Genomic DNA, 60315 nt, shown 5'->3' on the forward strand with positions numbered 1-60315 from the left:
TATCCTCTTATTAGTCTATCAGATATTTTCATTACCCTCGAGTGTTTTTCCTAGTGAACTTTGGATAAAGAACCCCCGTAAGTTGAGAACTACATGAACTAGGCAATTATATCTGAAAATGTAAATGCAATATTCTTTATTATAGTCATGTGGTAGTTTAATTTCATTAATATATATCAAAATAGAAGTTTTTCTGTTTTGTTTTTATAAAAGACAAGTTATCAAAATTCTGCATTATTTTTTGTTGCTTAGGAAAATGTTAACCTTAGGATTTCCTCTCAAGATGCCCCATATTCCTTCAGTTAGTGACAGTTTTCAAACAGATGGGCATGGATATATTTTAGATTTCCACCCTGTGGTAGACTATTTTTCTTTCTTTCTTTTCTTTTATCTTTTTTTTTTTTTTGTGTGTGTGTGTATGTATGTGTGTGTGGTGCTAGGGATTGAACACAGGGCCTTGGGCATACAAGGCAAGCACTCTACCAACTGAGCTATATCCCCAGGCCTGTGGTAGACTATTTTGAATAGCAGGGTTGGCTTAAGTAGAAAGGGCTTTGTCATATATAGACTACTATGAAGCACTCACAAAGAATGACAGATTTATATAATACTAAAAGAAAATATCCTCAATCCAGTTGCAGAATGATTAAATATTTTAAAAATTTCAAATGAATATTTATAATATTCAAATGAATATTCAAATGAATATTGAGGATCTTGATATGTTATGAATATGCAGAATAAAATATTTAGAAGTAAGCACAAACTAGTAATAGTTAAATGGAAGAGTGAATGGTGATTTGGGAATTGTGGTTCATGGTTAGTTGAGATTTAACTTTTTCTGTAATGTTTAAATTTTTGTGATACAATAACTTACTGTAGAACTTGTGTTTTTAGAACTGTAAATAGCTTTGATAGATTTATTTATGACTACAGGGGACATGCTTCTAAGTTTTTCTTTTTGTTAGCAATTATTGTGAAATTGTTGTAAACCAACCTGTATTTTTTTTAAATTATGGCACAAAGATAGTGAAGTTAAATGTAATTTAGAATTAAAATTAGAAGTTGGATATTACTCTGGCTACCATGAAATATTAAAAGCAAAATATTTAATAACATGAAAATGCTATTGATTGAAACAGGCAGAGTTGAAGGCATAGCAATACATGAATTCCTATTTTAAAATGTTGATGTAGAAAAAATAAAGAAAAATGTAAAAATGTTAATAGTGATTATTTTCTCTGGTTGGATGAACAATGGTTATTTGAGCCTTCTTTTCTGGAACTTTTTAATCTTTTCTAGGCTTTTTTTTTTTTTTTTGTAATGAACATGAATTTCAGGGAAGCAAAATGAGGAAAGGGAATGTTAAATTCTTAGCAATTCCAAACATGCTACAGTAGTACAGGGAGTATGGAAACATTTTTAAATGATGGTAGGATTAGAAATGTGTTTTAGAAATCTGACAATTTATAGATGAGATTTGGGAAGGGTGGTGGGAGATCAAGGGGATTATGAAGAAGAGATGGGTTTGGATGATGTTTAGAAAGAAAAAACTGAACAAAATCAGCAACAGGTAGGTGGGGGTGGAATGAGAGAATGAAGAAGAGGTTAGTTTTCTTCCCTTTATGTTTGTCAATTTAAAATGAAGTAATTTCAAATCTATTTTGTAATTGCAAATTACTCTTTGATTTAGGTAACATAAAATAGGAAACTGCAATTCTTCTCTTTCTGTGATAGTGACTGAAGTCTGAATCCTTTGACTTTTGCTAAGATGGTTCAAAATAACACAGAACCACTAACTTTCAAACAGGCCAGGAAAATGGAATTTCTTTCACATGTATTAATATATGAATATAAAACCATGATCCAATTCCTTCTAGTGTCTTTAGCTTAAATTACTGTAATAGGTAACATTCCCTAGGATAACTTTTTAAAAAAGTACTAAAGTTTCTATGCCTAGAATTAAAACTTACTTCATGTGCAGTCATTAGCTGAACAAGTTCTCTCTGAATATTTACATCTACACTAAACACATATCTTTTTTCCCCCCTGCAGTTCTGTTTCATTTGTACTCAACAGTGATCCAAATCTAAAATTAGACTTTGTAGTAATTGTGCAGAATCATGATTTATGTTAAATCAGTGGCTATCTGCAGAGGGTGACAGAAGATATTTTACAATGTCTGGAGATAATTTTAAGTTGTCATAATTTGTTGGGTTGGGCTCTACTGGTATCAAGTAGGTATCTACCAGGGATGCTTTAAACTTTCAGCAGTGCACAGAACAGTTCCCCAGGTGAGAGACCAAGTCTAAATGTCAGGAGTGGTGAGATTGAGAAACCTGTGTTAGACCCTTTGATGGATATAGTTTGCATGGCGGCTCAGATTGCAGTAAGGGATATGGTTCCAGACCAGTGCCTTGTCTATGGGCAATCTGTGCATATGGGTGTGGAGAGCTGAGGCTCATTAAAAAGAGATGAGCAGGGCCTGTGGCGTATGTCTGTAATCCCAGTGGCTCAGGAGGCTGAGACAGGAGGATTAGGAGTTCAAAGCCAGCGAGGCACTAAGCAACTCAGTGAGACCCCATCTCTAAATGATACAAAATAGAGTTGGGGATGTGGCTCAGTGGTCGAGTGCCCCTGAGTTCACTCCCTGGTACCAAAAAAAAAAAAAAGAAAAGAAAAAGAAGAAAGAGAGATGAGCTGAGGATACAGAGGAAGATATAGGTTTGAGGAGTTAACTGACCTAAAGCTAACCAGTGCTGGCAGGAACTGACTGCAGCAGATGGAGGTTAAGTGGTAGAAGGTAGGCAGTTTGGAGCCCCCTCATTACCAGGCTGTTCAGAAAACCTGATAATCATCTTTCCCATGGAAACTAAGAGGAAGTGACATAATAAATATGACATAATAAATATGAATGGTATATCAATAAGGGATTTTCTCCTCTGCCATCTTTTTAATGGGTTTGCTCAGGATTCTGAGTGGAGGTTCAAGGGACCCCAGCCTCAGGTGAGGAGGGATCTCCACTGGGTCCCAATCAGTGTGCCACAACACTGGATAAGTGAGAATGAGAATTACAGAGTGTCAGGCAGGGAGGTAACAGAATAAATAGATCAGAGCAACTCTATAAGTGATGGGCTTTGAAGAGGGGAGAGGAAGAGATAAGAAAGCAGAAAGGCATTAAGGAAGACTCGAGCCAGGAAGGTTCATAGTCCATAATGAATAATTTAGCTCTTGGACTAATGGTTCCACATTAGTTTTGTAAAACTTTATAACTTGTGGATAGTGGATGCTCAATAAATACTTGTTTTTAACCTTCTTGGTCATTCTTCTAAGACTATTCTGGTTATAGATTAGAATTCTTATTTTTTTGTTAATCTTTGATAGTTAAACCAAAATCTGCTAAGAAATATCCTTAATTTTATGAAAGGAACCATGATGTACATGTCCTCTAAGATTCTGTTTTAATTAATTGTTTTATTTTGTAATGTTGGATGCATTCAAAAGAATATGTGCAGCATTTATAAAAGTTATAATGGAATATTATTATAACATAATATAACAATGTAATATAATAATAATACTTTATAATATCACTAATGCCACATCTCTGCCTCTTACCCAGAAGTATTATTGTCCTGAATTTTATATTTTCTTTGTCTTGACTTTTAAAATATAACTCAATTACATATGTATGTATCCCCATGGTACTTAGTGTTTGTTTTTGCACTTTATAAAATTGATTTTGCACTTTATAAAATTGATTTCATATTCATTACTTCTAGGCTCTGCCTTTTACAGTTAACATTATGTTCCTCAGATTAATCTTTGTGGGTTTAGTTAATGTATTTTTATACTGTATAATATCCATTATGACATTATTTCATCATTCTGTCTATTCATTATTCCAGATGAGGAATGATTAGATGATTTCTACATTCTTTCTATTTTAAAGAATTCTGCTATGAATGTTATACTGTGTGAAATAGTTTACTTAAAGAATTTCCTTCCAAACTTTTTAATAACTAAAACCCAACAGGACATACACACAAATCTCTGTCTTCAGAAATAAATTAAAAAATAAATAAATAAATAACAAAGCAAGCAAACAAACAAAAAACAAAAAAACCCACTGTTTTCCTCTGCTATGAGAAATGACTGAAATCCAGTCTATATTTTAAAATGCTGGTAGAGACCTGATACATTGATTTCATTTATTATTTCTACCTGAGATTATATTCCAGGTTGTGGAATCTCTAGGTCTTATTATGATATGCAAATTTTAACTTTATAAGATGATGGCAGATGATTCCCAAAATGCAGTATCCAAGCATTCCTACAAATTCTTCTTAATCGTATCCTTATCAACACTTGGCATTTCAGACAAAGATAGGTTTTTCAATAAGAAGTCTTAATTTGGCAAATGATATGAGCACGTATTAATGATTTTTTTTCTTATATTCTAATTTGACAACTAAAAATTTCTAGCCCAGTAAAGTGCCAGTGTTTTTAGAAGACTGCACAAGCTTGAGTTGTCCTATATTTGATTTGAGCTCATGCATAGGAATGTCCTCACATTTTCTTTGCTTAAAAGTGCATCTTGTTTATTATTCTCTTTGCTTTGCTGATCAAGGGTGCATCTATTGGTATAATTCAGTTGTGGTTTGGGGCTTGATTATTTTGAAGTTAAGTGTCTCTGAAAATTATCTGCTAAGTAAAACTCAAACCTACTGAGAAAACATATTGTTCTGCTGTGGTATGACACAATTCATTTCTAAAAGGACTAAGAATTTTATGGACATTTAGTGAGATTAGTTTTAAAGTTCAAATGTTTGGTTACATTTAAATAAGTAGGTTGTTGGATGAAATGTTTGTGTTGATTTTGTCAACACATGCACTTTTGTCTCTAAAACTTGGAAACGGCTTAGTTTAGTGAGTTTATGGGACTTATCATCTTTTGGAAGACTGAGAATGTCCTTCTTGATATTTTCTTTAATCCTTTTAGGGTACTATTTCTGTAAGCTGGTCTATCCCCTCTTGGCTTCTGCTGTATTTCATGATTCTTCAGTATATAACAACTACTTGTTCATCTAGATGCAGTGACTTAATCTGAACACTTCATTTCCCTCTTCTATTTTTTTCATATTTTTATTGGTGCACTATAATTATACATAATGATGGGATTTTGTTACATATTCATACATGCACACAATTTAACAATATAATTTGGCCAATACCATTTCCCAGTATTCCCCCTTTCCTTCCCCTTCTCTCTTCCCCCGGTCCCTTTTTGCTCCTCTACTGATGTCCCTTGGATTTTCATGGGACTGTCCTCCCCTCCCTCAATCTTTCTTTTCCTTCTTCCTCTCTAGTTTCCATGTATGAGAGAAAACATTCTGCCCTTGACATTTTGAGTTTGGCTTATTTTACATAATATAATGTTCTCAAATTCTATGCATTTTCCTGCAGATGACATAATTTCCTTCTTCTTTATGCCCTAATAAAACTCCTTTGTGTGTATGTATCACATTTTCTTTATCCATTCATCCATTGACAGACACCTAGGCTGGTTCTATAGTTTGGCTATTGTGAATTGTGCTGCTATAAACATGGGCAGGCACGTATCATTGTAGTGTGATGACTTTAATTCTTTAGGATAAATACTGGGGAGTGGTGTAGGTGGGTCATATGGTGGTTCCATTCCTAGTCTTTTGAAGAGCCTCCATGCTGATTTCCATAGTGAGGTCAGCAATGACTGTGTCAGGCACTTTGCTTAACATGTTTCTGAGCTGGGTGATTCTATTAGAAGTTATACTCCCCTGCAGTGTAATCTTTTGAGTCAGTGGTACAATCAAGCCTCATCCCCCAATTATGCCATATTATATATATTTCAACAACTCTATCATCATTGTCAACAAAACTATTTCCCACATAGTGTGGCATTCTGTTCTCTTCTACGTTTGTCCAGCTTGATAAAGTACAGAGCTCATTGCTCACTTAAAGGAGCTCACTTATCCCAGTGCTATTTCAGAGTTTTGTTTTGTTTTTAATTTCTAGAATTCTTTCCCAACATTGACAATCCACACTGTAGGTCCAAAGAGGCACTTGCTTATGTGGTAGTCTGTAACAATAAAAGGAGTGGATGAATCTGCAGTGCAGAAACATTAGGACTCCAGTTGATGTCATTTCCTTAGTTATATCAAACCTGTGTTTTCAGGGAGTTCCACCTGAAGAAAATGGTGGTGACCTGGAGCAGTTCTGGTGCAGGTCCTGGAGTTGACCCAGCTCACATCCAGGGAGCCAGGGAAGCTGTCCTGTGGGTACCAGTTAGCTAGTGGGTCTCACCAGGCCTTTTTATTTTTTATTTTTTTTTAGTTGTAGTTGGACACAATATCTTTATTTTATTTATTGTTATGTGGTGCTGAGGATTGAACCCAGCGCCTCGCACGTGCTAGGCAAGTGCTCTACCGCTGAGCCACAACTCCAACCTCCCTCACCAGGCCTTTATTGTAAGAAATAAACGTTGTTTCTGGACTGCTCTCAGAGTTCTACAGATATCATTTCATTTCTACCTATAGATAAAAATTTAAAAAAAATAAAATGTAAAATATCTTCTTTTCCCCAGTAAACCTTTTAGGAAGGGCAGAAATAGCCCTCAGATATCTTTTATGACATTCTAAAGACTCTCCGTATTTGAAGCAGGTCCATGGCACTATATTCTGACTTGGAGCTACTATTGCTCAGGATGGGGACTCTGGGAAACCATGTGCATTTTGTAGCGTGTGGCACAGCATCCAGCACATGGCAGAGCCTCAATAAGTGCCTTTGAAGGACTCAGATAATGAACGAGAGCCTTGAGAAATAGTTCAGGAAGGCTTCTGAGAGGATATTTTAAAGGACTTTTTACAAATAACCTCTACTCCTAAGCAGTAAAATGTTCTTGGTAGTACAGGCAAAATGTCCATTTATCCTTCCTGAGGTGTGTATTTCTCAGAGGACCCATGTGGGAGAGAGGAGAAGGGAAAGGTGATGGTTGTTGTTTGCAACTGTGAACTGCAGGCTGGAGTTCAGGAAGTTAATACATTTTTTTCATAAGTTCCATAAATGTGATTTGTGTGTTGGCAAAGAAGAGATCCTGAATAAAATATAAGGGATATTTTTTGTTATTGTTGTTCTTTTTAGTTATACATGACAATCGAATGTATTTTGACATATTAATACATACATAGAGTACAACTTCCCATTCTTCTGGTTGTACATGATGTGGAGGTACACTGGTTGTGTAGTCATATATGCACATAGGGTAATAATGTCCAATTCATTCTACTGCCATTCCTTTTGCCAACTCCCCTCACTTTCCTTCATCTCATAGGGGATGTTTTCAAAGACATGCTTTGTCCTCTGTGTGGAGGGGCTGTGTGGTACTCTTCTCTCCATGCAGGTGGCTTAAATTCCCCATTTGGGCTGAACTGCATTTGAGAAAGAGAGAAGGGAGGGGGGAATGCATATCTTAGAGGGGAGCCCATTTCTCTTGTTCCTACGTGTTCTTCAGGGTTAAAAAATGGGATCCAAGTTGTTTTAAGGTGACTTTACAACAACCAGAAAAAAGTAAAAAATACCAAGTTATCTCCAAAACCAATTTTAAGTACTTATTAAAAAAAGAAAACTATCCATTTGCCATATTGGAGCTAAGCTATTCTGCATGGATATCATCTGATATTTAGAATAATACAGCTTATCTGTTTTCTGAAGGAAATGCTGGGAACATTTTTAAAAAGGGGGTTCATTGATGATGGCAATAAAATAATACTGTATTGGTTACACAAAAGCTGGAATGGTTGTAAAATTCTTAAAGTTTTAAGGATGTTTGGTGTTTTGATGGGCAAAGGGTTTATAAGATAAAATGTCCTCAAAACTAATTTGATTTGTTCTACAGTTTGCTGACAATGGTATTCTTTGGTGCCCAACAAAAATATTTAGATGGTAAGATGGGCATGATATAATTTTAAGGTTAAAATTATATTTGGAAGTAGAAATGTAAAGTGAGATCTCTTAATTCTACCAAAGGATCTAGATGGTTTCTGACTACAGAATTCGATATAGCTTTAGGAGTCAGTTTTCTAAAGCTTAGCAGTTAACTCCAGGAACTACAATGAAAAGAGCTTGGTAAATATTTACTGAATGGAAGGCTATTTATTCCTGAAAAAGCTGAATGTGAATCAGGTTTTTGTAAATGGAACCATGCTTTTACATGTATTATGACTTATTTTGTAAGACAGATAATCTTTCCCAAGTTTATATTTGTGGTAAATCCGGATTTTCATGGGTCAGACATGCTTGGACGAAAGTCATCTTGTGTTGCCTAAGATCTGGTTTATTCTTTTCGAGGTTGCTAAGAAATTTCTTTTAAAGGGAAACAGTTATTCACAAGTTTATAAACAATTCAGTAAAAATAGATTTCTAAGGATTTTCAATTTGTAATTCATAAATCATTCATGCTGAAATGCTTGGCCTTGTCTCCTATTCTCCTTGAGAATGTGGGATGTTTTATAAACACATGAAGAGTTACAAATATACAGTGCAAGAAAGAAAGAATTGCATTGTTAGTAATGGGATGATATAAATTTGTGTACACATGAGATTTCAATCAAAGCAATTTAATACAAATAAAGACTGAGGTCTATATTAAGAAAGGGCTCTGGATGACAGAGTATTTTGTTGCAATGTTGTTTGGGTTCTACTGCTCCTTAAAGGCCATTTTGGTCCTTTTACATTGTTTCTCTGCTTAGTTCTGGCTATCTTAACGTTTTAGGACAAGTAAGAACTCCCAGTAAACGGTTTGCACACTTTTAATCCCAGCAACTCCTGAGGCCAACCTGGTCAACTTGGTGAGATCCTGTCTCAAAATAAAAAATAAAAGGACTGGAGATGTAGCTCCGTGATAAAATGACCCTGAATTCAACTTCCAGTTCCAGGAAAGAGAGAAGAAAAAAAAAAAAAAAAAACTCCTGATAAATGGGTTGTTCCTGTGTGTATAAGATGGTCACTACTTACTGTCTATCCAGAAACCCAGGACTTATCTTGGGAGTGAAAGAAGTATAGAGCCACATTTTAGAGCAAAGAGAACATTATTTTCTGAATGGATAAGGGAAATTCAGTTTTCTATAGTCTTAGCAAGAGCTGGACCAAGATATTTGGGCACTCCAGAGACTAATCAGATGGTACTGCTTTGAAACACGTTGAGAAAGAGGTAGATAGAAACATGATTTGTTAAAAAGCTTATTAATATGCCACCTTTTTTATCCATTCATCTATTCTATTGAAGGATATCTAAAAAATGTGGCATATATACACAATGTAATTTTACTCAGCATTAAAAAACAACAAAATCATGGCATTGGCAGGTAAATGGATGGCGTTGGAGAAGATAATGCTAAGTGAAGTTAACCAATCCCCCCAAAACAAATGCTGAATGTTTTCTCTGATATAAGGAGGTTGACTCATAGTGGCGTAGGGAGGGAGAGCATGGAGGATTAGATGAATTCTAGATAGAGAAGAGGGATGGGAGGAAAAAGAAGGGGGCAGGGGATTAGCAAGGATGGTGGAATGTGACAGACATCATTATCCAAAGTACATGTATGAAGACTTGAATTGGATGTCAACATACTTTATATACAGAGGTATGAAAAATTGTGGTATATGTGTGTATTAAGAATTGTAATGCAAAATAAGTACATGCATAAAAGCATAAATTGTTGTGAACATACTTTATATAAAGAGACACGATGTGTAATAAGAATTGTAATGCATTCCACTGCTGTCATGTATTTTTTTAAAAAAATAAAATCAATAAAAGATAAAAGAAAAAGCTTATTAAGAAGAAATTCCTCTATGAGTTTTCTTCTGAAGCAGAATCAGTGCTTGGCAAAACAATAATCAAAATGTTTCCCACTTTTCTGCAGACCTCTCCTCAGTTTTCCATTGTGATTTTTCTGGTAGAGGCATTTTCCGGCTGATATAGAATGCAAAGTGAAATGTTTTCTACGCTTCTTCTCCCCTGGCCCCTGTGACTTTTGCAGGGTCAATAATGTGACCAGTTTTTTGTGCATCCTTGGAGGGACGTGAAAGTACTTATCTTTAGTCCCTTGTTCTAAGCCATTATATTAAAAGGATTCAGAAGACAAGTTACTCACTGCTTTCTCTAAGGAATGTGAACACCTAGGTTACCATTTCAGAACTTCTGGCTTCCTCACTTGCCAGTGCCGAGTGATCAGCTCATCACAAAAAATACTCAGGAGTGTTATTTTTTTCCCCACTTGAGGGCACCACCTACATTTGTAGGAATGTGACCAGTTTGTATTTTGAGAGTTGATCGCAGTGATATTTTTTTATATGTATTTTCTTTTTGATTTTTTTTAAATAAATGACAGCAGAATGCATTACAATTCATATTACACATATAGAGCACAATTTTTCATATCTCTGGTTGCACACAAACTATATTCACACCAATTCGGGTCTTCATACATGTACTTTGGATAATGATGTCCATCACATTCCATCATCATTGCTAACCCCCTGCCCCCTCCCTTCTCCTCCCACCCCTCTACCCTATCTAGAGTTTGTCTATTCCTCCCCGCTCCCTACCCCACTATGAGTCAGTCAGTCAGAGAAAATATTCGGCATTTTTTGGAGGGGATTGGCTAACTTCACTTAGCATTATCTTCTCCAATTCCATCCATTTACCTGATCGCAGAGATATTTTTCCAACTCATTTTCCCCCACATATTTGCATCTTCATCCAGCTCTAGCTGTCCCCTTGTGTCATGAAGGGGAAGTGAGTCTGATCATAGTGGACTCTGGGACTGGACTGGGCAGCCTAAAAGGTCAGGGCTCATGTTTTTGAGGGCAGAAGTACTTTTTCTGAAGGTCCTTGGCAGAGGGTGACCTTCACAATGGCTTTGTTGTCAGCAGTGCTGGCTGCTGGCCCCTGTGGGAACAAGCCTTTTGCTTCCCATCCAGAACACACTCCCACTCCCAGTCTCACTCAAATCAGCCTCCGCCCTGAGACTCTTGCAGAGGAAACGTCTTGCTGTGACCTGACGGACCCCCGCCTGCATCTGCTCCTGTTCTCCTTTCTTCCCTTCTGTTGTCCTCCTCCCTCTGGTGCAACATGAATCTCTCCTTCTCACTGATTAATTCCTCTCAATCTGTAAGATGCCTTTAGAAGCCCCGTCTCCTTCACTCCCTTCCCATCCATCCCTCTACAAGCAGCCAATGCAATCATTTAGAAATTCAGTCAGATCATTTAATTCCTTTGCTTGCAAAACCTATTCAAAGGCTTCCTTCCTTTGCACTTACAGGAAAACCTGTTTTCTGTATGATGCCTTCCAGGCCCAGCCTGGGCTGCCTCCAGCCACTGCCTGCTGACTCCTCTTGGAACTCAGGCTTCATTTCCTTTATTTACCCTGATGCACACGGTCCTCCTCACCCCTATGCTGTGCTCTTCCCTCTTTCTTCAGCAGTTCTCCTGGAGTGGCTGTCCTTTGTCATCCTCTTGGCTGAGTTGTTTCCTCCTCAGTGCAATCTTCGGCCGTAGGTCCACATGAGTTCCTTGCCCCTCCATCCATCCTAACACCATGTTAGTCTCCTGCATAGTACTTCATGGTTTGTCAATCCTTCCTTGTCAAATATCCACGCAAATTTCTAAGCTCTGGAAAGGCAAGGGCCGTGTCTGCTTTGCATTTAGTAGGTATTCAGAGTAGGCAGAAATGTTGAGAGAAATGAATGAACCAATGGTGATTGACAGACACAGCTTAACTCTGGTTTATCCTTTCCTTTGGGACATGGAGCCAGCCCTGCTGTTCTTCCACTTTCCCCCTTAGAATTGCCATGTTCCGGAGAATGAGGGGGGCTTCCTGCCATCCAGGATCCTTCCAACATTGTCTTCCCTTTCAGTCCAGCTCAGGCCCAGCCCTGGGTGCTGGGCTCTTTCACTCTCAACCCATACCTATTGAGGAGACACCCCATGCTGCTTCTGTCCCATCTCTTTTAGGAGGAAGGTGGTGTTACAGGGGAGAGGATGTGCGTCTGAGCCAGGCTGCCCAGGTCTGAATTTCAGCACTACCACTTACTTCAGGTGTGCCTTGACCTACGATGGGGTCATGTCCTGTTAAACCCATTGTGAGTTGATAATATCGTAAGGAAAAAATGTAAAAACACAAGACACAGTATCCCCAAAGTGCTGGCAGCATAGCATGTGGAGACTGCCAGTCCTCTCCCCTTGTGATGGCGAGGCTGCCTGGGAGCTATGGATTCTGCTGCTGCCCAGCCTCTTGGCCTCTTGAGGTAGGCATGGATGGTGTATTGCTAGCCTGGGAGAAGATCAATATTCAAGCTTTGAAGTACAATTTCTACTGAATACGTGTCATTTTCACACAGTTACATAGTCCAAAAAAATCATAAGTCAAACTATGGTGAGTTGGGCCCCTCTATAGTTGTATGATCTTGGGCAAGTTACTAGATCTCTGTGTGCCTTTGTTTCCTCATATGCCAGGACAGAGATTAAATATGTAAGTGTACATAAAGCACTTACCATGAGAATACTCAGTGGCTTTAAGCCTTTCTTTTCTTTTCTTTTCGTTTTCTTTTTTTGTGGTACAGGGAATTAAACCCAGGGGTGCTTAACTACTGAGTTTGTAGTTCTTTTTATTTTTTATTTTGAGGCAAGTAGGCTTTTTGAGGCTCTCTCCTGGCACCAGTTAGTGAGATTAATCAGCTCCTCTCTTTTGTTCCTTAGTTCGTTCACTTTCTCTCACTTTCTCCTTTTCTTCTAATTCAGTAGGTTTTAAAAATCTTTGGGGGTAGGTCACACAGGCTATTTGGAGATTTTGAAGAAAAATACCTGGACTGTCTCCCCAGAAAAATCTATATTTACACTATCACCCAGTGTTATGGTTTGGATGTGAGGTGTCCTCCAAAGCTCACATGTGAGACAATGCAAGAAGTTTCAGAGGAGAAATGATAGGGTTGTGAGTATCTCAACCCAATCAGTATCACGTGATACCATTCCTGCATCTCAACCCAACTAATCCCTGATGGGATTAACTGAGTGGTAACTGGAGGTAGGTGGGGTGTGGCTGGAGGAAGTGATTTATTGGAGGCATGGCTATGGGGTATATATGTTGTACTTGGAGAGTGGACTCTCTCTCTCTCTCTCTCTCTGCTTCCTGATCACCATGTGAGCTAGTTTCCTTTGCCAAACTCTTCCATCATGATGTTCAGCCTCACCTCGAGCCCTGAGGAATGGAGCCTGCTCTTTGTGGATTGAGACTTCTGAAACTGTGAGCTCCTAAATAATGCTTTCCTCCTCTACAGTTGTTCTGGTTGGGTCTCTTAGTCACAGCGATGAAAAATCTGACTAAAAAACACAGAATAATTCAGAGATCCAGAGGTGCCCTGAGTCCTCATTATAGTAATGCATCTCTGTCTTCTTCTTTGTTGCTGTGGACTGAAGGTCTTCCAGCCTGCAATGAGATGCTCATTGGTACACTCGAGAACTGGGACTGTCCCTTCACAGATTTGTAGGAAACCTTCAAATACAGGTGGGAATTTTCTTGTCCAGAATATGACATTGTGATACCATTCTTGATATCCAATTGCATGAAATTAAATTGGTATGCACACAAGGTAGTTTACATTTTATAGTACAACCTTATGGTTGTTACTCATTTGGAAACACATGGGGATGCCAGGCTAGACTAAGTGAGGACAAAGTTGACTTAATCAGACATTTACTTCTGTATGTGTGTGTTTTAAACCAAGTTTCTTTTAAAATGTGTACAGTAATGAGACATGCTATATACATGCCAATGCTGATAATAGCAGCCACCTGTTTTCTAGGTTGGTGTTCTTTTGGATATGTTTTTAACATTTTTAAATGCACATCTTATTGCTTAAAATTACTAGTGTACAAAAAAGTGCTACAGAAACCATCAAGAAAACAGTCTATTTCCTGAATGGGGTTAAATATTCCTTTGGAAAATGTGTTCAGATTCTAAGTTTGTTTAGTAAACTTTTCTAGAGGGGAGGCCAAGGTATTCTTAATGTTGGCCATGGATTTTTTTGAGGGAGGATTAGAGAGGCAAAAGTGATAAAATTGAAAAAATTAAAAGACAAAGATGTTCTGACGTGGTGGTAGTCTCTTCTTCAGGTCCTTGTAGAGCAGAATGTCACCTGATCCCCAGGCTGACAGCAGTGCGTGGTCTGGCGGATGATGGACACTTCCCTTGGCCAAATTGACCACAAAGCAGTGCCCATGAAAGAATCTCAAAAGTTCCATGTGCACATTGCTTAGCCCTGCTCCAGAGAAGCCTATCAACATATTCACCTTAAATAGTTTTTTAGAATTTTTTTCCCCACAGGATTAAAAATCCTTAATTGACTCTTTCAAGGAGCCCCAATGAGTGAAAAATAATCTTTAGTATGCGAAGGGAAGTTGGGATTTAAACTGACCACTTATTACCAAAAAACCCCATGTCTCCCAAACTTTAATGTAGCTGATAAATTGTGTTTTTTTTTTTCATGGAATCACGTACGGTTAAGTTGTAGTGTGTGCATGTGGCCAATTCTGCTTTTATTTTAAGTGGGCCTGTTTATTTAAAAAAAAATGAGAAGTTGTTTTGCTCACTCAGTTGGAGTTTATTGTAAAACTTGGATGCCAGGAAAAGAAAGAAGTACAGATTTTGTGCTGCAATTATGTGAAGCAAGCCACAAGTGAATCAGAGCAAGCACAGCCATGGTACTTTTTTCTTTCTGCCCAAAGACAGCAAGCTCCAATGGTCAGCAGAAGGCATTTGAGAGATCTGGGGTTATGAGTGCCAGATGACGCACCAACTAATAGCATCAAACACAGTGACACCAAGCACATGTTTTTACTCTTATCCCTTTGCAGTCACAAAAGTAATTCCAGGGCTGGGGATGTAGTTCAGTTGGTAGAATGCTTGCCTCACATACACTAGGCGTTGGGTTCAATCCCCAGCACCATACACACACATAAAAAGTAATTCCAGAAAGAAACAACTGGAATACAAAGTAGAAACTGTGTTGTGCTGCTTGATGGATGACATTTGTTATTCAAAGGGTCAATTTTATGCTTGTGGAAAACAAGTTGCTGTTTTGCCCTGCTCTGTGCCGGAGCATCATTCATGAAAATCTCACACCAGCGGTAGTGGTGCAACATCGGCAGTTGAATGAGTCATATGCTCCCATGTGGCACATCCAGCCAATAGGCATGTAGTCATGGAACCACTGTCACCCATGCAGACGCTGAAGCAAAGGCTGAGCCCATCCAGATCCACAAATGAGAAAATAAGGAGCTGCAGAGAGACCACGTGACTTGTCTAAAACCACACAGCTTGTCTGTGGCAGGGTTGCATCATTCTCTTGTGAGACTAGAACTGCACAAGGAAATCTTAGACTATTTCCCTGGTCTACCAAGTCAGTTTTATTAACTATGATTTTAATCCTTTGAAGTGCAGTTCATTTATCCTATTAGGAATCCTTCTAGAGCCTTCCAGGTTGAGTAAGAATTGTTCATACACCACCATCTCCTCCTGTCTTTCATAGCTCTTGCTATCTTATGTCGGAATCAACTGGCTATGTTTCTATATAAATACCTCCTGTGCATTTATCTTTATAAGGTGCCTTGTTTGTTTGTTTTGTTCTTCTTTGTACTTTATTAAAACAGTGTAACTGTAAGAGCAGAATTAATTGACCCTCTCATTTTTACAACAGTAGTTTTTTTTTTTTTGGCTCCTGTGGAAGTGCTCTATTTTAGTTTATGTGAGCCTGGGCAGTGGTGTCTTCAGGAGGCCATGGTAGGCTAGCATCTGCAGTCTATGGGCATTCAACTCTATGGGCAAAGCTATTGGGAGCCAGGTTGACAGTACTGAGCAGATGGGGACAGTTGGAGACCTCACTGTTGATGCTAATGTTATGGCTAGTTGGGGATAAACAAGAGGCCCTTTGTTCTTTTAATGGCTAAAATATAGGAATGAGAATGAATTTATCTTTATGAAGCTTAAACATCTCTGCCTGGATAAACAGAAGTTATTTACATAGACAAAAATCTTTGTGAGAGTCCAAATTTTATTTATTTTATAGAAACTATTAGCACAAACAAGAACCTTAGTGTTTGTGGGTTTCTAAGTTTGATTCACTTTAATACTTATTTCTTCTATAAAAAATACACAAAACATACAAACAAGTATAGAGAATCATCTTTTCAACTTCGGTGTACCCAAAGTTTAACTTTTTGCTGTTTTCTATTCTGTTACCAGGAAGTCGTTGTTATGAATTTGGTGTTTATCATTCTGAGATTCTAAATTTAACTCTTGGGTCTCCCTTAATGCAAAGGCCTCTGTTTAATTGGACAGGAGCTGTCTTGCAACTATAAAATCTTGGTTTTGGAGCCACTGTGAGACTACTTTAATTATTTTAAAGGGGCAGTGACCTCAGACAGCAGAGAGCCTAAATTCAGGAGAATTAAGAGCTATATTAGCTTAGAGCTTTTTAGATCATAGATTCAGTATTAACTGGGAATTCCCCAAGGAATTCAGTGGCCCCCTGCATGTCACTAATCAAGGTAAACCTCAGAGAGTTTGAGGAAATATATGGTTGAGGAGTAATGCTTTTTAAGTAGTTTTGATTGCAAGGTGCAATAAGAAAAGTAAATAAATTTTGCATTTTGGACTCATACTCCACATACACCACAAACACCACACGTACACAGAGCATATGCCTCTGAATGAAAAATTGGAATGAGCTTATACACACGTACTTTATTACACTTACTCTTTCTTTGTTAGCTGTCCTGCAACATAGTCTGTTTTGTTTTGTTGGTTTTCCAAAAGCTATTTTGTTCCGATGATAAATTGATTTCACAGGCCATTAGATAGAGAGGAACTCATAGTTTAAAAAAACAAAAAGCAAACTCAGCCCACTTTAGCAAACTGTCATTTGCTCTATACAGCAGAAGTTTTTAAGAAGGTGTATTTAGTTGAACTCTAGTGAACATTTTTATAAAAGGCTTTTTTCTCTACCACTGACCTAAACATAAAGATTGATGCTGCAACTTACAAACAACAAATCCGATGTAATGCTAAGCAGCATCTAAAGCTCTGTAAGGGTTCGGGTTCCTCTGTGTCATGCCACATCTCCTGAAAGCCCCTCAACCCTACAACCACTGCTGTGAAGCGACCTGTCTAGATAAACATAACTTGAGCACTGTACTTTATAAATTCACAAATTGTTGAGCCACAAAATCAACCTTCCGAAATAAAACTGGGTCTAAGTCAAACTGCTAACTGAAAAATAACAACTTTTGAGTCCTTAACTCTCCTTTCATCACAGCTGACTTCTATATAATCCTAAATAAGGTCCACATGAGGAATCCAGTGATGTAAGCATTGCATCCTACTCATTAAATCTCATTGATTTTCTCCCATCGAGAAATTTCCTCTGTCTCTACATCCAGCCTCAATTTTTTTTCTTTTCTCCCCCCCCCCCAATGCTGGGAGTTGAACCCAGGGCCTTGTGCATACTACAAAAGTGCTCTACCAATAAGCAACATCCCCACCGTAGTCCCAGAAACTTGGAAGGGAGACAGGAGGTCTACAAGTTCAAGGCCAGCCTCAGAAGCTTAGAGAGACCCTGTCTTGAAATTAAAAAAAAAAAAAAGAAGAAGAACTAGAGATATGGCTGAATGATAGAGAACCCTTGTGTTCAATACCTACTTTTTTGTTGTTGTTTTTTAAAGGCACACTATAGTACTGGCAAGGGTTCAGTTTTTCTCTCCATGGAAGCAAAGGAGAAAATTATATTTAATGCATATTAAACAAGCAATTGTTGGAGATTGTGAGCTACACTGATTCCCAGAGATTAAAATGAGTTAGTTTTCTTCAAACTGTGTCCAGAAGCAGCCACTCTGAACATTAATGAGGTGGCTGGTTTTAAAATCTGGAAGAAAGAGGAGGTTTTGTTTAAGCCAGTGCTTTCACAGAGGAGGAAATGCAGTTCTGCCCCAGGAAACTTCAATGGGTCTGTTGAATACCCAGGAAGTAGTGCCACCTTCAGATGAAAGGGTAAAGAATCCAGATGATCTTCAGCAGAGTATCAAATGCAAGGACAGCACTTGTTGGTGTTCACATCTATGTATGTGACTGTGTGGGACTTGGAGAAAAGCACTTTTCAACCCGTTTTGTTCTTATGACCTCTGTTCACTGTAGAAATTATGGAGAACTCCAATAACCCGTATGTGGGTTTGTCTGTCAGTGTTTTCCATTTTAGGAATTAAAACTGAGACATTTTTAGAACTACTTATTGATTCATTAAACATAATAAACCTGGGCTGGGGTTGTGGCTCAATGGTAGAGCACATATAAGGCTCTGGGTTCGATCCTCAGCACCACATAAAAATAAATAAATAAAATAAAGGTATTGTGTCCAACTACAACTAGGAAATAAATGTTAAAAAAAATAAATCCATTACATATGAACACAAGCACATTATTCTACTAGAAATTATGTTTTCAAAAGGACTTTAGTGAGAAGAGTGCCATTGTTTTCTCTTTGCAGATCTCTTTAATGCCAGGTGGAGACCCAGATTCTCATATCCCCTTCCGCACACAACCTATTGTGATCTATTGTTTTGATTGAAGAGCAGGAAGTGGATTTAGCTCACATAGATATGTAATTTGGAACTCACAGCCCCCTGAAAGAGTCTCAGGGACTCCCAAGGGGATCCCTGGGACATAGTTTGAGAACTGCCATCCTATCAGGTAGTTTGGAAGAAGATAGGTTCAAGAGTGGCTGTTCCCAGTGGGGAGACTACAGTGATCCTAATTATGTTTTTCCCTTTTCATTTGTATATATGTCGTACAATGGGGAGAGGTAGATTACCTGTGCAACCTATAAATGAGGAAAGAAGGACTATATTGCTGGAAGAGCACAGGAGCTTAGAAACCCAGGTGGAGAAGTTTACACTTGGGAAATCAATGAACCGCATCATTTCTTAAATAGGAAAATGACTTGGTCCAAATTAGGTTTGGGAATAAATGGAGGAGGAGGGCAGAAGGGAAGTCAGAGTTGCCACCATGATCTGAGGGAGTCCTTTTTACCACAAGGTCCAGACCCCAAGTGTTGTGGAAATGGAGAGAAAAGACAAACTCTGAGAGAAGTTTTTAAGGCCAGTGACCAAGACTTGGATGAAGGGATATAAGGGAGGGCAGTGTCCAAAAGATGATTGAATTTTCAAGTTAAAACATTTGAACAGTGTTTCCTTTTCTGAAAATCACCCTGATGAAGCTCACGCAAGTCTCACTTTGTTTTTCAGGGTTGGCCAACCCATGCACAGGCTTAGGAAGAAGTCAGCACAATTCCCAACTGGAATCAGTCACAATTGCTTCCAGAAGAAAAGGCAAATTTGTACCTATGCCCTCCCTGGAGAGTTCCTGGCTGCTGACCAGCCGTGAAGGGCCGTGAGTCCGGTTTCTGTGTGGGGGGACGTCTGTGGCCCACCTCCTATGCACTCCAGCACCCCCATCAGCTCCCTCTTCTCCTTCACCAGCCCCGCAGTGAAGAGACTGCTTGGCTGGAAGCAAGGAGATGAAGAGGAGAAGTGGGCAGAGAAGGCCGTAGACTCTCTAGTGAAGAAACTAAAGAAGAAGAAAGGAGCCATGGATGAGCTGGAGAGGGCCCTCAGCTGTCCTGGGCAACCCAGCAAATGTGTCACCATCCCCAGGTCCCTGGATGGGCGCCTGCAGGTGTCCCACCGCAAGGGTTTGCCGCACGTCATTTACTGCCGGGTGTGGCGATGGCCAGATCTCCAGTCCCACCATGAGTTGAAGCCGTTGGAGTGCTGTGAGTTCCCTTTTGGCTCCAAACAGAAAGAGGTGTGCATTAACCCTTACCACTACCGCCGGGTGGAGACTCCAGGTGGGTTTTGTTCATGATGTCCCAGTTTATTTCAAAGTGAAAGTTAAAGTTCCACTGGTGGAGAATGGTGGGGTACCCACAAGACCAGGACTTTTACCTATAGAGAGAAGAGAGGGAGGTTTGAAACTTTTTAGGAATGAATCCAAAATTTTGTAGTCAGGAAAACTTAGAAAAAATATGTATTTTAATTTCAAAGTGTATGGAAGCTTTATGTGATTTTGAAAAATGCAGTTTATTTTGATGAACTTTGGAGAAATCATCATGACCTTTTCCTAGTTCTTAAGGCCTTGGAAGGGCTTAAAGTATCCTGGAAAATGATTACCCCCTGACACACACGCGCGCGCACACACACACACACACTGAACTGAATGAACTGAATTGATCTTTGATTTGTGTTGAGCTGAACCAAAGTTTGTTTGTGCTTCCACTTTGTTCAAGTTTAGATAAAGGGAAGTTAGCTCATCTCTGGATCTGAAAAGAGCTACAGAAAGAGTTGCTGAAAATTATTTCAGGACTAAAAACACCAGGGGCCAGGGTTGGGGGAGATCGGTGGTTGTTTTTAAAGACATTTTTTATAGTGCTGGGGTTTCAACCTAGTACCTCTCACAGGCTAGGCAAGTGCTCTGCCACTGGGCTATACCCTCAGCCCTTAAATATGGTTCTGACTAAAGAAGAGTACTGTTCTAATATTCTTCACATATCTGTATGTGTGTGTCTCTGTATATTTCACCCCCATTTTGGAGAAGTCTAGTGTTTATCTCTTTGTTCCTTTGCACAGACTTCAATAGTTTTATTGAAATTCTATTTGGACTGAGTGTTCTTATGGAATTCTGGGCAGGAATACAGTTTCTATGCTTTTTTTTTTTCTTTTCTTTTTCATTGGTCATCTGCCTCATTCCAGGAAACCAAAGGGTCACATTAGCTCCAGGAGATTGTCTCGGTCCCATCAGGAGACAGGACTGCCACCGTGCAGACAGAGACCCTGGGAAGACCATTAGAAGGTCCTATGTTCTTGGCAAATCTGATATGTTTCTCCTAGATCACAGAGGTTTTTGCTTTCTTCCCTTCTTCCTACTTCTCTTGAACTCTTTGCATATTTTTAAAATTGTGGAGTAGGGTGGTCTGCACTTCTAGTCCCAGTTACTCTGGAGGTTGAGGTGGGAGGATCCCTTGAGCCCAGGAATTCAAGGCCAATGTAGACAACCTTCCAGAATACAAGTTAAAAAAAATTTATCTGAGATCAAATTGCTTGAGTTAGACCCCATCTCAAAAAAAAAAAAAAAAAAAAAAAAGTCTGAGTTTATGACAAAAATGGCTTGATTTTTTTTTTTTTTTGCATCAAAGATTTCAGTTATATTTGGCATCTAGAGTGCATATCCAAAGAACATCTTGGGAGGCTGAGGTAGGAGGATTGCAAGTTCAAAGCCAGCCTCAGTAAAAGTGAGGTGCTAAGCAACTCAGTGAGAGACCCTGTCTCTAGTTTTGTTAATTTTTTCAATTGTTTCTTTTATTTCGATTTCATTGATTTCAGCTCTGATTTTAATTATTTCTTTCCTTCTACTCTACTGCATTTGCTGTCCCTGTCTCTAAAAAAAAAAAGAAAGAAATAACTTCTCTTCCTAAGTAATGTAGTTATAAAACATAACAGCTTGTAAGAAGTATTTTGTATATATATCAAGTTTTCCTCTTGGATATTTAAAAAGATACTTTTAAAGAATTACTTGATTATTTTGATTTTCATACCAGGTGAAGTTTCTTTTAGGATGATAATGTGAATGTTTTATATTTGTAGCTATATTTCATATCATAGGTTTGAATTTCAGAAAGATGACTTAGGAGGGTATAAATTTATAGTAATATTTAATGTATACAGTTTTTTTCATTTCTAACTGAAATTTTTAATAGAAGAATCAGCTTTTACATCTAGCTATCAAGCCATGTGCAGAATAAATTGTTTGAGAACAACAAAAATGTTAATCTTAACAAGTTTGTTGAATACCTAGTTATTATAAACCCTTAAGTTTTGTCTTTGAAATCTCATTTTTTTGACTGTGTATTTTAGGTACACTGAATTTTCTTTTCATTCTGATTTTCTTTTCATTCTATAATCACTTAAATAGTTGTCTTCAGTGCTTCTCAAGCTATCTGTAGTAAGAGACCAGTTGTAGATTTTTACATTTCTAGTACAATAAAATGAATTGCTGGGCAAATGACATTTAAAAAAGACTTCCAAAATACAAGGTCAATTTGAGAAAAATATTTGAGATAGATACAAAAATCACTCCATCAAATTGCTATTGAAAGTTTCTAAACACTTAACTCTGAATTTCAATACAATTTTTTTCAGACTGGTATCCAACAGTTGATGAAGGGTCTCCTGTCCTCAGGCCACAGGTTGCCTGGCTCAGATCTAGTAAAAGCTGTGCAAAAATGTTTACATCGTTCACGATGATTTTGTTCCATGTGGCTGGATGTTATTTCAGGAGTGTGATTTTTTATATATTAAATAATCATACTACATCAAAAACCACACAACTTTTGAATAAGAGACCAAAGTTGTTTTTTGCACTGCACTCCATGTGCCCAGTTACTCCTGCTACTTCCCCCTTGTAGCACCGAGATATGAAGATGGCATAGTTTTTAAAAGGTGGCTCAAAATAGAAATGAAAATCTGTAATCCAGGTCTCATTTGTAAGCAGTCGTGGAGATGTGGAAATGGCATGAGCTAATTAGAGATAGCTTTGTTTTAAGTGAAAGTGTTTAAAATTATGACCAGTTGCAGAGCCTTTTCTCTTTGTTGTTGTTTTGTTTTTTTGTACTGGGTACTGGGGATTTAACCCACTGAGCCACATCCCCATTCTTTTTAAAAAAATTTTTATCTTGAGACAGGATCTCTCTAAGTTGTTTAGGGCCTCACTGAGTTGCTGGGGCTGGCCTTGAATTTGCCATCAGTTGCAAATCTAAGGTTAACTGAGTTAAAGCCCAAACAAGCCCCAAACAAAACAACCAGAATAAGACCATTAGTTTTCTTTACAAACATTCATTATTCTTGGTTTTACCTGGATGGTAAAAATGCATACTCTCAAAATATGTTTTACCCTAGAGGAAACTATCTTTTTGTTGTTGTTGTTGTTATTGTTGTTTGTTTGGGTACCTGAGATCTACTATTGAAGAAATGGAAGTCCCTGCGTTCAAAAGGGCATGAGGCATCATGTTCATCAGTGTTAGGAGGTAACACTTAGACATCTTACATTAAAAACGAAGTCACAGAGATTATTCAAATTCTTCTTCATAAAAAAATGTGTGTTTATTTGAACACTATTAACATTATGATGAAGAAATATCACTTGAAAAGAAGCCATTTGTCATTTACTGTGTCAGCCCCTTTGTTCAGGAGCTATGTCATCTTTTATCTGTAGAGACAGAAAATACATTAAAGGAAACTTCCTGGTTTATCATCGATGTCACTTTTTCATGGTGGTCTTGAATGTTTGGTCTCTAATATCATAAGACAGAATATATAAATACTAGCTTGTAAAGGGGGAAGAAATATTCTAATTCTCTGCTGCCCTTACTTATAATGATTTTAGTTTACAACCTTTCATTTACCTGCTTGAGTTTATTTTTTGTTCATAAAACTGAAAATTATTGCTTGTTAAAAGAGATAAGTGTATTGTAAAAAAAGCAAATGATAGGTTTTATGTTATTGTACCTCTGTTGTTATTGTCTGATATTTACTTTTATAATACCTTATTTTTTAGAGCACTGTTAGAATATGTACATTTCATGAGATCTTTTAAAATCAATACTTGCATGTGATAAATCAGTAGTATGCTTAGAAGTTAAACCTACCCCATACATCTCCAGAAACCTTTTCTTTCAATAAATTGTTTTTTAGTTCTTTGCTTCTTTGATCATGTCCCCATTTTCTCTGTTTCTCCGGGCCCATATTGGTCACAGGCTACACTTCAACCTTTATGGCACCTCCTTTATGCCAGCATATGATGCTTTAGTCCCTGGAAGCTTTGAGTGCCCAGACAAAGCTTACCCTTGAGAATTTGAATTCAGTCCTGTGTTTCTTATCAGCTCAGGTCTGGGCTGGGGAGCACCTATGTATTTTTAAAGAAGGGAACCCCAAAGGAAACTACTAAAACGAGTAAATTTTACTTATGGATTTTCTTATTGTTGCTTATCTTTTACTTGTTTATCCTTATTATTTTTTACCACTGATATTTTAGTTGATAACTTTTAGTTCCTTGCCTTTAAATCTTTCCTTTAAATCTTTAAATCTTTTTTTGTAAGGACAAATAGGATGTTTTTATTCCAGTAGCATTACTGAACCTGAAATTGAGGCTGATCATCTAAATAATTGAACATGGTCCCTGAAGGAAAAATATTCTGGGCATCACTTAGGGTTTTATTGCAAGCAATAGAAACCAATTGTGCCTTTTTAAAAAAGACTTTATTGGCAGAATTAAAGAAGATGCAAACAATCAGGTCTCAAGCCAAGTATTAAGTCATTTCCAAGGTAGGAGCGCATAGGCGGTCTCTTTGGAGTGCTGACATTAGGAAGATCCTCCTTTGAACTTTGTCATCAGTTGTGACATTCTGCTTAAGATGCAGGTGGCAAGGAGGAAGGCTGTTGGTTTGATGTGACCCACATACTCATTTCTTGGGTAGAGATGGGATCGTCATGGATAGTTGTATGATGAGCACAGTGAATAGCAGAGGGGCAGTTCCCAAAGGAAAAATGGTTTCACCATCAACAAGCGGACAGATGAGAAAGGCAAGTGTCCCCCCTGTTCTCTCCTGATGAGCAACGTTCAGTGCTCACTCTCCTGTCGCCTTCTGCTCCTAGTGCTGCCTCCAGTGCTCGTGCCAAGACACAGTGAATACAACCCCCAGCTCAGCCTCCTGGCCAAGTTCCGAAGCGCCTCTCTGCATAGCGAGCCACTCATGCCACACAATGCCACCTACCCCGAGTCCTTCCAGCAGCCTCCGTGTCCTGCGCTCCCTCCCTCACCAAGCCACGTGTTCTCACAGTCCCCCTGCTCAGCCAGCTACCCCCACTCCCCAGGAAGTCCTTCTGAGCCAGAGTCTCCATATCAACACTCAGGTCAGTAAGAGCCGTGGTCTGTGGGAAACTATGGGAAATTAGGACCTGAAGCTATTATTTATAGTGGACAACCACAATCATAGTCACTGTAACTGACACTTGTATAGTGTTCTACAGGTCACAAGATAATCTCCATAGGCTGTGTTGGATCCTCTCTGTAAGATGATCAGGACTGTACCCATATGGGGAATGTGCTGACATCATAACAATGTTTAGTGGGAGGCTCACACAACAGCGTGATCATATGCCTATGAACCAAAAAGGATCAGGACTGTGCCCTATTTGCCAACGTGTTTTTGCTCTGATTCTCACTTCTAAACACTCTCAGAAAATAAAAGGATTTGAACACCATTCCTGGGAATATCCAAGAATTATTTTTTTTTAAGTAATAGAAATAAGTTTAGAATACATCTCTAGCCCAAGCAGAAAGACTTGACCTGAGGGCAGGCAAAGTGGAGGGTCAGGGTTAGGCCTTTTCTTTGGTGGCTTCTTTCAACCATCAAAGGGAGTCCCTGGCTACAAAAGATAAGTGTATTATTTTCTTCCAGCCAGCGCTTTTCACTTTTTGCTCTGTGAAGCCAGGGCACCAGCTTGAAAAGAAAGCTCTTCGGTAACTATTTGCTGAATTGAAAAAGCATAAAAAAGGGAAAGGGAGAATCAAGCACACAGTCATAGTTGCATGTGCTGCCACATCTGTGAAGTGGGTCCAAGCTGACATATGAAGAGGTTTAAGTACACTCATAAATGTAAGATAAATAATATCCAGGACTAACAATTTCCTTAAGGCCAACGTGAATACATTTGGTGCCAGCGGTGGTTACAATCTGCTGCACTCATTTATTATTCATGAATTCACTTTTTTAAAAAAATATTTTTTACTTGAAGATGGACACAATACCTTTATTTATTTATTTTTATGTTGTGCTGAGTATCGAACCCAGTGCTTCACTTATACTAGGCAAGTGCTCTACCACTGAACCACAACCTCAGCCCTATGAATTCACTTTTATTTTTTTTTTAAAAAGAGAATTTTAATATTTATTTATTTTTTAGTTTTCGGCGGACACAACATCTTTGTATGTGGTGCTGAGGATCGAACCCCGGCCGCACGCATGCCAAGCGAGCACGCTACCGCTTGAGCCACATCCCCAGCCCATAAATTCACTTTTAAAAACAGATATTTATTAAACTCTAAATGCAAACATTGCCTTAGGTTACTGAAAAGGAATTAAATGTTCAACAAAAATTGTTCCTGTTCTCAAAGACCTTGTAAAATGGGGAAAGATATAGGAGTTGCCTCTTCCCTTTCAAGGTACTTTGTTCTTTTTGCCTCCTCAGCAAGTTATTTATATACATACTTTAATATTTATCACTTTATATTTTATGATTCCTTATTTTTCTATGTCCAGCATAGAGCTGTTCATTAGTTGCTTATTGAATAAAGAAATTACCACACAGGTGTTTGGAACATGTAAAGCTCAGAACTATAGATAAGACATTTCATTGACTTAGTGTAGTAATGACTGTGCACCTGTTAAGTGCACGGCACCCCGCCAAGACTAGAAGTGCAATAATGATTACCATGGCCTCTGACCTTCACGAGGCAGTGATATGGAGAGCATCATGTAAATCAGGCGATAGAGGCTGTGACCAGCAGTGACTACAAGGACTTGAAGTAAAATATGGGTGTGGGATTGGAAAGAGGCAATGAATTAGAGGAGGCAGAATCAATGGGACTTGATATGGGGGACAGACTGAGATCCTGGACAAAATCTCAGAAGTCCTCACAGAGTGTGGGAGCAGGTGGTTGAAGTTCTGTACCTGGCCAAGTTCACTGAGAGGGAGGCATTACAGAGAGGGCAGAACCCTGGTTAAGGGACAGGATAAATATGTTGCAAAATACATATTTACATAACACATCTCTGCTATAATGATTTCCCGTACGGACTTTGCATTTTGACTCTGGTTACATAAGCAAGGTGATATTGTCCCTCCTCTTTCTGTCTATGAAGGGCAGAGCCCAACCAGGATGCAGAAGCTGATTAGGTTCTCACGGAAGGCATAGCACTGTGCATTTCAGAGAAAACAATTCTTCTCTGAATGATTAACCACAAAACCACAAATGCCAACCTGAATAACAGACCCATACATAAGTAAAAGGAACTTTTGAGATTAATTCGTTTTCCCCTAATTTTTTAGACAGCTTTATTAAGATCTAATTCACATGCCGTATGATTGATTTATTTCAAGTGTATGATTCAGTGATTTTTTTTGGTATATAAGATTAATTTTTTTTAAGTTGTGGTAAAATATGTCCTTTATAAAAATTGTCATTTTAGCCATTTTTAAGAGTCCCAATTCAGTGGCATTAAGTATATTCACTATGTCATGCTTCCATCACTACTATCTATTTGCAAACTTTTTTATCACTCTAAGGAGAAACACCTTACTTATTAAGCAATAGCTTCCTATTTCCTACCATCCCCAGTTCTGGTAACCTCCATCCTACTTTCTATCCCTACAAATTTACCTATTCTAGGTACCTGATTATAAGTAGATACATACAATATTTGCACTTTTGTATCTGGCTTATTTCACCTAATGAAGTGTTTTCACGGTTTATCCATGTTGTCGAATGTATCAATACTTTATTTTTGTGATTGAACAATATTTCATTGTATGACATACCAAATTTTTTTTTTAAATCAATTATCAGTTGTTAGATATTTGGCTTGTTTCCACCATTTGGCTTTTGTGAAGAATTCTGCTGCGAACCCTCGCAGGCAAGTATCTGTTTGAGTCACTGCTTTCAATTCCTTTGGGTGTAGACCTAGGAGAGGACTGCTGAGTCATATGACAATTCTGTATCCAGCATCTGAATTTTCTAGATCGATTTACTCCAGGACCTATAAAAGAGCCATTTTGCTTTATAACTCTTTCACTAGGGTCACAGTACATTTTGTCATAAGGAAATACTTTATCCATGGCTTCCTAGTGTGGCCCATAAGCTCCTGCATTAGAATTGGCAACAGGGCCTCTTAAAATGTACATGGCTATATGCACCTACTGATCTGATCAATCAGAATTTCTGGACGTGTGATCAGGAATCTGCAGTTTTAGCAAGTGCCACTGGCTTTTTTTTTTTTTGTGCATTCCTCAGTGTGAGAACTACTTGTGTAGTACTGATCTGCTTTTCTCTACTGTTGGATTCCACCATGAGCATTTCTAGACTCTTCTGAACTAGCATTAGGAATGGAAACTGAAGGAATCAGTTATTCTGAGTTGCTCTCTGAAGTTTTCCCACTGCCTCAGAGTTTTTATTGTGTTATGAATGACTTCCTGATAAGCTGCCGTCTATGTAATGCTAAGGTCACTGTCTGATCAGGACTGATACTAGAGGAGAAGGACCCTCCCTGATCAGTATGCCCTGGGCCCAAGGTTATAATCGATTTTCAACTCTTCTGTTTTGGAGGCATATCTTGAGGCTCCTCAGGAACAATTAATTCATTCCTGTGGCCTTTGTACAATCCATGGCAACTTGGGAACTGAAGATAAATAATTTCAAAGAAGAGTCAGCTTTCTATGTGTTTTACAAACCAAGTAACAGACTGTTCTGTTGATGAAAGCTCAGAGAATAGCTTCTCAATTTGAAGATCTTAAAGTCATTTGGACTCAATGCTAATTCATTAGTCAGAGGTAAAACTAAGCAGCTTTCCAGAAGGAACTTTAGAACAACCAATTTCTTTGGTGAGACACTCAAAATGTCACTTTAGAAGCATTTTGTTATGTTAATATGGTCTCTCTTTAGCAGTAACACTGCCCCCCAAGCCCACAAGTTTAACAGCAGAACAGACTGGACTATGCATAGTTTATCAGCTGACAAAGCCTTTGTTTCACTGCTTTCCTGTCATTGACCCCCCTCACCTCATCATGCCACATAAACCCCAGGGACCCAGAATGGCTGCACTGTAGATGCCACTGCCGATAGTCTTTTAGTACAAGCAGTACCTCACGGTGGTAAATCACAGGTGAACAGCTAAATGTCTCCAAGAGAGTCTCCTATTACCCAAAAACAAAACAAAATGTGTTTTAAGAGGCAGATAGCATGGCTTTGCATTTTAAATTTGGCGTTCTTCAGTGCTTGAGAATGAATGTTTTATCACCTTTCTTACAAAAGTAAGTTAATTTTTAATTTTAAACTAGCATTTAGAAGTCTGTAGGGTTTTGTTGTTGGTGGTGGTGGTGATGATGGTTTTTGTTTTGTTTAGTCTTGTTTTTGTTTATTTTGAAGCGGGATCTCACTAAGTTGCCCAGGCTTGCCTGGAATTCCTGGGCTTAAGTGATTCTCCTGTCTCCCTGTAGCTGGGCGCACATCATCTTGCCTGGCGTTGAAGTTTGTAGTTCTTAACATTTAGTATGGAATTGGGGACTTAAAAAAATTAGAGATTTTATTCCATTGTAAAAATATATATGCACCATAAGTTTATAGGTAGAGGAGTTGTTCAACTTTAATGTTCATACAAACCAAGTAGCAATCTGAATATAGATGCAGTTTTTGATTCTGTAGATCTGGGATGGGGGTTCAAGAATCAGCGCTCCTTGCAGAATCTCAGGTGATGGAGTCATAACTGTCCCATGAACCACATTTTGAGTAGGAAGGGTCTAAAGGAGTTTACTATTTAAAGGATCTCTTTATTAAGTGGCGATCATTTTGTAAATCAAATAGCAATCCTAATTTATTGGTTTCACAAAATTATATTTTAGTGCATATAGGAATGTATTCTAGATATGAGAATTACTAATGTATTCAAGGAAAAAATATCAATAAGAAGAGAAAGGGTGTGGATAGAAAAAAAAGGAAGAACTCTGTACTGTGGTTGGGAAACACAGTTACAGGAACACTTGCTGTAACATTAATGTGTGAGGTGAAAACATAACATTCATGGGCTTGCAGATGAAATAGCCAGCTTTCTTTAAAGGACTTTTATGCCATTTGTAACTAGATATCCCAGGAGAATGTAAGCCCCGCTAAGATTTTTTTTCTTTCTTTCTTAAATAAAATTCTGTTCACTGTTTTGATTTGGGTTTTATCATACCCAAATGATTTTTTTTTTAATTTTAAGAAATTATACTTTTTGGCCTAGGGATTTCGTTTGGCGTAATAAGAGTAAGATGCTATCTTTCATATGTAAAGATGAAGTTACCTGATAGCTTCATTTGAGCTGTTTACTTCAAGGGTGTTGATTTTTTACATCAGTCTGTTCATATCACCTTTTCCCTGTCCCCATCATGACCATTAAGCATATTTACAGATGCTATAACCATGGAAGATTAACAAGCCTCTGCTCCACAAGCTACTCCCAAAACAGCTTCCATTAGGCAGGTTTAAAAGATTGTGAGGCAGCCTCACTAGTCTTATAGCCAGCCTGCTGGTTGAAAGCATTCATCTCCATTTCCCTGTGGATCTCGGGCTTTGGGGTCCAGGTATGACAGTCATGAACTGCTGTCTGGCTTCCTTTCTTTCAGACTTCCGTCCAGTGTGTTACGAGGAGCCCCAGCACTGGTGCTCGGTCGCCTACTATGAACTGAACAACCGAGTAGGGGAGACATTCCAGGCTTCCTCCCGAAGTGTGCTCATAGATGGATTCACCGACCCTTCAAACAACAGGAACAGGTTCTGTCTTGGACTCCTTTCAAATGTAAACAGAAACTCCACAATAGAAAATACCAGGAGACATATAGGAAAGGGTAAGAGCAAACGTGTCATGCCTTGATGTAGCCTTCTGAGCTGAAAGAGTGGCCACAAACTGGCCATGTGGCCTTGTGGAAAGAACCCAGGGCTGGCAAACCGTGGGCGAGTTCTTGCGTCACAAAAGGAGAGAGCTCATGGGCTTTCAGGGTCCTGCTCTCTCTGCCTTTGCAGTCAGCAGGCTACCTTTGGGGGTGGTGTGTTGCAAACCCAAGAAAGATGACACTTTTGAAAGAAGGATGAGATTATTCAGTGGAGGTATCATGTGTTACTTTTGAATTGCCTAACGATGCCAACTAGGATGATTTCTGAAGAAGAATTCTGACTGGATGGTTATTGACATGAGGTAAAATGATCTGCATCCACTTAGAAGTGAGGGAGTTGAAAATATGAAAGAATTATGCTTGAAAGCCTTTGATAGGTGACTGGGGCTCTCCCGTGTCTGGCTGTTCTTGTGACAGCTCGTGGGTAGGCACAGGCCTCACTGGTCTCTAACCCATGAGCCTTGGGGCCTGTCTCATCCATATTAGCAAGGGTAGCACATCCCAGCAGAGTTTGAGGCCAGGATGAGGGTCTTTAAATTCTTTCTTTTATTTTAGAATTGTTGGTGTCTGCCTGATACTACTCCGGAGTCACAGAGAAAGAACCTTTAGAGTTGGTTGATCTTTTCTCTTCCCATCTGGAAAAGCAGTCTTAAGTTTTTTTCTCAGATTTCTAGGGAGATTCATTATTTCACTGTGTGATGCTTCCTAAGTCTTTCTTGCATACTCCCCAAATGTCCCCTGTTGTATTAAGCCTACCAGCCATTGATTAGAAACAGGTGGAATTCATTCATTGATGTTGATGCTTAATGAAGACAGTTACTTCATGTTTATTTACATTCTGATTCTTCCATAGCACCTTTGAGGCGGCTTACAAGAAAACTTTTGCTTTGAAATAATAACTACAAAATAGAAAATCAGAAACCAAGGTGGGGAGGGAGAGAATTCAAGTACAGTCACTATCTGTATATGGTTTTTTTATATCTGTGGATTCAACCAAACTCAGATCAGAAACATTCAGAAATAAATTGCATCTGTACTGAACATGTACAGACTTTTCTCTTTTCATTGTGCCTTAAACAAAGCAATGTAACAATTATTGACATATCATTTACATTGTATTCAGTATTCTAAGTCACCTAGACATCCAGGGTATACAGGAGGAATGTGTGTAATTGTATACAAATACTACACCATTTTATATTAGGAACCTTAGCACCCTCAGAGATTGGTACCTGCCGTGGGTCCTGGAACCAAACCCTTCCAGACACCAAGGGACGACTGTGTGTCATCCATAGAGAGAGCATTGTGACTGTGCTTGTGATTTTTGTGGTAGGTTTCCTGAGAGGGAGTGCAGAAAGAGGAAACTCAGTCTCCATGTAGTTCTTATCCCAACGGGGAAAATAGTTGTTACTCTAAGGAAGAAATAATTTTATTTGACTGAATTCCTAAACAAGTTTCTCAGGTGTGGCTCTATTTTTAAATGATTTTTGTATGAGACTCTTCAGTAAAATCTAAAGACAAAACATTAACACATAGCACTGTGGAGCTATTTGATGAAGGCCTTGCAGATTGATCTCCTTAGTAGACTTCTCCTGGTGCTAGTGACTCCAAAGAGAATTAAAATATTAAAGAGCTTGTTCAAGGTGTTATTGATGAGGACAAGGAGAGTAGGTGCCTATGTTGCTGACTAAGAGCTAATCTATAAAAGCAAGACCCAGGATGCAACCTGCTCCAAAACCCAGGCTACCTGGCTCTGTTGGTGCCACCTAAATGGAAGGACAGGCTCTCCACTTTTGTTTGGTCTCCAAGGCAAAGTCACAGTAGTCTCAGAAATCTGCTTAGGAATTACTCTAATATGAAAAAAAGAGATTTTTTTTTAAGAGACACTATGAGGCATGTCATAAAGCATGGCAGCAAAAAGTTTTGGCTTGGGATATTTTAAATCAAGGGCCATTGATCTATGAGATCACAAGAATAGCTCTCAGGTACTGCTGTGATTATCTGCTTCTGAGCAGCATGGCTTCCTGGGGCACCAGCCCAAGTCTGTAATGCACTGCTAAGTTAGCAAGAAAGTGAACTTATCTGCAGAGTTAACTAATAGAGATGCAAATTTCAGAGGTATGCATTCATCTCACAGATATATACTGAGCACCTGTACTCAGCCAAACTGGACACCAGGGGTAAGGGCAGAAGAAAAAGCAAAAGCACCTGCCTTCCTGGATTATGGGCAACTAGGGAAAGAAAGGCAGGAGATAATCTATACAGTATGTCAAATAGAGAAAAACTGAGCAGGGGTAGAGCAGGACTGAATGTGAAATGGGAAGATAGATTTAAGCCAAGAGTTCATAGGATATAAAAGGATCCTGTGGACTGGGGGTGTAGCTCAGTGGTATAGTGCTTGCCTAGCATGCACAAGGCCTCAAGTTTGATCTGAGCACTGCAAGTATATACATATATATATATGTATATGTATATATATATATACATATATATATATATATATATATATATATATATATATATATGTATGTATTTTAAAAAAATTTTTTTGAGATTAGATGGGGGAGAGGCTAAAGGTTGAAGATGGCTTAAAAAATTCTTTTTATTATAGTTAGTGATGAGCCATTTCTCCTCTAAAGAATTACTGTTAGCTTTGCAACCATTTTATTTTGTGTTCTTTGTTACTTAAATTTAGCCAAGCTGGCAGGCCCTCCAAAAAGAAGTTAGTGTTGTTTCCCAGGTGGCAGTGCAGGCTTGCAGGTTGTGTGCCCTCTGGTGCGGATGGTTTATGCTAGGCTGCCCAGGCCTTTTCACTCCGTTTTCCATCCAGTGGGACATACCGTGAGGCAGTGGGGTTGGTAGGAAGCATGCATTTGCAGCCATGCAGCAGTTATCTGGTGCAAAGGGAATTGAACCCGTTCTTCTGACCTCATCAGCAAAAAAGTTTCAGGTTGCTACTAACAAGCTAGCACTAGCAACCAGAGCCACCTCTTAACAGCAGAGCAACACCTCGAATAACAGGGGCAATGGCCAGTGTCTCATTGGGGGGAGTTCTTCTTCTTCCTGCAGAGAAGGGTATAAGCCACCTGAAAACTTAAAGTTTAAAATAATTAGTGAAGAACAAAATACAAAGAGCCAGAAATATGTTTACAAAAGCGGAGCCCTTAATACATCCAGTCCACACAAGAGCTGGAACTAGACAAATAGAAAATGGCTCCCATGGTTTATTGAAGGGGGGTCCATCAAAAGCAGGGATAAAGTTTCAAGGGTGGAGTCTTGCTTCGTGATGTCTTGCAGTCAGCAGGTTGATTGGCATCTTGGCAGGTCACACACCCATCTCAAAGATACTGTGTGGTTATAGCAGTTTACCCCATCTCTGGTGCCCTGTGGGACCTTTGGCAGAGCTTGAATAGGGCTCACAATGAGTCAGGGCAGTCAACCAGAGGAAATGTCCACCTGTCATTCTCAGACACCAGATTCTCCTATTTAATAGGTTACAACGCATGGCAGCCCACTCGTAGCCCATGGATGGCTCTCGACACTCGGAGAGTCTGGAACACTAAATTCTAATCTGGGATCTGTCCACATTCTTCTTTGAAAACTAAGCAACACACTTGAATGCTTTCCAGTGACTTGCTAAAGAGTAAAATAATGATGGTAATGATGATGGCTATCCCTATTGATTTCCTCACTTCCCTAGGTGACACTTTGAAAGAGACAGGCTCATTTCCCTTCTGCAGGGTAGATGTGTGGCATTTGACCTATCTGATATTTGTTCTTCTCTCTGTGGGAGAAAACATATATCATTATGATAATTACTGAGGCATTAACCCCAGCTATTGAGTTTGCTGAGGTAAATCAAGATCACCCTGTCAAAATTTTTCATGTATCCCAAGTCATTTCATTGTTTTGGGAATTAGTTTTTCACTTTTTACAAATCTTAATTTTCTTTCATGTTTTAAGTTCCATAGAATTCTAGAAATTCTTCCTGTTCGTGAAAGGAATCATCCTGATGCCAGAGTCTGGTCCTTGTTAGTTCCTTGGAAGGAGGATTTGCCCTTCCAGGTGTTATTAGAATTATTTTTTTCCCCAAGGATTTAGTTTCCCTCCCTCAAAATAACCCTTCCATTCTGCTTTTGAGCATGGGTATGGCTTCTTCAACTTTGAAAAACAAATCCTAAAAAAGTTTAACATAGAATGTCATAACTATTATAGTCATTAAACTTGACATTGCAGAATATCTGGTATCCTGGAAAAACCCTCATAATATATTACTAAATGAAAAAGAGAGTTTTAAAACATCATGTAGAGAATGATTCCAATTTTTTAAAACCTTTTTTTTTTTCAAAATAGTTGGACATAATACCTTTATTTTATTTATTTATTTTTATGTGGTGCTGAAGATTGAACCCAGGGCCTCGCACATGCTAGAAAAGCACTCTACCACTGAGTCACAATCCCAGCCCCCCAATTTTGTTTTTCTAAAATATACTTCACAAAAGACAAATATATATATCAGTTGTTAGCTGTGATTGTTTTAGGGCTGTGGGATTATGGTGGGCTTTAATTTTCCATGTCTAGATTTTCTATAGTGGGTTTCTTGCTCATGTGTAGATGGGGGTCCCGGAGGTATAAGGGTGCACTGGGAACACTACCACAGTAGTGAGAGAGAAGCATCACTGCCCAGTTCAGCCCAGCACAGGCTGAGTGGCTGAGTGTGTGACTGGCAGTGATGGGACATTCAGCATAGTGCATTTGGACCCAAACCTGCTTGGTCATCTGTGTCCACAAAGACTTAGTCTTCAAGTACTGACTTACTATGGCCCAGAAGTGATTATGTAAAATAGGAAAAGGTGCCCCTTCCTTAAGAGAAATCACTGTCCTCTTGGTAATAATTATACCAAGTTTGGAAGAGAATGAGGCAAACCCTGGAGTTGTGCTTTAGGAATAGTCCTGTGGAAGACGCAGCCCTGTCCTCTGATGTAGGCTCTGGTGTGGGTTTGGAAATCTGTATTTTTATTTTCTTGATCATACATCATTGTAGAATACTTCAAATATACACAAAATTAGAGAGAGTGGTGTAATGAGTCTTCGTGTCATCTCTAGCACCAGTAATGATTGACATTCTGTGCTCTTTTTTTTTTTCATCTATCCTCCAAGCTGTTTTGGCTAGAGTATTTTATTATTTTTATGTATCTATTTATTTATTTTTGTGGTGCTAGAAATTGAATTCAGGGCCTCACACATGCTAGGCAAGATCTCTACTACTGAGCTGTATGCTCAGCCCTTGCTAGAGTATTTTAAAGCAAATCTCAGACTTTGTAACCTTTTGTCCATCTATTTCAATATGTATCTCACTTTATAAGAAATTTTTTAAAAATATAACTATCATACCTAGAAATACGTACTTTTTTAAAGCTCTAGATGATCCTGATAATCAGCTAGGCTTTAAAGTAGCTGTGCAGAAGAGAAGGCAGCAAAGACAAAGGCAAGGTCAAGTAACCTCCAGGGAGGCATTGAGTTGTGTGAGTCAGCTTTTTGTTGCTGTGATCCAAGGACTGACAAGAACAACTTAGAGAAAGGAAAGTTTATTTTTGGCTCAAAGTTTCAGAGGTTCAGTCTATGATGGGCTGACTCCATTGCTGTGGGCCTGAGGTCATGGGGAACATGATAGAGGAGGGCCCAACAGAGGAAAGCTGCAGAGCTCATGACAGCCAGAAAGGGGGGGGGGCAGGAACAGATATAGTCCCTGCGGGTATGCCCCTAGTAACCAACTTCCTCCAACCCTGTACCCCACCTGCCTATAGTTACCACCACTAGTCCATTCAAATTATTACTTCACTAAATGGATTAATCCACTACTGAGGTTACAGCTCTCATAATCCAATATTTTCACATGTGAACATTGCAGCATTCCCATTTTGGGGGGGCATTCCAGATCAAATCCATAACAGTAAGTTGAAGTTTTGCTCTTAGCAGGGTAGAGAGGCTGAGTTCTTTGAGCAGGAGGGGGCATTTATCCTCCGTCCCAGTCAGAAGATCTATGTGCATACCTACACTTTCTGACTTCCTCCCCTGACTATGAGTAGATCCCTGGGCATTGGGTACTCTCCCTATGGTGGCATTGCTCTCCTTCCATTCTTCCCTCCTTGTGTCTCTACTTTGAGACAATAGAACAGGATTAAAGGGACACACTTGCATTCTGATCCTGCAGATCCAAATCAAACCCAAAGTGCCACCACACACAACTCACTGTTCTCATAAAAAGTGAGTGGCAGTCCCAGACAAATGAAAAGTTTAGATAAAGAAAGACACAGCCCAAGTGTGAGCAGAACCTGCCATAGGACCACATTGCCTGGTTTCTCTTGTAACCTCTCTTTTTCCTCCAGAATTTTTTTATTAGTGCATTATAATTATATATAATAGTAGGGGTTCTTTATTACATATTTGTGCAGGCACACAATATAACAATATCAAGTAGTGCTTTTTCTTATTCCCTATTGCTAGAAGTTAGAACAAGCTATAGGATTATAACAATAGCTTTGTTTCCATTGCTTTGTCTAAAGCTTCTCCATGATAATAAAACTTTAAAGGCATATTTTATTGCAACGAGAATAGATATGATTTCATCAGCAACTGACAAATGTAGCTGTAATGAAATCTGCACATGTTCATTTTTTTCCTGTACTGGCTTCAAGAAATGTCACATAAATCAGGGAATTCACAAATAATAACCTTTTGCAATGAGGTTTCAATTCTGACAGAGATGTGAAATTTTATGGGACCACCTGCTAGTATTCATGATCAGAATGAAATAATGAATTCTATGATATTCCTGTCTGAAAATAGTTGTCAAGTATCCCATGCTTAAAAATCCAGCCTTTCCAGTTTTGTAGACTAATCTGTAAGGTAGTCTGAGTTGCTTAACGGTGGTTCCCAAAGTGAGGAAGTGTCTGCTTCACCTGGGAACTAACTAAAATGCAAATTGTCTGCCTGATTTCATGCTTACTGAGTCAGTGAGCTATCTGGCTTTTCGTTTTGATTTTGTTGTGGTGCTGGGGATGGAATCTAGGGTCTCGCACATGTGAGGCAAGCGCTCTACTGCTGAGGCTGAGCTATGCGCCCCCGACCTTCCTGCCCAGGCATCTGTAGAATGAGCCCTCCAGGTGATCTGGGTGCAGACTAACGCTTGAGAACTGTTTCACTTTGTGGCCATCTTGAATTTGATACCTATGGTTGAAAGCCACAATTTTGGCCTTTCAGATGGATGCAAATAAAATCACACATCTACTGGACTCTTCTATTGATGACACTGTCTCTGGCCAAAAGCTGGCCTCCTCACAGTGGGCCTGGCTTCTGACCTCACCTGGTGTTTGCAGTAGTCTCCACATTCTTCACCTTGGCTCTCTTCTCCTCTCTCGGGATGCTGGGCCACTACCCATCCATCTGCCCAGGCTCTCCTCTGCTCCTCTCTCTTGGCCAACTTGTACTGTGGTTGCAGATAAGCCTTTAACAGGATTGAAAACCACCCCCTAAATAAAGATCAGGGTCAGATAACAAAAATCTTATCTATTCTACTTAATAGTTTCCAGTAGGATTATATATTTGAAGGTCATTCAGTTCAAATGCATACTAAAGGCTTAGTGGGCCTCACTCTGGCTTTCTCCACCTGCTTTCCCTCTTTTAGGGCCCCCTCCCCAACTCCACCCTTGCCTAAGAGGAAGGCCTCCCCCAGAGCACAGAGTGGCCAAGGGGGCCGTGCTGGCACCTCCTCACTATGGACCAGTCAAGTCACTACTTCCTGCTTCTGTCCTGCTTCCTCTCTACCTAGTGTGCCTGGGTCGTGAGTGTCAGGCCATTCAGGAAAATGAATAATGGAGATGAGAAAGAAAAGGGAGAGGAAGGCTGGGGAAATAAAAAGGGGAGCCAGTCTGACACAGGAAGTGTAACAGTGGCCTGAAAATCCAAAGCTCTGCTTTATCTGTGGGACTCTGGGTCCCACTTCTCAGCAATGTGGCTGGTGTATATAATACTGGAATTTCTTCTTCTCTACTGTCTACCTGCTCAGGCTTCTCTCTCTTCTGTAGATACAGGCAAAATCAAATTAAGGGAAAGAAGACAGGGGCAAAGAAATAAGTATGCTGGGAGGTAGTCAGTCACACAGCATGCAAAATCACCTCCCGTGCTTCTTATAACCTGACACACTGAGCATCTCTGTCATAATGTTTCCTACACTAGGTCTGAGAAGCCATGGGGGGTGGTCTATAAACTCTTTCCATTAAAAGTTTTGTATTTTCATTTTGAGGAAACCCAAAACATTATGACATGTATATTCTGGATCCCTTTGACAAATTCCTCTTAACTGTGTGGTGGTTGTGCTGACATCTAGTGTTAGAGTTTTTCCTCCATTAAAATTGGAGAAAAATTATTCTTGTATTTAATATTCACTAGACTAAAATGTCTTCATTTTTTCTAACCCCAGCCCCTTGCTGTAATTTTTTTATTTAATCTCAAACCCTGACACTGGGTGAGAAAGAATCATCTAAAATTTAATGTGGAAAAAAATTCACATGAGCAGCAACATTCTTAGGGTGCTCTTTAGAATCATATCTCTCCAGTAATGTTAGGTAAGGTGGTATAAGCTGTATTTACTTGTGAGTTTTTATATGACTGTGTCTGTAAGTTTTGGGAATGTCATTGTTCATAAGTCATATAGACATTGTATGAACTGACTTATAATAGTGGGTGATTCACCTTTTAAATGAAATAGATTGCTTTGAAGGATCTATTAAGGGAAACAGATTTATAACTGTTAATAAAATAAACTTCATTTATTGTTTCCTCTGGAGTGGGTTTATTGCATGTACTTAAGTAACATTTTTGTGATATTAATTATCATTTAAATTAAATTTTTTGTTTGCATATGCATGTGAAAGATTATTTTTTTGAATGATGTATTTATTTTGTTTCTAATATTATCAAACCTTATTTTGGAACAAATAAGCATGAGATTGAGAGTGACGGAAGCAATAATATACGAAAGCCTACTCGTTGGTCCTTGGGAAAAACTGTTGACATGGGTTGCTTTTTTGGAGGAGAGGTACTGGAGATTGAACCCAGGGTGCTCTACCACTAAGCTATACCCCCAGCTCCTTTTATTACTGTTTAAAAATTCTGAGACAGTGTCTCACTAAGTTGCCCAGGCTGGCCTTGAACTTGCAATCCTTCTACCTCAGCCTCCAGGGTTTCTGGGGTTACAGACATGTTCACCGTACCCAGCCATGGATTGTATTTTTAAATGGACTTGTGGAAATGACAATAAAAACAAGTGGAGATTGGGGTCACATGATTAACTCAGACATCTGTGATTAGTGATAGGAAAATGCACCTGACAGCAGAGTCCCATCTTTCTAGCAGGTAAGAGTCACTGGGAAGGGAACAGAGTTTGCAGGGTGCTGTGTTTTTGTGTCCACAGGCGTGCACTTGTACTACGTTGGGGGAGAGGTGTATGCCGAGTGTGTGAGCGACAGCAGCATCTTTGTGCAGAGCAGGAACTGCAACTATCAGCACGGCTTCCACCCAGCCACCGTCTGCAAGATCCCCAGCGGGTGCAGCCTCAAGGTCTTCAACAACCAACTCTTCGCTCAGCTGCTTGCCCAGTCGGTTCACCATGGCTTTGAAGTCGTTTATGAGTTAACCAAGATGTGCACTATTCGGATGAGTTTTGTTAAGGTAAGGAGTAATTGCTTTTGGATTATAAAACCAGAAAATAAAAAAACAGAACAAACTGCAGAAGCATTCTTTGGTAGATGTGGCAGTTGTACAGCCAATTCAAGTAGATAACAATCCTCTTTTTTTTTTTTTTAATTCTGTTAATAGTTTTTAAGAAGAACTCTTCTATGAGTATGGATTGTCTTGTTTAGCAGTTTTGTGAAAGTTCCTAAGCATGTTATTTTTGGAAAAAAAAAAAAACAAGTTAAAAGAGCTGATTTTTATAAATGAAGAAGATAAGGTGACAGTAATACTGTTTTGTAGGACTAAATGCTCCAGCACTGAGCTACTTCATCAGCCCTCAGAGTAGATTTTAATAGCCCTTTAAAGTGACCAAGACAAAAGATTGTTCTCTTTTTTTTGTACTCAAATTAAATTCTTACTGTTTTTTAAAATAATTTTAGCAATTATATGAAAAGCAAATGTTAAGAGTACATAGTTTGAAATTTAAAAAAATGGTTAATTGAAACCATTTCTCTTTCATGATGACAAAGCAGCTTTATTCACATTCACTGTTTGAATAGCATTTTTGCATGTAACATAATTAACAAATTTCAGAAATCTTTTCAAATGCTCTGTTGCTTTAGAGCCAGCAGAGGGCATTGAATTGCTGCTAATGAACCATCATTCCAATTCCAATCCTATGGCTTTTTTTTTTTTTTTTTAATCCAGGTCTATTTTTAAAATTAGGATGGAATGCCAACATCTCATAGAAATCTGAATTTGTCTAAGATCAACTAGATATATGTCTCAGGTATTCAGCTTTTAAGTTTGTAAAACTAGACAATTTATTAAAAAAACAAACTGTTGCTAGTATTATATGACTTTTAAAAATATCTAGAAAATATAATTATATATGATTAGTTTAAAAATTATAGATCACTTGGGGCTGGGGTTGTGGCTCAGTGGTAGAGCATTCATCTAGCACATGCGAGGCCCTGGGTTCTATCCTCAGAACCACATAAAAATAAATAAGTAAAATAAAGGTATTGTGTCCAACTACAACTAAAAAATATTTTAAAAAATTATAGATCATATAAATAATATTTTAAAAAATTATAGATCACTAAACACTATGGGGGTGATAGTTCAGATCATCTCTTAAGATCTTTTTGGCTCTGATGTTTACTGATTGATCCAAGGACTCCTTCATTCATTCAATCAACAAATACTTACTGAGCACCTGCCGTGTACCAGGCCCAGCACTGTTTTAGGCACTGGAATATTCTGATGGTTACTCATGGATCTCTGCCCTTATGGAACCAATATTGTAGGAGGGAGAGAAAGGCAATAAATAACAGCCATAATAATGAGAAAATGTAGAGATAGGTAAAGGGAATTGGTTGCTGTGGTTGGAAGGTGTCACATGATGTAGGCTTCACTGAAGACATTTCAGCAGAGACTTGAAGATGATGGAGTTAGTCATGGGACTCTCTGGGGAATGAGCAAGCAAAAAAGTCTAACACTACGGGTATGCCTGGAAATTTGGAGAAACAGGCAGGCCAGTGTGACTGCAGTTAACTGCGTGTGGTGGGAGGAGATCAGAGCAACCCTTCATAAGCCACCACAAGGAATTTGGTATTTACCTGTGAAGAGGTGACCAGGCTTTGCTGAGATTTAAACAGAAGGGTTTCATGGTCTGACTTACAGTTTTGAGGATCACTCTGCTGCTGCGTGGATAATAGGTATGAATGCAGGAAATGTGAGAGGTGAGAAGGCTGTTGCAATATTCACGTGAGAGATGATGGGTGCGCTCCTGCCAGGAGAGCTCCAGGAGAAGGATTCCCAGTTGCGAAGGCAGATTTGAGGTGGGTGTGAGGAAAGAGAATTAGGAAGATGAAATGTTGTCTTTGACCCAGATGGAGAAGATGCAGGCAAGTCAGGCTTATAGATAAAGTTCAGTTTTGGTAACAGCAGCTTTGAGATGTCTGTCATACATTCAAGCAGAGATGTTGAGTGGAGAGTTAGAGGTAAGAGTCTGTTTGTAAATGTGGAATTGTCTGCATATGGATGGTATTTAACTCCCTGAGTCTGAATGAGATTTGAGTTTAAACTGAGAACACAGGAGGTCTGCGACTGAGCCCAGGTACTTCAGTGTTAGAAGGTGAGGGAGAAATAGCCAGTGAAGAAAACTGAGAAAGCCCAACCAGCAAAGCAGTTGGACCAAAACTCTAATAATGCATAAATGGATTAGTGAATCTAATAATGGGTACATGGATGGGCTTATTTGGAAACACAGATGATTTATCTATGGTAAGAGGTAGAAAAGCCACGTTAAGTGGGTGGAGAGTCTCATTTCCAATGGCTTCATTTTTCTTATGAAAATAAGGAAAAAAAAGATCATCAGTTTCAAGTGCAGACAGGGGAGCAGGTGCTAGGGGCTTTTGGGAATAGGAGTGGGGGTGAAGCAGTCAGCTAGAAGGGCAAGCAAGACTGGGGAATGTGGTGCCAGGTGGCAGTAGAGGGCCACTTTAGAATCGTAGTCACAAATATAAAATGTGACCATCCATGGTCAATTCCAATTTTTAAATAACTCTACCAAGAATAGATTCACTGTTCCCAATAACAAAAGTAATACATTTGGGTGTGATGTACCTTTATTTTTAAAAATAACTTTCTATTGATATGTAAAATATAGTTATAGGTAAGCAAGTTTTGGTAATCAACCCTGAAAGTTAAGAGGGCCCTCTAGTTTTCTTCACAGAGATTACTGGCCTATAAGCTGTAGCCATTCTGTGCAGAATGCACAGGGTAAAAGAATGTAAGGTGGCATTTCTTCCCTTATGGGAGGGGAGATGACTTGCCAGCATTTCCTGGGTGTTGGGCCTGGAACCCCAGACCTCCAGGTTGGCATAGAGTCATGTGAACCCAGAGCAAGTGCACTGATTCAGACTCCTCTGGTATCTGGTGGATGCAGTGGTCTGTCCTTACAGGACGATGTAGCGTCCTCTCTGGCTCTCTGTGGTCAGGACCTCCCCAGTGTGTGAGTTCTACCAAGGACCCTGTGCTCTTCCTGGAGGCCATTGGAGGCTGATACAATCACTCTGGCTCTGTTCTTGCTTTTCAGGGTTGGGGAGCTGAGTATCATCGCCAGGATGTCACGAGCACCCCCTGTTGGATTGAGATTCACCTTCATGGACCACTGCAGTGGTTGGACAAGGTTCTGACTCAGATGGGATCCCCACATAACCCCATTTCTTCAGTGTCTTAACAGTTATGTCTTAAGCTTCATTGCTATAGAATAGATGCTATTGCAGGCAGTGGCTTATATCATTTTAGATTTGCAACTAACCCAAGTTTCTAAATACATGTGTAAATACATATAATATACACTATACATATTTTTTATCACCATTTGTTTTGTGCTACCTAGTTAACTTGGGGCCTGTACAGTGTGATTGGAAAAGCAGGGTTTTCAGTCCCATGCTACTTCTTTTGTGGGAGAAAACAAATGAAAGGTAACAGTATCAGCAACATGTGAGGCCTTTGATGGAACCCAGGCAACTCAGTATGTCATATGGCCGAACAGAACAGCTTCATATGGCCAAAGTCAGGTTTTGGTAGTACTAGAGCAAACAACACTTTTAGACAAAGCCAAAACCAGGCAATTAAAACCATATGGGTTAAATGATCTCACTTTTAGTGCTATTGGCAAGGGGAAAAATGATTAAATTTGTACAAGGAATTATGTGAGGTAAGCCACAGCTATTTTATTTCTGCTGGACTATTGTGCTGATTTCAATGGTACATTTTAAATCAATTTAAACCATGATTAGAAAAGAGAGAAACTGTGAAGCCAAGAATCATATTGCCTCAACCTACCACTGTAAAAAACAAAAACAAATGAGTCCAGTAAGGGAAAATAAATAAGAAAGTTGCACGGAATGCACTATAATCCCAATTGTGTAGTCCAGAATTTAGTCCAAGAACCACCCAACAAGACCCCTGGTTTCCATGTTGGAAATCAGGTTCTGGTCTTCCTAGTGATTCAACTTCTGAGTCTGTTGTTGTGTGTGACACTGCCATGTGTTAAGTCCCGTGCAGAGAAGCAGCAACATCAAAGGGTTAAACAGGGAATCATAAAATTTACTCACATTCCCACATTAAAGCTTCTATTTCAGGGAACCCTTCTGCTACATTATCCTGCCGGTTGGCAGATTTAACTATTTACAGATTATTGAAATAATAGTAATAGCTCTGAAGACATCTAGACACAATATTGGATGAAGTTTATAAATTAATTACCTTTGTGCCTATATTGACTAAATTATCGACTGTTTACATCTGGTAGCCTCTTCTAAAGCTAGTTTCCTACTTGGAAATAACTTCACAAGTAAGGATAATTTCATATATGGTCATATAATTTTGTGAGAACAGTGGTACAGAATAACAGGACATCTTTTAAAATATACCTAATATTAAAAACATATTCTTCTTTGGATGATAAAGGGAAATTTTTAGATACTTGCCACCCACAAAACACCACATTGCTTGGAAAAATATTTCACACCCTCTTAAAAATGTTTAAGTTAACATGGAAGTTATGCTCGTAACAGACAGCACTTCAGTAATCCAGGAGATTGTTTCATTTAGGCATTCTATCTAGCATTAGTGCACATGTAGCTGTTTCTCATTAAACTGTAGTCAAGATAGAAATGATCATGTGAAAAAGATATGAGTGAGCTGCTATTTTCACCTCTTATAATGACTAGTATTATATAATAGAAACTCCATATATATAATAGAAAGTAATTATTCCATTTTACATTAAAACTAGATGGCCCATTTAGTGTTTAGAAAACCCATAGTTTATTGGTTCATCAACTCTGTATTGTTCACCTATATGTGCCAGGTACAATGTCAGGTACTATGGAATTAAAGGCAGACGAGACAGTCCCAACCTTTGTGGAGCAGAGAGTCTAATAGTAAAGTCTTTGCATAGACGTTTGCATTTTCATGTTTCAGAACATGTTTTTTTTTTGTTTTAGAACAAAACGTGAACTTCCTTTTGCTTAAAAAAGTGTAACTGATTTTTTATTATCTCTATTTTGAAATAGGCACTTGCCTCCCCATTTTCTAATCATTCCCCCATTTTCCCTTCTTGGAGAGGTCAATACTTATGGTGGGTCTCATATTAGTACCATTCTATGGGGGAACATTAAGAATACATAGCTTTTGCTATTAATATCAAACACAGTTTTCTTGATCTTCCCACAAGTTGTCAAACTCATCCTCTTGTAACCCATACCTTTACAGAATTAATCAGCAGTAATGGCTTATAAATGACATTTACAAGACCAAGAATATAAACATTTCCATGCAGCTTTAGGAAACTAGGACAACTTATTGCAGTGCACCTGAACTTTTTCGGTGAAAAATAAATTATGAAATCAGCACGTATCACCCAAATGTCACACCAAAAGCCTTTATTAGGATATTTGTAAAACTCAGAATTGAGAATTGATAAGTAAACCCTCTGTTTATTGTAATGGTCACATTTTAATCAACTTTTTTTTTCTTTTGCTGCTAAGAGTTCCCAAAAATTGTAATTTAGTGTTTAATTTTAGACTTCTCAGTGTGGTCATTTAGCATTCATTCTGTGAGTTAGAAAAGCCAAAAAATTGAATATAATTTTTTTATAGGATAGTGAACAAAGTGGACAGGGTAGGACTTTGAATACATCACCGCCACCGTCATGTTTCAGGTTGCAATAGACAAAGATCATGAGACAGAGAACAGTAACATCTAGGCCTGCTCACAAGAAAGCCAGTATTTTTTATTGTCTGTTAAAAAGGAGATGTGAAAAGTTTGTTTTAGCTAGATGATATGTTAATAGCTACCAGGGCTTTGGAACCAAAAAGATGTCACTTTTTAACACATATACTTGATATGTTATTTTTTTATACTCAGCATAAATCAGGAAAAGTTGGCCAACTGCTAGCATTTAGGATCCTTTTTTTATTCTCTCCTGTGGATGTGGATATTCCCATAACAGCAAACAACAACAGTAACCAAAGCATCTTATAAATATACTTGGTAGACATTAAGCTCCTAACTTTGTGTCCCAAATATTTGGTATATACATTCAATAAATAAATAATCAGAATATAACATGCATTCCAAATTGTCATTCCTATTATGATTTAACAGCTGAACTGTATGAGAAGGTTAGGTGATCCTGGCACATGTTAAAGATAAGTTCCAATGAATGTAAGACACACCAACAAAAAAAGAAACTATCTCTACTTGAGTGGAGCAACACTTTTGATTATAATAACCTTGGCCTCGATTATCCTTCAAATCATACTTATATTGTCATCTGATTGTTTATAATAAAGAATACTGTACCCGATATGTCTTTTCGCTCATTTTTCCTACAAATCTCATACAAGGATTCACTGCACATGGACCTATAGCTTCCTAAAACAATTCGTCTCAAACTGTTCTATTTTGAAAGTGGGATATTAAAAAATTCACCATGCTGTCTAGAAATTAGGTGGTGGTTCTGAATTAAGCATCTTGGGATGACTGGCATTGAGAATAGAATCTTGGGGCTGGGGCTATAGCTCAGTGGCAGAGCGCTTGCCTAGCATGCATGAGGCACTGGGTTTGATCCTCAGCACCATATAAAAATAAACAAAATAAAGGCATTCTGTCCATCTGCAACTACAAAAAAATTTTTAAAAGATTCTTGAAGATATTTTGTAGAAATTTTATAGATGATATACAGATGTTGCTCAATTTATGATGGAGTTATACCAATAAACCCCTAAGGTGTTGTAAGTGAAAAATGCATTTAATACACCTAATCTAAAACCAAAATCCTCCATTTAGCAGCACAGCACACTGTGGAGTATTGGTTGTTCCCTAGAGATCATGTGACTGGGAGTTGTGGCTTGCTCCTGCTGCTTAGCATTGCAAGAGTTTCATACTGCCTCTAACTGGCCAGGGAAAAGGGCTAACTTCAAAATCTGAAGTGTGATTTTTTTTTCAGAATACATATTGTTTTCACACCATTTTAAAGTTGAAAAATCATGAAAAATAATTCAAACCATTGTAAACCTGGGACCATTTATACATAGAAGGATTTTTTTCGGGTTAGTAGCAAATATTAAGCAATATACAATGTATAGGAAAGAATGATGAATTTTACTATTATAAACATCTTTACAATGCTATACATTGCCTATTAAAAAGATGCTAAGGAGACCTGGCGCTGTGGCACACACCTGTAATCCCAGTGGCTCAGGAGGAGGCTGAGACAAAAGGATCGAGAGTTCAAAGCCAGCCTCAGCAAAATTGAGGTGCTAAGCAACTCAGAGGGACCCTGTCTCTAAATAAAATAGAAAATAGGGCTGAGGATGTGGCTCAGTGGTTGAGTGCCCCTGAGTTCAATCCCACAAAAAAGCTAAAGAAAGGATAATGAGGAAAAACTTAAGATGAAATCCATATCTAAAAATATAATTTTTAAAATCCCTCCATATAAATTTCCATGTAGTCTTCAAAGACAGGAGGAAAAATCTAAATATTTTGTAGATATTTCTAAAAGATTAACTTTCTTATTAACTTGATCAGGAATTTTCAATTTTTTTTAAAGCACTGGAACCCTTTATTCAAAAGAAATATTTTGTGAAACCCTAAAACATTAATGTTGAAAGACAAGTCATGCAGGTTCAGAAACAGGTGGGGATCATGAAACTTTAGGTTTAAGTTTTTGGAGGACGGGGGATATAGCTCAGTGGTAAAACACTGGATTAGCATGGGCCAGGTTCTGGGTTCAGTCTTCAGTACGAAGAAAGAAAAAATGGTAAACCTGTTTCTGGAGAGCAGGAATGGCTTCTCTGTTCCTGTATCTCCATAGTTCCTGACCCTGTTCTTGCAACTAATATTTGGCTTTCAAACACACCTTCTCAAACATATCTTTTAAAATACACCATGGTATAGACATAAAATACTGTCGTTAAACATATCCCATCTTACAGAAGTAATATTTTCATCATCCTAGAAACTTCCATATATTCATTCATCAGATTGCTTTTATGCAGCTGGTACAATGATAATAAACTTTCTACCTTTAAGGAGCTTACCACTTTGTGAAGGAAGATAAATATGTAAATCATTAAAATTCAGTTTGCTATCACCTATGATAGGCTGCTGGGGGGATCGGAGGAGTGACATCTTCTTCAGGCCTAGGCTGATTCAACTTCTCTTCCTGCCATCAGTTCCCTTAGCAAGTCACCCCAGACATTCATAAGCCAGGGTAGGTGATTAGCCTCTGTGCTCCCATAATAATTAAGCCCATTAATGGTTAGTTATCTGTTCCTGTGCCACATTGTTTATTTGTACATCTCTCTATCAGCTGGGAGATTTTTTTTTTTTTTTTTTTTGATACGAGGGGCACTTAACCACTGAGCCACATTCCCAGACATTTTTATTTTTTATTTTGAGACAAGGTTTTGCCAAGTTGCTTCGAGCTTTACTAAATTGCTTCTGATGCTAGCTTTGAACTTGTGACCCTCCTGCCTCAGCCTCCTGAGCCCCTTGGATTATAGGTGTGCAGCTGGGAGGTTTTGAGGGTCGGGTTTGCATCTACTCATTTTCAGCATTTTCCAACTTTGGTTAGAAAGATATTTGGGGCATCTAAAGGCAGAAATGGTATTTGTTTCCCATTCCCTTTTTAAAAAAATTGGTAAAGTATTGGATTTCTCACCTTCAAAATAATAATAATTGCAAATCTCCAATATATGTCAATTGACTATGCACAGCAGGTCATCAGGTAAGTCTGCTTATGATTCAGTTTGAAAATAGTTCTTCAGCTACACATCAATAGCAGAAGTTTTGACAACTCTAAACTGGCTTATTCTAAGTGTTTATTCTCAAAATATGAATCTGAAGATAGCAAGAAGCACCAGGAACTCTGATGTTGCATCGCTGAGTTAACAAAAAGATCTTGTTGATTTTAAAATTTACTTCCTCATGGTCACCAATGGCTCCATAATTTGCATGCATCTGATAAAAATGTTAGCTGTGACCTCAGAATTACACTAGTAATAAAATGAAAAGTTGTGTTAAAATGGAGCAAATATAATGAAATTATATTCAGTTTGGCTTTTCAGTAAGAAACTATTCAGACCTGCAATGTGTTATTTAGAGATAATTCTTGCAAGTGGCAGGCTAACTTCATAATTTAGAAAGAAAAAAAAACCCTCAAATTATCAGAATAACCCACTGATGTGTAAAAAAACAATTTTAAGAATTCCAAACATCAAGTTATAAAGGTATTTTGTTAATTCTGATGCCATGAAACAGTTTAATCTGTATTTTCTTATGTATATTTAGTTTTCAGACTAAACATGATACCATCTTACAATTCATTTGTTAACAAATTTGGTTTTCTTGACAAAATTACTTTTAAAAGAGTTAAATATAATTCATCACTATGTGAATGTTAAAAGTAAATCATCACTAAGTGAATGTTAAAAGTAAATTTTATCTCAATATAATGTACAATAGCTCAACTTATGATCTTTTGGCTTTACAATTGTGTGAAAGCCATAGCATTCAGCTAAAACTTGGATTTGCAGTAGTTTGCATATGCAGACTAGCAATATGTAGCTTGCTGCTCTCTGGTGATGCTGGGCAGCAGCAGAGAGATGCAGGTCCAACTCAGTCACATGATTATTGGAAAACAATGGACACTCTACACATTACTGTGTTTCTAAGCTATAATGTTCCATATGTGTTATGGTTTGGATATGAGGTGTCCCCTAAAAGCTCATGTTTGAGACAATGCAAGGTTTGGAGGAGAAATGATTGGGTTATAGCCTTAACCTAATCAGCAAATTAATCCCTGGTGGGATTAACTGAGTGGTAACTGGAGGCAGGTGAGTTGTGGCTGGAGGAAGTTGTTCATTGGGGGTGTGGCTATGGGGTATATATTTTGTATCTGGTGAATGGAATCTCTCTCTCTCTGCTTTCTGATCACCATGTAAGCTGCTTCCCTCTGCCACACTTTTCTACCATAATGTTCTGCCTCACCTTGCATGCCAAGGAATGGAGCCTGTTGTCTATGGATTGAGACCTCTAAAGTCGTGAGCTCCTAAATAAAACTTTCTTCCTCTACAGTTGTTCTGGTTGGGTCTTTTAGTCATAGCAGTGAAATAGCTGACTAAAACAATAGGTTCGAGGTATTAAATGCATTTTTTTACTTAAGATATTTTCAACTTGCAATGGGTTTATCAGGATGGAACCCTATTGTAGGTCAAGGAGCATCTGCACATTTAAATGATTATAATGTATGTTTAAAAGATTTTGATATTTAGGAAAATGTCTCACTTAAAATCATTTTTTGCGTGTGTGCATATTGCATTATAAGAGTTCTCCAGGTTTTAAATATGATTTCCTTATCAGATCAATGATTTGCAAATGTTTCCACCCATTCTATAGGTTAACTTTGTACTCTCTTGATAGTGTCATTTATTTTTTGTACATTGTGAAAAAAGGTTAAATTTATTAGATTTTTTTTCCTGAGGGAGTTTATTACATTATAGATACTATGAAAAAGGTTTGGAAACAAAAGTTGGCAAAACTGGTATTTGTTTCTCCTGGTGTGGCATAAAAAGGAAATATAAAGCTTGGTTTTGAAGAACTACAGAGGCTTCTTCAATTATTGAAGGAGTAGAAAATAACTCAAAGTAGTAGAAAGAACTTAGGTGAAATAGAGTGATCCTTTGGCATTATATCATATAAATAATTCACAATGGCTTAAAGTAAAGGAGAGGTAGAAATAGGCAGGAGTTTGGAGGTAAAGTTCCTGCATACTAAACCGAGACTTCAGGACAACACATTCTTAAATCTGTAATGACAAATCAAAGTTGTGCTACTATTTAGTTAAAAAGCAAGAGTATTGCCAAGCATGATAAAATCCCCTTCGGGATCATACCTCAGGAAAGCTACAAATTGCTTTGGAAAATAGCTCTCCATATTTGGGAGTTTGAGGCTCCAAATTGTTCTGCTGCTTATAAGTTTTACAGTTAAAAGCTGGTTGAGGTTTAGAAAGAGCTGGTTGAGGTTTAGAAAGCTTTGGTGAAGAGAAAAGGATACTAAGTGTACCATAAATACTACATATTCTGTATTATTAGAGGAAATGCCTTTTGACTGAAAAAAGGATGCAATCAATCCTCTTATGTTCAATTATAATTTTTTAAAAATACTTTTTAGTTATACATGGATACAATATCTTTATATTTTTATGTGGTGCTGGGGATCAAACCCAGTGCATCACACTTGTAAGGCAAGCACTCTGCCACTGAGCCACAACCCCAGCCCCATCAATTATAATTATTATAGCATCGAATTCAGTTCATCAGTTTTTTACATTGGATAAATTTTTCTTTTAGATAAGAGAAGCAAGAGATTCTAAGCAGTGCTTGCTTAGAACCTGATGAGTACCAGCCCCTCTCGCCGCCACCTCTTGAAAACTTGTATATTAATTTCCTATTCCCTGCTGTATAAGAGGTACCACAAATTTAGTGACTTCAGACAACATTCTCTTTCAATTCTGGAGGGCATAAGTCTGAAATCAGTATCACTGATCCAATGTCAAGGTGTTGGTATGGATGGTTCTTTCTGGAGACTCTGGGAGAGAATCCATTTTCTTCTTTTCTCTAGCTTCTGGATTTGGTAGGCTGCCTGCATTTCCTTGGCTGGTGAAGCTTTTCTTGAATCCCTTCAACTTGCTTCTGTCACCACAGCTACTTCATCTTCTTTAGGCAAATATTCCTGTTCATGCCTCTTCTTCTTTTTTTTTTTTTTTGGTGGAGGGGACCAGGGATTAAACTTAGGGGCATTTGACCACTAAGCCACATCCCTAGCCCTATTTTGTATTGTATTTAGAGACAGGGTCTCACTGAGTTGTGATTCTCCTGCCTCAGCCTCCTGAGCTGCTAGGATTACAGGTGTGCACCACCGTGCCCTGCTCTGTGCGTGCCTCTTACAAGGGCATTTGGGATTATGTTTAGAATTCACCTAGATATTCAATCTAATCTCTCTATCTCAAGATCTTCAATTTAATCACCTCTGCAAAGTCCCTTTTGCCATATAAAGTAACAGCCACCAATTACAGGAATTAGTAAATATCTACCTTTGAGTGCTGGTATTCACAAGGACACATTAGTTTACTTTGCTTCTCAATAAGAGCCACTAACTATTGGTGTTAAAGATAAAATTATTAGATTGTGTCCATTGTTCTGCTCTTAGGTCATTCTCATAGTCAGCTGTCCAATAAACCTAGGTTTCTGAACTATTAACTGCAGAACTGTGGTAGATTTTACTTTAGTGACCTCCAGTGAACCACATATCCTGGTATTCTTGGCTGCTTACGGTAGTACTCTGGGTTAGTTATGTGACCTGATTTGGCCAATGGCATGTTAGCAAATACCAAGCAGAAGTTTGGTAAGTGCTGGCACAGTGGCTTGTCCTTTTAGGAACAAGTCCCCATATAAGAATCTTGGCTAGACTACTGAGTGAAGACATGTCTATGAACAGAGGCTCTAAAGCAGGGGCCAGAAGATATCCTAAGGGGCCCAACAGTAAATGTTTTTGATTCTGTAGCCTGTGTGGGCTCTTTGATTATCTCAAGCACTCAATTTTGCCACTGTAGTACAAAGCAGACATAAATAATAAACAAGTATGATTTGTTCCAATAAAATTTATCAATGCAGAAATTTAAGTTTCTGTAACTTTTGCACATCACAAAAATTAAAAAGAAATTAGAGGGCTGGGGTTGTGGCTCAGTGGTAGAGTGCTTGCCTAGAATGTGTGATCTCCAGCACCACATAAAACAAACTGAATAAACAAAATAAAAGCATTTAAGAAACAAGAAACCCTACAATGCATTATGATTGTTATTCTAGTTTTGATTAGTATTCTGGTTCAATTTGCTATGCCTATACATCAGCTTTTTAAGAGATTTATATTAAAAATGTATCTATTTAAATATTGTAAAAACTAGTTTTACCAAATACCAAAAATGTAAAAACTACTGCTTATGGCAGTACAAAAACTATTGTTTGGATTTGCCTAGGGGCCTTTGGATTACTACATCGTGCTATGTAGGTTTGAAAGGCCACCTTGGATGTTCCTGTCACAGCTACATTCCCAAGCCACATTGTGCAGCCTCACGTGACATTCCAAGAAAGATTACAAGAACTTCTTAGCTAGACTCAGCAAACATATATCATTGTGAACCAAAAACTATGAACAAGCAAACAAAAACAAAAGTCACTTCAGGCCACTATGCTTTGGAGGGCGTGTTAGAAAACTGAAACAGTAGTCGTGATTCTATCAGATATGTGGAATATTGATAAAACTTTGCTTTTTGTTAATCAAGAGGTCTCAGTAAGAGCAGCTTATCACAAAATATAGGCATGACTATGTGAAAATATCTATCTACACAAGCCAGGTGAGGTACTGTGCACCTGTAGTCCCAGATATTTGGGAGGCCAAGGGAGGAGGACTGCTTGAGCATAAAAGATCAGGGCCAGTCTAGGCAACATAGTGAGAACCCCAACTCTTAAAAAAAATTTTTAAAATAAAACCCTACAATGCATTATGATCAATATCTACTTTTGATCAGTATCCTCATTCAATTTGTTCTGCCTATATAGCAGCTATTTAAAAGAATCCTGTTCAAAATACCTATTACTCTCATTCATATTATATAGGAAGAATTGCCATTTTGGTTGCTAGAAATAAGTTCATCCATTCCTGTCTCCTATTACAATGCATCTCCTAACAAGGGCACCATGTAGGAAGGCAGCACTGGCTCAGGACATTGCTATTCTTGCTGCTGCTGTTCTTTTCATGGTCACTGCATTGGTGGTCCTGGCATCTGACCTTCAGTGGGCTGGTCTGAGCTGCTCTGATAGTCAGAAAGCCCCCCAACTACCCTTCCAAAGTGAGTCCCTAAGAATGAGTTCAAAATTCTTGATGCCCTTCAGAATGGGTAGTGCTTGTGTGGGCAGGGGCCCAATTGCTAACAAAGCAGGAAATATTCAGAGAAGTGAGATACTGGATAAACTTTATGACGCCAATGTCTGGCACTAGTAAGCAAAGAACAAACTTTATTTTGCCAAGAACAAACTTGATTCTTTATTGCTGGCACAAAGAGGCAAACAAGAAATAGAACAGACATGGGAAACACAGTAACATCATCTCTCATCAGAGAAGTATGGGGACACTCAGGTAAGAGATTGATTTTTCTTAGACAGGCATTTTCCTGGCTCTAGGGTCCACTAATTAGGACAAGAGAAAGGTATGAGGTACATACCATGAGGGATAGTTAGAAAAGGCCACTTTTGGAAGCATAATAGGAGCTTGGAAACAAGGGTCTCTGAACACGACCCCACTAAAAGCAAACTGAAGTTTCCATATTAAGACAATCTTGGCTGATCTTGGGAAACATGGATCTAATACCTGGGGGTTCCCTTATTTTCTGAAGGGAAATACTGCTGTGACAATGACTTTCACTAGTCCCCATGAGTTTCTGCAGATGTATATCTAATCGATATGACAGCGCAAGTATAGGTTTGCATGCAAAATTTAATACAATCATATTACCCTAATATATGGCAATAAATTTTTGTGGAAATATTTGATATTAACTGATATACTAATATTAACATATCTTATTAGCTTTTCAAAGACAACCAGTATAAAATTTTATTAGAGATGTCTGTGATCTTCACTTTGAGAACAGTAGATCATTTAAGGTGCAACTACAGGAGGAAAACAAACAGAAAATCCTTCCAGTCATAATTTATTTGGTTGTTTTCATCTGATTTCTGTTTTTGTTTTCATGCTGCTTATACTCTTCAGTCCTCTTATTCCCAAGTTAACAAATAGCTCATGAAAACCAGCATCTGTTCTTATTGAATACATCCTAAGAAAAGCCATGTGCTTTTGTTACTAGGGTAAAGCTATGAAGAGGAGAGACCTATTTATACTGCTGTAGTAGACAATAACAAGAAAAGCTCATTTCTAATACTTTAGAATAATACAAATGATTATTTGAAATACTGTATGATAAGGATAATAGGGGTAAATAGCCCATCTCTTAACTGAAAGGTGAGATCAACTTACCTAATTATTAAATATGTCAAATATTTTCATTGAATGTTTAAGAAAACACTTGGTGACTTCAAACTCCATAAAAGCAGCATTTAACCCAGACATTTTTCTATGTGAGGCAAGTCTGTTAGACAAATGATAGTTTGGCCCATTTTCAATAATATTGCTATGTGAGCACAGGATTTAACGTAACCACAGTATCAGCTGTTACGAGTATAATACTCATATACTTATTGTCCACCTAGAGCATTGGTTGTTGTTAAGGATAACATTCATTTTCTTGGCTAAAGAAAGAAATGAGGGAGTAATGTGATAAAGAGTACTAAAATTTCCATATTAATTAGTTATATATACTAAAGGAATTAGGACTATTTGTCAATGTCCATATTAATTATATTTTCTAATTCTAGAAAAGGGAATGGGAAATTATAAGTCAGGGATCATTTCAAAGATACTAAATTGAGACTTTTTAAAGCAAGACTAGAAACCCTGAAGCCCTAAAAGAAATGTTGCACACATTGAGAAATATAAAAATTTGAAACTGTTATGGCAAAACACAATACACAAAAGTAAACTTTAGATTTGGGAAATGGGATACAAATGGCAAAGGGTTAATTTTCAGAATGTTTATCAGACTTTATGTGCATTGAGTAGGAAAAGAGAGCCTAATGGAAAAGTGGGCATAAGCTATGACAAGACAATTCATAAAAGAGCAAATCCAAACAGCCAACAAGATGCTCTCATTTACTAATTGTTCTGGGAAATCCTAATAAACATAATAAGTAGCAGTACATATTCATTAGAAAGGCCAGAGTTAAGAAGAACAGTTAACTCCTTCAGGTAAAGATATGAGGAAACTGAACTGTCCCTCTCATTGCTGGCAAGGATATGAAGTGTTAAAACTCTTTTTTGGAAAAAAGGAATATAACCACATCTATTGGCAGGAAATTTATATAATCCTCATTCAGCAATCCCGAGTGTCTTTTGCAAGGCCATGAAACCACCAATACACACCAGGACTTAAGGACATGTAAAGATGTTTGCTGCTGCATTGTTTACAGTGTAGAAAACCACACCAGTTAATGACTACCACCATTGAAATGAACCGAATGAACAATGGTACACGCACATCAGGAGATGCTTTGCAACCATCTGAAGAGTGATTAAGATCTGTCTACACAAGGGACTGCCACATGTTACTGGTGCATAAAAAGCAATTCATGGACCAGAATGTATAATGTGCCCATATTTTAATGAAACAATGACAATTCTAAATGTGTATATATGTGTTTATATAAAATTAAATGAGCATGGGAAAATACATACTGGGTTGTGACAAAGATTACCTTGAAGTTGTGTGATATGTGGAAGGCAGGATGGGTAAACCAAAAAAAAAGAAAAACAAAACAAAACAACATGGGGGATCTGGAAAGAAGCTCAGAACATGATTATAACTGGTATATTTAGTGTTGTATTTAATGTCATAGTACATCTATTGTTTGTTTTTGTTTACCATCTATTGAAATGCCTATTATATTAAAAACCAGGCACTTATTTAAAAGTGTAAGTGTTTACTTTAGCAACAACATATCATTATGGAAAGATCACCACTTTGGGAGGTAGATTGATGTTCAAATCTTGGCTCTCATCTAACAGAACTGTTTTACAGTTACTGTAAACTTCTCCGAGTTTCTTTCCTCATCCCAAAACAGACAATAATACTTGTCATAGTTTGAAGTTTAAATGAATTAGCACATAAGAAATTAATTTCTAAAGTAATATAATTAGGGTTAGTTTAAATAAAATTCAACTTCTAACATATTGCAAAAATCAAGGCTTAATCTGTAGAAAAGATTTATTCTGGGGCTGGGATTAAGCTCAGTGGCAGAGCACTTGCCTAGTTCATGTGAGGCACTGGGTTTGATCTTCAGTACCACATAAAAATAAAGGTATTGTGTCCAACTACTATCTATCTATATATCTATATATATATCTATATATATCTATCTATCTATCTATATATATATATATATATATATATATTTAAAGCTTTATTATATATATTTAAAGCTTTATTATATATATATACTTAAAGCTTTATTATATATATACTTAAAGTTTTCTTCTTACGGTCCAGTGATAATGGATATATCCTCAGGATGCAAGGTGCATTTTCATATTGCACTGACCTCACTGCAATGATTACAATAGTATGTAATAAGTAACCTGGGATGAGAGAGCATCTAAGTCCAGTATCTGTGCTATCTTAAACAACTGATTTAAACTCTGCAATCCTGCTTCTCTATCTATAATAACAGTTGTGCACGCATTATAGATTGTTGCAAAGAGCACCTAAGTATGTAGAATTGTTTGGGAAACTATAAAAGTCCTAGGAAACTGTTTTTTTTTTTCATGTTGTCTTTAACTTAAACTTTGTGCACTTTCAGTAGGGAAATATGCATTTGGGACCTCAAGATGGATGATAAGAAACTCTGAGTGAGGAGAGGTTTGTAGTTTGGATATGTAATGTCCCCAAAAGGTCATGTGTGAGACAGTATAAGAATGTTTAGAGGTGAGGGGCTGGGGTTGGGGCTCAGTGGTAAAGTGCTTGCCCAGCATGTTGTAGGGCACTGGGTTTGCTTCTGAGCACTGCACATAAATAAATGAATAAAATAAAGGTCCATCAACATCTAAAACAATTTTTTAAATGTTTAGAGGTGAAATTAGTTTATTATAGTTGTAACCTAATCAGGGAACTAATCTACTGATATGGATTAATGGGTTGATAACTGAATGGGCGTGGTGGGAGAAGGTAGGTCACTGGGCCTTTGGGTTTGTATTTTGTCCCTGGTGAGCAGAGCTTTCTTTCTTTGCTTCCTGATTACCATGTCCTGAGCTGATTTCCTCCTCCACACCCTTCCACCATGTTTTCTGCCTCACCTCAGGCACAGAGAAATGGAATTGGCCATCTATGGACTGAAATCCCTGAAACAGTGTGTGCCAAATAATCCTTTCCTCCCCTAAAATTGTCAATGATGAAAAAGCCGACTGAAATGGGGGTTGTATGAATCTCACTACAAATATGTGCACATATTTGCAAAGGAAGATTCATTAGTAAAAGCTTATTTTTTTCCATAAACCCAAACAGAAAGCAAAGGAGAAATAATTATTAAGTACAAGGTGTCTACTCTTCAATTTCTGGCACAGTTTTTAGTTTGTAGTATGAAAATATTTTTGAAAAGATTCTATGTGCATGGTAAAAATTTAAGTAGTATAAAAGGTTATTTCAACAAGATTGTCTCCTGACCACCCCTGTGGCGCTGTCCTCCTATCCAAACCACCAGTGTCCCCAATATTCTTTTACGAAAGCAACTTCCAATTCTATATACATGTATGTCTGCATGCATATCCAAATTTTAGTAACAATAGTCATAACTCTCTATAATTTGCCTATTTATGAATAGCAACTAAGAGTTTAATTACCATCTATTTACCATTCTTGGCAAATATTGAGACACACTTTTTTGGAAGGATACCTGGTTGATTGCCTTCTTTTTCTCCATAGTAGTTTGAGCTGACTATTCCTGAAGCAAAACTACTATTTTATAGTTTTTTTCTTTCTTGCCATTTAAAAAAAATAAATTTCTACATACTCTAGAACTGCTGGTTAATGAGCTGTAACAAATTGCCATGGGCTTGCTCCTAAGTGAGCCTTCCTGACTCCCCTTCTGTCATTAAATCCTTTGGCTTTGTTTATCCAATGCTCTAAGTCAAATTCTTCCAGAAGCAGACTAGGAAGGGTCTTTAGTTGAGCAAAGGGCCAACTTAATTGATATACATTGGTATAAAGTATAATAAAAATTGGGGTAGCCATTAATTTATTGCAATGAGTACTATTTACTGTACCTTCAAGCCCATAGTTTCCTTAAAAATCTCTTTTATCCTCTCTCTTCCTACACTTGCACTGCAACATCACAGAAACCTTTAGTCCCTGTGGGTCTCATTCATTCTCTGCTCAGCCTGAACTCTCAACTCCTATTAAGTACTGTTAAAAACACCCTAACGCCCTCATCCTCTCTGTCAACTAATTGAACTCTAGATCAAACCTATAATTTATCTTTTCTACTATCACGGCTGGGTAAGTCTTGTCAAATAATATTACCATGACAAATTTATGGCTCCCAGGAATCCAAGTCTTTAATGCCACTTGCCACTTCTTTTACCTACAATATTATTTGGGGTACAAATTTGGCTGGCTATACTAACAACAATTATGATAGACATTAAAATGACCATGGGTGTTAATAACTAGAATCAACAAATGGGACTTACTCAAACTAAAAAGTTTTTTTCTCAGCAAAAGAAACAATAAGAGAGGTAAATAGGGAGCCTACATCCTGGGAACAAATCTTTACTCCTCACACTTCAGATAGAGCCCTAATATCCAGAGTATACAAAGAACTCAAAAAATTAAACAATAAGAAAACAAATAACCCAATCAACAAATGGGCCAA

At 38.1% G+C, this 60315-nt stretch overlaps 1 protein-coding gene across 1 annotated transcript; it reads left to right on the forward strand.

Moving 5' to 3' along the window:
- Positions 1-19445: 19445 nt before the first annotated feature.
- Positions 19446-47016, forward strand: Smad9 (SMAD family member 9). Its single transcript, XM_027928905.3, has 5 exons — positions 19446-19992; positions 24851-25108; positions 30635-30856; positions 40377-40633; positions 43740-47016. Exons 1-5 carry the CDS (start codon positions 19581-19583, stop codon positions 43881-43883), a joined length of 1293 nt encoding a protein of 430 aa, XP_027784706.1. The 5' UTR covers positions 19446-19580; the 3' UTR covers positions 43884-47016.
- The last annotated feature ends 13299 nt before the right edge of the window (positions 47017-60315 follow it).

Source organism: Marmota flaviventris, chromosome 4 (genome assembly GCF_047511675.1).
Source record: "Marmota flaviventris isolate mMarFla1 chromosome 4, mMarFla1.hap1, whole genome shotgun sequence".
Lineage (NCBI taxonomy): Eukaryota > Metazoa > Chordata > Mammalia > Rodentia > Sciuridae > Marmota > Marmota flaviventris.

What these genes read in the sequence shown, in the direction of transcription:
- Smad9 (XM_027928905.3), top strand. Translation starts at nt 19,581, where the DNA reads ATGCACTCCAGCACCCCCATCAGCTCCCTCTTCTCCTTCACCAGCCCC. An exon ending in CAGGAGACATATAGGAAAGG is followed by an intron (nt 30,857 to 40,376) that starts GTAAGAGCAAAC and finishes TTGTGTCCACAG; the next exon opens with GCGTGCACTTGTACTACGTT. An exon ending in TTCGGATGAGTTTTGTTAAG is followed by an intron (nt 40,634 to 43,739) that starts GTAAGGAGTAAT and finishes CTTGCTTTTCAG; the next exon opens with GGTTGGGGAGCTGAGTATCA.